This window comes from Neopelma chrysocephalum, unplaced genomic scaffold (genome assembly GCF_003984885.1).
Source record: "Neopelma chrysocephalum unplaced genomic scaffold, ASM398488v2 Primary Assembly neopelma1_76, whole genome shotgun sequence".
Taxonomy (NCBI): Eukaryota; Metazoa; Chordata; class Aves; order Passeriformes; family Pipridae; genus Neopelma; species Neopelma chrysocephalum.
Window position 1 is genome coordinate 10,330,622 of NW_020897737.1, and position 72,089 is coordinate 10,402,710.

Here is a 72,089-nt window from a genome sequence, read left to right on the forward strand (position 1 = left end):
AAATAAAAAACCACAAATTTCAAACTCCAAAGCTGGAGAAGGAAACGTTTCCTCAACTAGCTCAGCAAGCCAACTCAAAGCCAGCAAGTAACTATCACTGGTTCTCTCTATTCCAACATACAGCCAGAGCATGTAAATAAAATGTTGGACTCTTAACTCCTGACATAGAAAGCCAAAAAGCAGAGTGCTTTATATGTACTTTACACTTTTCTTCATAGAAGTCAAACAGGAATACTGATGCTGGATTAGATGAAAGAAGTATTTGCAAGGTTCTGAATATTTTGTTAGAATGCTAAATACTAGTTCTTGTACATTATCTTCATTAGTATTCAGTCAAGATTCAGTGCTAGATATACCTGTGTCTCCTGCCCAAATCCAGCATTAAGGAATGTCTTGTATCAGTTTGTGTGATTGTTTTACTTATGATTGTTGAGACATGTTAGTGCCAAATTGATATATCTCTATCAGATTTGAACCTACCTCATATTTCTACTGACCCCTGCAAATATAGGTCCCACTCCCTCTTCCAAGGTGTGGAAAAAAAAGAGAGAGAATTTTGTGACCTGTAAATAAAGACTGAGAATAAAATGAAGCATGCATTAACACACACCTGCTTGAGACACTTTTCCTTCTTCAGTGATGTTTTTTATCTCTTCCAGGCCAGGTTCAGCTGAAGAAGCTCCTGGTTTCCCACAGGGCCTGTACCCTTCTCAGTAAACTCAGTACTGGCACGCACCTCTGGAGTGTTTATTCCAGGTGTTACTGCAGTTCAGTGTCAGTCACCAAGGGCTGTAATTCCACTGTATCATCCAACTCCATCTAACAGCAGAAATGTGAGGTGCACATGGGCATGCACAGGTGTGAAGAACAAATGAGGGACAACGGTTTTCTCTTCCCCTTCTTCACTTTTTTCATATGACTCTTGCAGTTTCTCTAGCTTTGCTTCTCGTTGATCCATACTTTACCCCCACTTTTCCCTCTACTTTACAATGACCCAGAAAACATTTCGGTACCTAAAAAGCTTTTTACTCATGCTTCTATAGTTCCTTCTTCTCAAAAGCTTTGCGAAAATAAAGAGCCGATTATCTAGAAGCTTCCCTGGAGATGTATCTGCTCACTACAAGAGCTAAGGAGAGCTAAAGAGACATTTTTGAAACATATATTAAAATAACAGGGAAAAGGGAAGACAGTAGAGGACTGGTGCTGCCTGCAAATCTATGTAAGCTGACTTCAGAAGCTTTATCTAAGTGGTCACTATTACAGTGATTGATTAGGATAACAGTGCTGGCACAGGCACATGCTAGGAGGCAGCTTAAATCAACTAGTTTAAACAGAAAACTATACCAGTGTTACTTCAAACTGGGTATGGGCATATAAAAGCACATACAAAAATAAAATTCAAAAGGAAAATATCACAGTGCCCCAGCTTACATCTGCATTAATTTTATGCGACAGGAAGTTTACTATTACTGGTTCAATCCAAGAAAAAGTGCAAAGTTTTGTTCAAAATAAACTATTAATGTATAATTTGTCTTCTATGAAGTTAGGCTTGAAAAATTCATTGTGTAATTTCACCTCAAGATGTCCTGCAGTTCATGAAATCTCTAATCTTTTCTATCATGCCTGGAAGAGTTCTTTCTAAAAATCCAGCAGCTGCAATGCTGCTTTCAAACATTGCAAGAAACACTCAAGAAACTATTTAATAAGCAATGACCAACTGGCTATTCATGAGGAACAACTACATTCCAATTTAAAAATTTCTGAAAATACACATATAAATTTTATAACAACAAAGTCTTATTATCTATCAGCAGTAGATTGTCAACACAATTGACACACACGCTCACCAACAGAACAGTAATCCCTTTCTTGTAAAATAAAATGAACACATTTTTTAATCTGTACTGTCCCCATCATTTCAAAGATATTAAAATAAACATTAATAACACTCACTGTATTACATCAGAGTTTCTTTGAATGTTTTTTCCATTTACTTCTCTTTTTTGGAGGATTTTCCGAAGTTTATTGAGTTGCTCTTTCAAGGGTTATTTTCATCTAACAGTTATCAGTAATTCAAACCTTCATCTCAGAGATACAATTGTATCTCTTGTTTCAAGCAGATTTCTAGAGAACTTCTTGAGGGTGTTCAGCAGATACTGTTACTTCCATGATACAATATATCTAACAGACTAAACATTGTCAGATTCACAAGATACATTCAACCTGAACAAAGTCATACCTCCTTTAAATCCTGTGATACATTCAGTTATTATAAACTCGCTTAAGACAGTTCTTAGGCATGTCTTGTGAAAACCTGGAGTAACCTCATGGTAACTCTAAAGCCATCCAACAGTTCCCACAAAACAGTCCTCTCTCCTCTCCACAAACTCATTTATTACCTCAGGATTCAAACAAGATCCCTAACTTTCAAAGCTGTCCAAATATATATCCTTTTATCACATTGATCACCCTCACTACAAGAAAGCCACTGAAGTTCTGCAGGGTGTCCAAAGAAGGACAATGAGGCTGGTGAAGGGTCTGGAGCACATGTCCTGTGAGGAGCAGCTGAGGAAGCTGGGGTTGTTTAGCCTGGAGAAAAAGTGGCTCAAGGGAGACCTTATGGCTCTCTACAACTACCTTAAAGGAGGCTGTAGCCAGGTGGGGGTCAGTCTCTTCTCCCAGGTAACAAGTACCAGGATGAGAGGAAACGGCCTCAGGTTGTGCCAGAGAAGGTTTAAATTGGATATTGAGGTAAATTTCTTCACTGAAATGGTTGTCAAGCATTGGAACAGGCAGCCATGGAAGTGGTAGAGTGCTGGTTTAATGGCTGGGCTTGATGATCTTAAAGTTCTTTTCCAACCTAAACAATTCTATGATTCTACATGCTCCATTTCCAATACTGACCTGTAATAATAGCGGTATGTTCATCTCCACATGATATAAGTACAGGCTTGTCATTTTTGAACCAGAACTTGCTAGGAACATCTTCTGCAAATTTGCTTTTCCCAAATGTGAAAACAGCACCTGATTCTAAAACAAAAAAATATAACGTAAATTTTAGTGAAAGCAAGTTTTGCCTCATATATTTTGAAATAGCTATGTTCTATCAAATTAATTGAATATTTCATTTTCCTGTATTTCTCTTCTTTCTTCTCTCAGTCTTCAAAACATGGGTTGGTACAACTGTTGTTTCACCTGAATATGAGGAAGAACTTCTTAACTGTAAGGGTGACAGAGCACTGGGACAGGCTGCCCAGAGAGGCTGTGGAGTTTCCATCTGCCTGGACACAATCCTGTGTAACCTCTTCCAGGTGACCCTGCTTTAGCAAGGGGGGTGGACTAAATGATCTCCAGAATTCCTTCCAACTCCAGCCATTCTGTGATTCTGTGATAAGACCACGATCAAAGAAACTCTAACAAAACCACCCCAAAATAAAGTCCAGGCAGCTCTTCTGCTCTTGTGATCTGTATGGTTTTCTTAATTCTTCCCACTTTCAAAAGTGTCAGTAATGTTGTTTCAAAACACAGAATGTTAACTATTCATTCAGCTTTTGGTTAAGTATGTGGCTTGACACAGAAAATACTAATTCTGCAGAATAATGAATGGACTTATAAGTTAAATAATTTGCCAAAAGCCACACAGAAAACATGGCAAAGGACAGGTAGACCTACTATTTTAAAATGTCAAAGCCTGTGCTATGGGCATAGAATTTTTTGAGAATAAAACAAAGCTTTTGCTTGTAAATTTTTTGATAACATGTAACAAATGTTAACAAATACACATAGTAACAGTAGACTGCTTCTGAAAATTACATGGAGACATCTTAATGGAATAAATTTCAACGAAAACAACCTCATCAATAACGTACACCCCAGCTCCAAAACCCAAACGTTCTCTCTTAAACTGTAAATTTCATATCATTTAGAAGTAATTATTTTGTGCAAAAGTTTCCCCTATTTCCAAAAACATGTTATATAATGGATCAGATGCAGCAGGTACGTATAAATTGTATTTATTACCTCACTTGCTCACTTGCTCAACAAGCTTTGTGCAAGCAAACTCAACCTTTTTAAAGAAAGAGTTGAGTTATTCTTTATTTTATCTAGACACACCTACAACCACAGACATACTAGAAGTCATCTGAAAACTCTGTTTTATGTTTTAATTGCCAGCCAGACAGCCATGCAGCACATCTGAACATGCTCAGTGATCTATTTGGCATTTGTGCCATAGAGCTCTGTGGTTCATTTCTTTTCTCGTCAGCAGGGTTAACATGAAAACATAAGTATATCCTTCATCACTGCATACAAAAAGCTGTCAAACTTACAAACATCCTTTGTATTTTGTTCATTTAACAACTAAGCTACAGGATTTCAAAACTGGACACAATTACTGTGTCCAGTTCTGGGCTCCTCATTAAAATAGAGGCATCGAGCTCCTGGACTGGGTCCAGTGGAGGGCAACAAGGATGATTGGGGGACATAAGGATCTCTCTTATGATGACAGACTGAGGGATTTGGGTCTGTTCAGCCTCGAGAAGAGATAACTGAGAGGGGACCTCATCAATGTCTATAAATAGCTGAAGGAGAGGGTGTCAGAGGATGGACCAGGCTCTGCTCAGTGGTGCCAAGCAACAGGACAAGAGGTAACAGGCAGAAACTGATGCCCAGGAAGTTCCACCTGAACATGAGGAAGAACTTCTTTGCTGTGCAGTGACCGAGCACTGGAACAGGTTGCCCAGAGAGGGTGTGGAGTCTCCCTCACTGGAAATATTCCAGAACCGTCTGGACGCAATCCTGTGCCACGTGCTCTGGGATGACCCCGGTGGAGCAGGGGGTTTGGAGCAGATGACCCGCTGTGGTCCCTCCCAGCCCGACCTATTCTGTGATGCTGTGATGCTGTGAAGCCATCCGCCTGGAAACTGAACCCCATCAACGCGTAAAAATAAATCCCACAGGACATAAACGAGGCGCTTGTTGTCCCGGGCAACGAGCGAATGTTTGAACATCATCTCGGGGCAAACCACGACACAGACTAATTATTAATTCTCGGTATTAACGGAGACCCCCTGGAGCCCGGCGCTGCCCCCCTGCCCCCGCCGCGCCGATCTCTGACGGCAGCAGACGCCCCTCTCCCCACACGCCGGACGGTCCCGGCCCCGCCCGCCGCCGGGGCGAGCCGGGGCAGAGCGGCGGCCGCGGAGCGGGGGCGGGCACGGGTGGCCGAGTCCCCCCAGCCGGGCCCCGCCGGACCGGCCGCACTCACCGGGCACGGGCAGCTCGTCCCCCGCGGCGGGCGCGGCCATGGCGGCCCGAGGAGGCCGGGCCGGGCGGGGCCGGGGGGGGCAGCGCCGCCTGGCGGCCGGAGGGGGGCCGGCACCGCGCCCTCAGAGCCCGCCCCGGAGTGGCCTGGGCCCGGAGCCGGCGCTGAGCGAGTGGCGGAATCACAATCAATTAGGTTGGAAAAGCCCTCTGAGATCATCAAGTCCAGCCTGTGACCGAACACCACCGTGTAAACCAGACCGTGGCACTGAGTGACACGTCCAGTCTTTTCTTAAACACCTCCAGGGGTGGTGACTCCACCACGTCCCTGGGCAGCCCGTTCCAATGTTTAATCACCCTGTATGAGGATAAATTCTTCCTAATGTCAAAACTAAACTCCCCCTGGTGCAGCTTAACACTGTCTCTTCCTGTCCTGTCGCTGGTTGCCTGGGAGAAAAAGGCCAAACCCCACCTGGCTACACCCTTCTTTTGGGGAGTTGTAGTGATGGGACAGGAGGCAATGGCTTCAGACTGAAAGAGGGTTTGTTTAGATTGGATATATGGAAGAAATTTTTTGCCATGAGGGTATTGAGGCACTGGGACAGGTTGCCCAGAGAAGCTGTAGATGCTCCATCCCTGGAAGTGTTCAAGCCCAGCCAGGACCCTGAACAACCTGGTCTAGTGAAAGGTGTCCCTGCCCACGGCAGGAGGGTGGAACTAGATGAGCTTTAACATCCCTTCCAACCTGAATCATTCTGTGATTCAATCATAAGAATCACCCTCCTTGAAGGCCCCTTGCAAGTCTCATTTCTATCAGAAGTTTGCTTTTTGGCAGCATCCCTACATTGTGGGCATCATTTATGTCCCCCTGCTTTGTAGTCTGACTGTGCCTGCAGCTCCCAAAGGAGCCATCCCTCACCGGGTTTCTGTCTTGTGCTTCCTGCTTCCCCAGGCTCCTGGCTCAGCTGTTTCTTTGCTGAGTGATTGGCGAAGCTGGCCTCCCTCAGCTGGGGGAACAGGACATGGCTCTGAAACTTTGTTTTGTCAACACTGTGATTCTGCGGTTCTAAAAGACAAGTTTCCTCTGTTTGATGATCTCTTTCACCAGAATGTTTGTGTAAATTCTTCTGATCAACTGCACAAGATTCAATCACCCACCCAGCCAGTGACACTGGGTAGGGCAGTTCTAGATCCCGCTGAAATAAATCCAGGGGCTTGTACACTTTTAACCATATGTCATGTGTAGTCCCAAACTCACAGTGGAGCTTTTCCCTCCTGCTAAAAAATCTATAGTTATTTATGGAGTTCCATTTTCTTGCTATTCCCATGTATTTCTGATACACCAGGCCATCCCTTGCTGAAAGAAAAAGGTCTTGTTTTCAGGATGATGTACTGCAACAGGGGCTGCAGCAGACAGCCTGGACAATCAATTTCAGCCTTTTTTTATTCAGAGTTTAATCAATAGAGTAGTTTGTGCATAAGATGATGTATCCATATAACTACACACAAAGAGGGGAGGCCACATTTTCAAAAGGAAAAAGAAAGTGCTTGATTTTTGCTCCTACATAAGGCGGGGATTTCATCACTTTGAACCCCAATATCCTTCTGATGCTTTCTGCCCTAACTGCTTCTCCTAAGTCTGAAGGGAGGGGATATCCATCAAAAGCTGTTCAAAATAAAACTGAACAAACATTGTTCCACAAAGTGATGCCTGAGATTGTAGTTACCAGATACTGTGGTTGCCAAGAATATAAATGGATTATGAAACAATGAGCAAGATTCATAGAAAGAAGGTGTCCGCAGCAGGGTTTTGGTTTCTGGGGCTGTGAGATCCTCTTTGAAGATCAACATGTAGTTGGGAGAGATGGGAGCCACCTCACAAAGTTGGACAAATGTACCTCTGCTGGTAGGATGGCTGAGCTGGTAAGGTCTTTGAGCAAGGACTGATGGGTGAAGGACAGAACTACTAGTGGCTGGATGCTGAGCTCCTGGAAGTCTTCACTGGCCACCACTGCACGCAGGATAAGTGGGAAAGACTGTTTATAGAGTGGGCATTTGCTTTTGGGTTTGGATGACCACTGCATGCAGATGAAGCAGAAGTTATGCTGACAGGAGTCTGGTAATGTCCTGTTGTCTCAGATGTCCAAGCAGATACGTATTGCTGGAAGATGATCTTGCTGTGGGCACGGCGAGGTGCAGCAGGTTGGGAGCTGCTCACTCTCGGAGATGCCCCAGTTGCTGCAGCCCCACTCTCCAAAAGAAAAGCACCAAGGCCTGGCCCTTCCTCAGGGTGGGAGGTTGGGAAGAAAATGAGCTGTGGAAAGACGTTGCCTTCTCAAGGTGTTTCCAAAAGGAAGCAGCATGGGCACTCTTGGTGCACCACCCCACAGCCACTGCTGTATGAATGCTTTGCCTACCCTGACTGCTGCTTGCCCTCAGGAAAGGAGGTGTCAAAGGTCAGTCTCCTGCAAGCTCAGAGAGGAGGGAGGCCTTCTGTTCGTTATGTTAGATGACTATATGAATGTCATATTCCTTTCTGACTACAGGCATCTATAAAGCTTAGGTAGTCCCTTCCTCTTAGGAGTGGGATGCAACACTTGCTCACAGGAGTTGACAAGGTAATTGGTCCATGTGGTAACTGGATCGGGCAGTCCCTGTACAGGGTGTAGTGCTAGTTGTCCTAGTTATGTCCCCTTCCAAGATCTTGCCCACCCCCAGCCTCCTAATGGGGGGGAAATTCAAGTAACAGCTGTAACTTATGCTGTGCCAGCACTGCTCAGCAGTAGCCAAAAAACTCGCTCTGTTATCAACACCTTTCTAGCAGCAAAGCACAGCCCTGTGAGGGCTGCTGTGGGGAAAATGAACTCCATCTCAGCCAGACCCAATACAAGGGGTGACCTGAAAAAGGGGCACTGGAACAATCCCCTCCCTGTTGGACTGTAAAACGAGACTGGAGGCCTTGGCACCTTGACCACATTTCCTTTCTCTGCTGTCTTTTCTCCTGGGTGTCACTAACAGAACATATACAGTCTGCAGGGGCTGGGCTTGAAGGTCGTGGGAGTCATTCGCCAGAGGACAACCAGGAGGGAAACCATGGCCCAGCTTTCTTCTCTTTCTTCTCTTTCATTCCCTTCTTATTAATTTCTGTTGGATTTTACTTCTGTCTGACATTTCCCATGGCAACTGCTGCATTTTCCAGGGATCTCAGGGTTGGTTTGGCATGAGGGGTCCTGAACAAATCCCACCAGGAGCTATCACCCTGCATGACTTTTTCACAGCTGTCTCTCTTTCTGGGGAAGTCAAACCTTTTTTCTGTGTGTTTTAATTATATGTTCTTCACATTGCAATTTCAACATATCACTCTCTCTGACAGATACACCATCACCTTGATTTACGCTGGTACGCCTCTCCTTACACAGAGGAGGAAATGAGAAAGTAATGAGGAAATGAGAAAGTAATGGTCATATTTCAAAACCACCTACAGTGCAGGTGGCATAAAGTCTTGTCTGACAATTATATTTGAAGGTAGAAATTTAAATGAAATCACTTCAGTATTTAGCAATTGACCAACTTCAGATTATATAGCAAGCAGTTTAGCATAAGGAGGTAAGCAGGCTACAATATTTCAGTTTCTGGGCCCCACTGAGGGCTGTTTAACTCTACCATAGCACAGTTGAAAACTTTGTTGAAAAAAAAACCAGGAAAACGTACATTTTTTAATGTAGCTGTTCTTCATTCTTGTCAGGGCCCTGAGGGCACAAATAAGCCTTTATGCCCTGCCCAGCTCCACATCCTGGGGTCCAGAACTCTCCTTTTGGCTCAGTGCAGGGCCATCAGTCCCTGCCTGGGCTGTGCTAGAGATAAGGAGCCCCCACGGGCACAGTTGCATCCCTAAGGGAGCTGCCCTGCTAATGCTGCATCCTACAAGCCTTCTTTTGCATTTTTCTACTAGCATGTGCTCCTGTACAAATATTTAACAAATACAAAATAGCTATGAAATGGTGTTGACACAAGTGTGATATGATGGGCAGAAGAGCACAAACTGCAAGTGGTGCAATGGGCTCTGTGAGAAATCTCTGTATCTGTACGGTTTGACCAAGGAAGAGTTTCAGGGTCAGCCCAACCCTGGCCGGGAAAGCTGAAGCAAAGACCTTGGCTCTTGGCTTTCCCTCATTTGCACAACAGCACAGCTCGCCCTCTGCTTCATACTCCTTTCTTTCTCCCAACTTTGTGGGAGTTGGAGTAAGTCTTGATACAAACGGAAGATGCTGTTTAATGTGAGGAGCTTTGTCAGCATTGCAAAACTAACAGGGACCAGGAAGCAGCTGCTGCGACAGTTTCGGTAAGCTTATCCTTTGATTTTATCTGGTGTTCTGTGACATTTGGTTAGAAACCTGGAGACAAAACCAGCTGAATCCTGTAAAGGAGCGAGTGTTTCAGAGAAAGGTGTTGCATTTTTTGCCCTGCGTTTTTAGTACCTTTTTGCCCCTCAAGACAGCAAGCTCTGTGACTTTGGGAGACTGAAGAATTATCCCTTTTAATGTTTGTGGAATACTATGAATACTTTCTGTGGAATGAAGCAGCAAGTTCAGGAAGGAATGTTTCTTCATGAGGTCAGTGTACACTGTAGGTACTGTAACCAATAAGTATGTGAATAAATAACTGGAAATTCTTCATTTAGACAATTATCATGGACAGTATGGGGGAAAATTCTCTCACTGAAGCTGCAAGCTGAATCTCTGCCTTGGTATATTTTTGTCCCTGTATACACTGGAGGCAAGCAGGAAAAACATGATGTGATACAAGGTTCACAGTTAAGCAGGTAGACCTACCTCTGTGACCTGCCCTTGGATTCTTTCCTCAACCACAGAGCTGTGCCTGTCCCCTGTGTCTTCAGAAAAGTACCTTTTTGACTGTGTTTCAGCAAGCTACTTCTTATGCTTATCACATCTCCAGAATCAGGTTAAAATTTTAGACTTGAAACTTAATTCCACATCTTCCTCTGGTTTTAGGTCAGAGTCAATAAGGATAACATTAACAGGTTATGTAACAAGTGATTAACGCTAGAAAACAATGTACAGGAGTTTCATATTCCCAGGAATCCTACTATGCAATAAGTAATTTTTATTCAGCCTTTCTCCATTGCATTAGATGAAAAACAAATGCTTTCCAAGTCATGTTATTTGTTTGCTCCAATTTTAAAGTGGTCCTGAAGCCTGGGTGATAATCTTTTTTATGAATTATGGATTTTCACTGCTGGCAATGGGTGGGAACTTTCTCTGGTTAGCAGAGATGATAGAAAAGCAAATTTGGAGAACAACTGCAGTGAAGCTGGTTTTCCAAGGAAGTAATATAATTTGTTATGTTCCCCACATAATATTGTTTGGTGTTTTTAGGGTTTTTTAACATAATGTAATGTTGGCATAAGCTATCACCACTGGCTGTGAGCATTACTAGCTAAGCACATTATGGTTGATACTGCAGGATAACCTTGTATCTATCAGTCTGTGCTAAGAGGCCAAAGTTACTCTTGTCCCTTCTCAGAAAGCAAGAAACCAAAACTGCTTGACCTTGCAATTTGCCTGTTACATTTTAACTTTGGTATGTTGTCTCATGCTTCTTCTCTGGAATTTATTTGTCCACTTCTGCCTCTCTCTCAGAGGATATAGGAAACAGGGAGGAGAACACATTTCTTGAAGGTCATGGCAATAAAACAGAATCATCATGGGAACATATACAGCAGGAGCAGAACTCTAGTCCAACTTTCTGCTAATAGCCTGTCAAACAGCATATGAGATCAGCTATATCTTTGCTTAGCCACATCTTGAAAATCCTCAAGGATGGTATTTCCCCTCTGGGTAACCAGTTTTAGTGCTTCACTATCTACTAGCCCAGAAATTAGTGGTGAATATTTCTCAATCATGCCAAGTGGTGAAACAAGACCAATGAACAGAAATTCTTGCTTGGTGGGTTGAGATCAGACAATATGTAAGTCACTGGAAGGAATCATAGGTTGCAATTAGAAATACAAGCAGCAACACCAAAGCTGCTCTGGAAACAATGCAGCAAAGGAGAGTAGGGTGACCAAGCAGTAAGCAATCACACAGATTTCAGAAGAGGACAAGTCTATTTTTGTTCCCCCAAACTGGATAGAACAACAAATCCCTGTTCTGAAAAATAATAGTAATAAAGTCACAATTATAGAACTGATTTCCTTCAGAATATACACAATGAATTTAGAGCCAATTACTTGAATATCAGCTAAAAGCCTTGGTCTTCTAGACTGGATTTCAGTGGCTTATCTTGGTGGGCTGTTTTTCATAGTATGGTGGAAACTACCTGACCCAAGAATCCCTGTCCTTTCTTATAAAGTGAGGTATATTCTATTCTGCAGCTTTTGAACATTGAAGTACAGGATATCATTTTACTGGATCTGTAAAACCCACTTCAAATTAAAAAAAAAAAAAAATGGGGCATCCGCATGCTTCCTAACTGATTATAAGTTGTTTGTCTCAGACTGGGAGCAAGCATGAGGACAGAAAGATAACACTTATAGCAAATATGTAACTTTATTTTCCCAATTTTTGTAATACTATGTAGAGAGGTCTTTCTGTCTTGGAAATGTACATTATTTTAAATGGCACTGCCACAAATATTTATTACTTAAGTCACACATAGACTTTACATTGTATTTCTCTTCAGAATCAATTTTCAGAGACACTCTTGAAAAATACAAAGGCAACATTATTCTAAACTTAGGAAAAAAGAAATCCACTTGTTTATCTGCATGGTATTACAGAAAAGTCCAGCCTTCCTGCAGTTTGGGGACCTGTGCCGAGACCAAATTCTGATGCTGCACATTGATGCGAATCTTCGTAGTGTTTTCTGCTCAGCTTAGTGGTGGATCCTCTGAAAGTCTGTATAATGTCTGGAGCACATTGCCCTGATATATAACAGCATATACTGAATTCCAGCAATATTTATCTACAGACCACATGCATGGGATACTTCATATATTCTCCATGTTTCTGCTTTTACATGTATTTCTTTTCACTGTGAAAAAACCTCTTAATAATGGCAGTAGTATAATGTGTATCTAATGTACTTTTAAGGTATCCAGAAGGAAAACACACAGCATTTAGATATCTCCAGTTTAAGAAGGAATTCTGCTGCTTTATTTGAAAATTCATGCAGCTTTTACTGTGACGTCAGAGAGCAATAATGCATGGTACCATTCCCTGAAGAGCTGCTCTCTTCCTCCAGTTTCAGTTGGAGTCTATGCCACAAAATTCTGCCGAAAAACTTCTCCCCCAGATTTAACTAATATATGGACGCAAAATCTTTAGAGATCATAACAGGCCTATCCGCTTCCAAGAATATTATTCATTGTAATTAACAGAAGAATGAACAGAAATCTTTTTCCCCCTCAATTTTCCTAGCTGTGGACTCCAGGGCTTGGCAACTGGCAGGTGCTGTAACTAAGCCCAATCTCAGTGGCGAGCTATGGGGAAACCTACTTGTAACACAAAAGTAGTAGCTGTACTCAATCCACTTGTTTGCATTGTTTTGATCTCCATTCCATTAAATCAGCCTAAAAACGCTGCCTTTAATTAAAAAGACATGTTTAGCTCACACCGATCCAAACCAAGAGTTCAGTGCAGGCTGTATAGTGTTAAGGAGGCTGTAAGTACAATCCCAGAGAAAGGGCTAAGCTGCCACGCTGCCCTATTAATCTTAATAAGGCCTGTGGAAACATGGGCTTGGATGTGACTTTCATTAAGATGCCTCATCTAAGCTAGAGGAAATTTGATCATGTAACTTCTCTGGGTGATCATCAGTGTCCAATTTCATGTGATTCAGAAGTCGTCAACCTGGCTGGAGACCAGAATACACAGAATAAACACACTGCACATGCCCGGAACATCTCTTGTGTGCTACAAGAAGGACTAGATCACATGGCTATTTTGTTGGGGATTTTACCCTCTTCCCCAGTGTAATCGACAGATTTCATACACATTTATATGGAAATGCCACCATTTGTGACAGTGAGGATGGACTGTGGCAGGTGTCTGCTCATCCACAAAGCACAAAGGAGGGAGGAGATGCACCAAGATCCATTTCTGTTATTCTGTCCCCCAAAAGGGCAGCTTTGTGGTCCACACATAAGTTGTTTCACCAAGTTCTGATTAGCATGCAGTTGCCATATGCATCTCAGAAGATGAAAGAAACTATATCTAATGTACAGTTTATAATACAATTTGAATCACTGTTACAGTGGTGATTGATACAGTGCGTAGTGGCACGTTTTGTGTCTGTCTGACGGTAGGAGTTATTTTAACTAATTAACACATTTCATCAAGCTGATCAAGCTGGGTCAAATGAGAGGGGTGGGAGAGACTTCAGGTGCTTGCTCACTGGCTTTAGCATGAGTGCAACTTTGCATCGATGACAAAAAGCATATATTTTTTCCCTTTTGACACAGGTATGGGCCACCAGCTCAAATGAATGTTCATCTGAAAGGTCAGGACCTCCTTACTCTACAGAACTACACAGGAGATGAGCTGAAGTATTTGCTGTGGATGGCCTCAGATTTGAAACAAAGGATAAAGTACAAAGGAGAGGTAAAATGCTTTAACTGTCATTTAGGTCACTCAGATGTTGAAATAAATATTGCTCTGAAGAGCATTGGGAATGAGCCATTCAACTGTCTTGTCCTAGACAAAATCTCCTGAGCTCTTAAATACTGTAAATCATGTCTACAAATCAAAGAGCTTTCCTGTAAAGTGTTCAGAGATATTCTTTAAATACTTCAGAGGACTTCATCTGTGGAAAGGTTAAACAGCTTTGTGCAGCCAACTCCCTGTTGTCAGCTAACCCCATCCATCCACACATGGTGCACATGCAGCACTAAAGGTAGGAAATGGAAGACATTTCCCTGCATGGGATTAAATTAGTATCTGAGTTTTTCTTAATGCTAGCTTGAATTGAGTGCCAAAATGTAGTTGATTTTGCCCCTAGAATTACTTCTTTCTCTTTAACTTTTCCACTGCTAATAAACTTACTGAAGGGCGGGAGAACAAAGCTATGGTTGAAAAAACAACCTGTGCAACTTTTCTAATGCTGAATTAAAATGTGAAAGAATAAGTATTTCATACTTTAAGTGTATAATGACTATAAAATTGAAACGCCTTCAATTTTCATGTTTCAGTATTTGCCTTTGATGCAAGGAAAATCCTTGGCTATGATTTTTGAGAAGAGAAGCACAAGAACAAGATTATCTGCAGAAACAGGTAGGTCTGAGCAATAGCACAGCTGGATTTTGTATGAATCTGTATGCAGTGAGTATGTACTGAAAAACACTGCATAATTTTGTATTTAGTAATTTCTACTCAGGAGAAACCTAAATGATGGTATCTCATTGTCTTTCACTTCACATATTAAGGTCACAAGCACATTGTTTTGGTCACTGAAAATTTGCCAAATTATTCCAAAACACAACAGATAGGAAATAAAGTAACAGGCAGAAGGAAGCACTTCTGGTGCAAGCTCCTAGTTGTACTAGCAAGATGCACATTTCCTAACATCTGTTTCAGTAAGCATCACAAATTTAATTCTGTGCAAGCTCTAATAAATATTTTTCTAATGTATTATGCATTACCATTGTCACATTTCAAAGCATGTGTTTAGGCTGGGAATCACAGTAATGCCTTGACATAAATTAGGGGAAAAATTTAATATGATTACCTATAGGGGGAGATAACTTCATGGAGACTCCAGGGTATTAGCCTAATAAGATCAAGCACTGGAATATTATTCTTTTAGGATACAGTTCTGGAAACACTGAAACACATACATATGATGTCTTTATTTATATGGTAGTTGTTCTGAAATCAATGGAACTGCTGAAATAAATCATTCATGTACTTACATGTTAGCAAGCAATAACTATAAATTGGTGATACGTCAAGGAAGATTCTCACATTCAAGCAGACCCAGCATCCCTTAGGCTGACTTCTCCCTAGTGAAGGGACAGGAAACCCATTGAGCATTCACATTTCTTTGCAAGATGTAAAGGCAAAGGTAAAAATAATGGAAGGAAGAAGCAGACATGGTAACTGCAAGCACTTCTGAATTTGCCTTTGTATTCTCTGCCACAGCAACTTGCCTGTTGATCATGCTTTTTAAGTAGACTTGTTGTTGCTTTCTGTTTTCTCCAGATAATCAGGACTTATGAATGTGCATTCATTCTCTGTGAAGACCACTCACCTTTTAATTCCTGAGTTTTTAGTCCAGTTTCTAGTTGCCTGCCTTAACGGTACATGGGCAGGTAATGAATTCTCTGAATCTGTTTATCCTTCATTCTTCTGTGTTCCAAGGGAAGTGCTACTTAGTCCTTGGCTTTTGAAGGCTTATGGAAGGGGGAAGCTCAGGAAAGTTCAAATGAATTAACTTAAGTATGGGAGTTAATGCACATAAATTCATCCAAGAGGGATTAAGCTCCAGTGAAATAAAACCAATTTATTTCTGAGTAAGAGCTTCCACAAGGGAGTTTAATGCAGTTTAACTTCTGTGCATTAACTTCACACCTTCGGTTAATTGGTCTTAAGTCCCTTAAGCCTAAGACTTTCTTTCAAAGGCAGACTCTGTCTATGAAAACTCTACACATTTCAGCTGCTTTTTTAACATAAATGACTTCTCCCTTGGAATTTCTAACTCAAAACAAATGTGGGGCCACATGTGTTCCTTTTAGCTAAATAAGCTAATTTAAAACCAATTTTCTAATGTCCTGTGAAAGTGGACATTGAATTGGATTGGAGTGTTTATTTATAAAATTATTGAGTTGTCTCAAATAGCACTTCCCATGAGTTATACCTTCAATATCTTGAAGGAGGTCATTTGTGGGACATGGTTCTAGTGATGAGATTAATGTAAACAAACTTTGTAACTCTCAGGATCAGCCAAATGAAAATCAGTGAGTTTCATTATAAAGAAATAGAGACTTGGAAATCACTGATTACAAAATCTCCTCTGTGCAGGGTCTAGGAGATTGTTGTGACATATTAACACCATGGAAGTTTTTTTCTGAACTCCTGCTGTCCCTATGCCTATAAAGAACATCATTTTTTAAAAATAATATACAAATTCACAGAATGATTCTCTCCGGTATGTCCATGTTTCTCATACTGAAGAGCCCCAAGCCAAGCACTCCAGGTTTGGCCTCACCAGTGCTGAATAAAGAGGAAAGATCCACCTGCTGGCAGTACTTTGTCTAGGATCTTATGAGAGAGACACTGTCAAGGGACATGATGAAGTCCAGGCTGACAACACCCACTGCACTCCCCTCATCTACCAGGCCAGTCATAGAATCATAGAAGTTTATTAAGTCAGTCAAGCACGACTCCCTCTTTGTGAAGCCATGCTGACTACTGATGATTTTCTTGTTCTTAATCTACCTAGAAATGGTGTCCAGGATTAGTTGCTCTGTCATTTTCCCATGGATTGAGGTGAGGCTGGATGGCCTGTATTATCTGGATTCTCCTTCTTGCCTTTCTTTAACTTAGGGGTGACAGTTGTTTTCCTGCAGTCTTTGAGCATTTCTCCCAGTCATCAAGATTGATCAAACATTATCAGAACATTAACTGTAAGAGAGCAGTTGACATTTGTGGTTTTTCCACCATCCTATGCCTCTGAACTGTTGCATTCTGATGACATTGCAACTGTACTGAATAATGTACAGTTCCTCGGGGTATAATGCATGACCTCTTTAATCTTGTCCTAAAGTGTATTTCTGAAACTCATATTATTTTACCAATTCTAAGACTAGTAGTGATGTTGTAAGTTTAACTCAGAACTACAAGTACCTTCTATAGAATACTGGCAAAGTAAATCCAGTTTTGTGGAGCCTACTAGATTTATTGCTATCACTGGCTACTATATTGGAAAATGTGACATCTCTACTATTGTACCGGAAAATGTTGCCTCTTCACAGTCAGAATCCCATACTCATTCTGCACAAAATCTTTTTGAAAACAGAAATATTCCACATGCTCATATATTACTTGTAAAATAAACATCCTCAGGCATGGCATAAAGGTGACTGCCCTGTTTTTGTTATAACCTTGGTGTAAAATATTCTGATTGTCACTGTTGCTTTTAAAATATACAACTACAGTTATGTTTTAGTGAATAAGTCATAAATAAATCCAACCATTTCACAGATGCTGAATGCAGACAATATGTCACAGGGTAGAAATGGAGAGGAAACAATATAGGCAGGAAAGCCTTCTCTTGTTGTGCACTGGAATATACAGAGGTTCACTGCCACTGGCTTTAATGGAATTACTCCCAACTCACTCCTCTTACACAGTGGGGTGAGAGGAACATGATGTCCATGCCTGAAGATTACTACACACAGTCACAGAAATAATTGTATCATTTCATATGTACTAACGTAGCAGGGATGGTACTACATGGCAGGAATGTAAAGTCTGTTTTCTGTTGGAATGTCCAACTATTATTTAGCTTGGTCGTGTTACAAAGGGGCCAAGCACACTCTTTTAGCTTACTCTCCACTTGGAGGGGTAGCTTTAAAAACCTTTTAAAAACTATCCATCAGTTTTTAGGCTTCTGCTTTAGGAATATTCTGTAATTGATGCCTGCTATCAGTCTAAACTGAAAAATACTTTCTATTTCATAAGTCCTGGCAGGCAGTGAGGGAATTAATATATGCAAATCCATATATCTTGAAATATTAAAAAAGATCCTTCCTTTGAGTTTGAGAAGATGACTGTGTACATCTCCAGGTAACAGCAAGGCAGTCCCACAGTTGTGTATCCAACATGTGAACTGTAGGATTCATTTTGGCCCCCTTACTCCACGTAGCAGGGACAGACTGGGATGGAAGTTTCACCCAGGTGTGTACAACCACCAGCACTCATGTTCTACATGAAGGAGTCTGCATAAGTGGGGTCAATGTATCACAGCACAAGGCATAAAACTGTGTATTTTGAAAACTAACAGTAGTGAGAAGGATGGACATGAGATGATAATCTATTCTGAATCTTCAATTTGAACATATAGTAGTTTGTTGAAGATACCATGATTCATATAAACATTTAGCATGTGGATTTGATTATGACCAGGCTGTGAAAACAAAGAGGATTAGATTTCCCAGTTTAACACAGCACTCATGTGTGCTTATTTGCTGAATTGTTGTCTGCCTATTTTCAAAAGTCATCATTATTTTCTTTCTACTAGTAGTCTGGATGAAAGAATCTGAAGCAAAGATTCTGTCTCTGCAACTATATACAAAGCTAGAGCACAGAATTCCTGTTTTTCCAGACGGAAAGTTTTGGATGGAAATATGTTCCCAGGCCCTGCACAGATGGCCAGTTCATGAGCAGAAAGCCCAGCACATGAGGAGTCTGCTATGTTCTCCAGGTGGCAGCTCCGACTGCACTGCCTGACGTCTGGCAATTCTGAATAAATGGCCAGATTCCTATTTTTTAACCTGGGCAACATTTATAGAAAGCAGAACACGTCCATGGGAGCCTGCCTGGACTGTGAATAATCTACCAAAGTGTGTGCATTTTAAGCCTAAAATGCAGAGCTGTTGTCTTTTGTGGAACTTGCAGGGATAAATCACTAACATAGTTGTATATGCCTTCAAAAAAGAACTTGGGAAGGAAGAGTTACTGCAAATAACATTTCATCCTTGAGGTCTTGACTTAAAACTTGCATTGAACAGATAGGATGCAATGTCTAGGCAACAGTTTGCATACACATTCCCATAAATACAGTGTTCATGTCTGAGCTGCAGAGAGGAGGTTAAAGCAACAAACAAACCTGTAAATAGTCCTTTTCTAACAGCAAAAAGTAATAGAATAAATGATGTTTCATTCTTAAAAGTTTGCTGTGTCTGACTGCAGTCTTTTTGAGATTTAGTACAATTTTTAATGACAACAACAGGAAAGCAAAAATGGGTCCATTCAACAAAACAAGTATGTACTGGATGGATGGAGCAGAAATTTGCCCTTCAGGTGGGATCTGGAGCATCATTATTTTTAATTGGTCCTCTAAGGAAATTGAGGCAGTATAAAGGCAATGATTTGCCAATATTATTTTAATCTATTGCATTTTAAACTCTAGAGACTGGCTGAACTGATGGAATGGAAGACCTCACCTCAACCTCACTGCCTCCATGAGGTGGAAGTTAATAAGGGTTACTCTGTGTTAGGAGCCCACTTGAGGGGCCCAGACCTGCAGCCTGTAGCTAGTCGGTTTTATCTGTGAAAGGGCTCAATGTTCAGTCCTGATTTAATCCTTTTTTTGAAGAGTAGCTGTGGAATCAAGATTTTAATCTTTGACAGGCCTGTACACCCACCGTGCTAAAGCTGCAGTGCTGAAGATGTCTGCAGTGCCATCTAACGGCTACAACCAGCCCGAGCAGCTTTTTACCTTTTTTTCTTCAATTTTTTTTCCCCACAGCATTCTCTTGACAAGGTTGGTCTCTGGTTCTCTGCAAATTTCCTCTGTCATGAATAGTAGCAACAGAGCAAGATCTCCCTGACAATTTCTGTCCTAGAAGGGAGTTGTTCTTATGTGGAAAATCTTCCCCAGCACATAGAAAATGCCTTACAGGGCTACCTAGAGCCCAGTTCAAATACTACGCTTTGTATGTCCCCAGCTGTAGGATGCTGTGTCCTGTGCAATATTTATGATAAGCCATCTGTGACAGTTCACAAAACAGACCCCCTCAAGCCAATATGTGGCCATGATGGACTTTACACTGAGATTAAGTAGAAGGAGGCCTTAGATTTAAACCTATCTTCTTTGCTGTTCAGGAGTGGATTTTATTCTTTGGACCTAATCCATCCAGTTCCTTGAATTACCTTGTAAGTTCCTAACTATTGCAGGGTAGAGGGATGATGGCTGTGTCTGAGATATTTCCTTTTCTCTCTGTTGCATTACTATTTTTAAGGAATTTGGTCATTTGTGACCAAAGTCAAGTTTATTACAGTGTATGAGGAGTTTTAGGGTTTTCTGTCTGAGTGGCCATACATGAAAGAAAATCTAGATATGTACAAGGATGTGAAGTTACATCTAGTGACTCAAATGGCCCTTCTAGAATGCCAAGTCCCTTGAAATGCAGCATGATGAACGGATTACCTGGCTCATAACAGGGAGCCACAGTAATGCTTTTGGCCTTGGAGCTTGAATGACTGTTCCTAAGGATTTCAGCAAGATATCATGTTTGAGTGGTTTTATTCCAAAGTACATTTATTTGTATCTCATGTGTCAGATGCTAATTATTTTAGCATATATATTATTAGGTGTTTGAAACATTTGGATGTCCTGCTGAGCTTTACTTTTATTACTGTAAATATATCTTACATGAAGAAGATATTGTGTCTGGGCTGCAAATATGAGGTGCTGGTGCTAAATTTCTCTTTTTTTTTTATTTGTCCTCACTGTAGGATTTGCTCTCCTTGGAGGACATCCTTCCTTCCTTACAACACAAGACATACATTTGGGCACTAACGAGAGTCTCACAGATACAGTGAGGTTGGTAAAATGCTGTTTGATTGATCACTATATATTTGGTAATTGGGCTGAAACCTGTCTTACAGAATTTTGGAAGCTCATGTTTTCTTTATGGAAAATGTCAGAAGGTAGTCCAAATTTCTTAAATATTTACAGCTCAGCTCAGAGAATCTACAGTTCAGTACGCTATTATTCCATCCACTCTAATTGTCCATTGTCACAATGAGAAATATTTTGGCCTAGAGAGTTTTAATCAGGGTTGCATTTAAAAATAGAAACATTTTATGAACCTCAGTAGTAAAACTCCAGTGCTGACAGCACATATACTCAAACCTTCTGGTTCTGCTGCTCATGGAGTAAAACTGAAGAGAAAAGACGTTATTTATGTTAGTTAGGCCAGCTGCTGGTGAGCCTTAGCCTGCCATTATAGCCTACCTGCAGTGACAGGGTGGAAATGAAGGCCATTCTGATCCCCCTGTATCAGCAGCATCAAACTTGAACAACACTTTGCAGCTAGTTTCTGATTTCATGTGCCCTCCTCCACAATTGTACCCACCATCAGGACTGCTGTGGAGGCTGGGTTATGGCTTCGTTGTCTTACTGACTTCCTTGGAAGATCTTAATCATGCCCAGTCCCACAAGCATACAGGGATGGGGTAGCAGCCTATCTCCTTTGCTGTAGCAGGGAAGAACTGAGCTCAGGGTGTTTCTCCAGTGGATTGCCTCCGAATTTGCAGAAAGCAAACAAAACATGAGGTTGTGTTTTACAGGTGCCTCTGCTGTTTATCATAGCACTCCATATATTAAAGACTCATCCAACCTCAGCATTGTCCTGCTTTCTAGGCAGCCCTTTTGCAAACTGAGGTCGATTCAGTCGGGCTCAGCTGTTGGAAGGTTAGTAGTGTCTGAACAGTCCCTTTAATTCTGGTGAAAGATATGCAGTGTCAAGCTCATCAGGCTTAATTCAAAATATGCAATCAGGCAGCTGAGTTCCATTGCCTTTGCTAAATACCACAGTTTTCAGTCAGTGGGAGAGATTGTTTGAGAACTATGTTGCTGTTCTCTGTGATGAAATCCAAGGAAAATTTGAGAAAAAAATCAAACATTTAAACATGTTAAATTTTCCTTTCTTGTTTTTAAGTACTGAAGTTGAAGATATATGGGTGTTTTTAGTAGAAATTAAAAATTTCAGTCCCTTGAGGCTTGGAAGTACTTAACTCTCACTCCCTGCTATACACATAACTGCCAGTATCAAAGTAAGCTGCAATGATAGAATCACAGAATGGTTTGGGTTGGTAGGGACCTTAATGATCATCTACTTCCAAAGCCCCTGCCATGGACAGGGTCACCTTCAGCTAAACCAGGTTGCTCAGAGCTCCATCCAACCTGGCCTTGAACACTTCCGAGGATGGGGCACCCACAACTTCTCTGAGCAATCTGTGCCAGTGCCTCACTTCCCTCACAATAAATAATTTTTTCCTAATGTAAAATCTAAACCTACTCTTTTAGTTTGGATCCATTCCTCCTTGTCCTGTCACTACACGCTCATGTAAATAGTCTCTCTCCATCTTTCCTGTGGGCTCCCTTCATGTACTGAAAGGCCACAATTAGGTCATCCCAAAGCCTTCCCTTCTCCAGGCTCAACAATCCCAGTCCTCTCAACCTTTCCTCATGGGAGAGGTGCTCCATCCTTCTAATCATCTTGGTAGCCTCCTCTGGGCTTGCTCCAACAAGTCAATATCGATAGTGTCCAGATGTTTCAATAAAAGCCTGGTTTTAGTAAGTACAAGTTTAAAAGATCCAAAAATTGTGTAAATTTGTGGGCCTGCAAAGGGAACAGATTTTTCTGATGCTTAACAGTCAAGTCTGAGGTACATTAGGCCACTGTGTCCAGTTCAGAAGAGCTCATACACTGCCACAGGATTCAAATACATTCCTTCAAAAGAAAGTTTAAGCAGGACAATTCTGATACACAAACACTGTAGAGGTCAGTTTTCAATTCTTCTTCACAAATGAGATAATAAAGGCACACAAAATCTTTCATTCACAGTCTCCTGAATGACCTTTTTTTGCACAAGCAAAAGGGAAAAAGCCAGACAGTAAGCTACGAGAAATAAGGCAGTAAATAGAAGCAAGCAAATCTTTCAACCATTCTGAAGGTGCCCCCATTCTGTGGAGAAAGTTCCCACAATACTCATTTCCCATGCAAGCCTTCAGCCCCCTTTTCTTTGTCACTGCTTGCTCTTCCAGAAATAAATCCCTATTTATGATTCTGACCTGGGTATTTTGCTCCTCTGCTGAGTCACAGCACTGCCCTGCTACAGCAGATTGGGGGCTTTCCCAAGTCCTTACAGAGTCCTACTTCATTCCTGTGCGCTCTGCTTCATTCCTGCTCTCATTAGCAAGAGTATTATTGACTTTGCATAATCAAGGCTGAGCAGTTTACCCAAAAGAACAACCTGAGTGTTAATTCCCTGGCATTTCTTGAGAATGAAAGATAACATCCCAACCTCATTCAGTTAATGTAAGAATGAAAAAAAAGAATGCCTGTAGTAGACCCAGAGGGCATTTCAAATATTTACAGCCATGTGTCTAGGGCTCTGAAAGCCTTAGAAGTACTTGAGATTGAGACTTAAAGCAAAAGGAGCACAGGTCTGTAAAAGTCACAGTTTTTATTAGAGTTGCTGCAGGTAGGGGTTGAAAGCACTGCTGCTGTGAACATATTTTAAGACTTATTACCTGCTCATAAATCAGTTGTTCCATGTTTCACAAGACATTTACATTTATGCTGACACAGTAGCAAAAAGTTACCACCCATTAAGGAGCTCTCAGCCTTTCAGAGCTGTTTAGCATGTCTGATATATTACATGAAATGAAATATAAGTATTGTATCTGTATCTGCCACTGTAAAGCAGTTCCACTGTGCACCAACAAAGCCCAGGGGCCATCAGGTTCAGTGACAGCACTGAAGAACTCATAGAATGATTTTAGCAGTCCACTGGAATTATTAGGGGATGAATCTCTGCATTTATGGGGAATAGGTTTACTTCTCACTGCTTGCTGAAAGCACATCTACCCTATGCCTCTGTAAGACTATGAGTGACAGTGAAGTAGTCAGAATTTTAAACCTTTTAAATGGATATACATTTTCAAAATAAAAGCAAAACTGTCTTAAATAGCAGTATTCTACGCAAAATATATGTAAATGCCTCATTTTCAACTTCAAAGATCTGCCAAACCAAAAAGGCATACTTTTTGTTTAATTTTGGATTCCTCAGAGGATACACTTAAGAAAAAAAAAATCTAATTTTTATCTGTAGAAATAAAAGTTACTTGGAAAAGAGAGACATGCAGCATTCCAACACAGTCAATATTCCAATACAATATATTTCCAGGCTCTAGGATTTTGAAGTTCATTAATCTCACAGTCTTGCAAAAAGAATGAAAAGAGAGAAAGACCCTCTAGTTAAGATAAAATAAGAACCATAAATGTAAAGACACCTACTGAGTCTGTGCTTACTCCCTCTCACCTTCCAAAACTTCCTCTTTACTAAAGACTCTTATCTATTCTGGTCCTTTTCTGTGTGCAATTCCAGCCTTGCATGATTTGCTTTAAATTAATTTGATTACAGAAGCTTCATCATTCTCCTGTAATCAGAGACCTCCAGATGAAGTCTATTTGTTTTGGGGTTTTTTTTTGTTGTTGTTTTTTTTTTTTTTCCCTGAGTTTAATTTTGTTTTGATTTCACAAAGAATAAACCCAGTTTCCACCTGGGTTTCCTACTATAAGATGTGACATCTAGAAATGCTGGCAGAAGGACTGTTTGATATCTTCCTGGTAAGTGTGTAACAGGTCTAGTATCTACTTTTAACAGATTAAGGGTGAAAATCTAGCAGTTTACACTATTTGGTGATTATGACTGAATTTCTTCTAATGGCATACCTTGCAAAGGAACCATCTTTAAATTCTTTATCAATTGTGTCAAATAGGAATCAGCTGTCCTGACAGCCTAAAAAAAAAAAAAAAAAGTCTAAGGAAAATAGGCAATTTCCCAATGTGATTGCCTCTTTTCCTTGGCTGATGGAACTGGCTCTCTTGTTTAGGGTGGACACATGTGAGAAGGAACCATGCATCCCATCTCTGATGACTTGTTCAGAACAGAACAGGTTTTGCACAGAGAAGGGAACCAGTGAGCTAAGAAGAAATAATGGCACAAACAGCAACTGTTCCAGTGCACTGTAATCAATAAATACTTTGCTCAGTTTTGACTTTCCTTTTCACTTTAACTGCTATTGGCAGCCTTTTCTTCAGAGAGAGCTCTACAGACAATCTTGTAACATGTTATGAGTTTTGATTGTGTGAGGAATATCTGAGGTCAATAGAAAATGTTTGTTACTGACTTCTTCAGGAAACCTCACTGATCACAGCATTAACAGCCATATATCCACATGCAGAGATACAAGAATTCTTCATGGCTAATCAGGAAGACAGATACTGCAAGGATTTTTTTCATGCTCTTCTAATTCAGTCTCTTCTATATTTTGTTTTAATGTCATATCATAGATAACACAAAAACACAAAAAATGCTACTTCAAAGTCAGGCTTCAGGGCCTGATTAAAACACAGAAATGCAGGGAAATGAAGAGCTCCAATCCATATTTAATTTATCTAAAGAATTCAGAGTATACTATGCTAATCCACTATGCTAATCTCTGTCTTTCACACTTTGGCAAATGAGGTTAAGGGCATAGCCTGCTCCTGTCCTTATACTGAGTTTCAAATTTGGACATTATATTAATGTTGATACCATGTGTGTCAATACAAAGGTCTGCAGGTAGGAGAAAGAAAAGGCTGGTGTTGTTGGCCTGCTGTTTCTGTATTAATTAAAATCAGTAAATAAGTGTGGCAATCTGTAACAGATCTGTATTCTAATCCTCAAAAAGGTCAGACTATCATGCATGGTCTGTAATATTCAGTCAGTCCTGCATTTGCTTTTTGCTAAAAGACTGCAGAAATCTTACACCTTATCTCTTCTGAAGTTATCAAATTCTTCAAAAGTTACAGTTCACACAATCTCTTATCTTAGTTCAGATAGCTCAACATGTATTGATGTTACATCTACAATCAAACTCCAAAGAGAAAAAACCCATAAAATACAGCAGCAGTTTTCATTTACTTACTATAGTCTGTTAATAAGTGAAACTGCTTACTTTTTAGCAGCTTGTTAAATGACTACATTTGAGTCTGTTCTGCAGGCATGATAAATTATTCAGATAGCTGAAAAATATTGATTCATTACCATTTTCATTAATATTCATGTGTTGCATGCTGAAGAGTGCAACGGGGCTATATTTATTATGTTTGAGTATTTTCTGCTATCTCCAGGGTGCTGTCCAGGATGACAAATGCAATCTTGGCTCGAGTTTATAAGCATAATGATCTGGACCTAATGGCAAAAGAATCCACGATCCCAATAATCAATGGACTGTCCGATTTACACCACCCTCTCCAGATTTTAGCTGATTACCTAACTCTTCAGGTAACAATATAACCAATTTTTCTTTTTTTTTCTTGCTAAATCTCAGCCTTGGTAAGTATTTGGGGAAGTTAGGTTCAAAACCATTTATTCCTAGGTTTTTCTAAACGGTGATTACATGGCACTTGTTATTTAAAGAAATATTCATCCAGCAATATAATTAAGGACCTGTTTAGTTTAAAATAATTATGTAGTCCTATCAGCTGTAGTGAGAGTAAACTTAAGCATAAAATTAATTATTTCATTGGAATTAGGCTGCAATTCCACACACACGAAAAATGTGCAGGGAGCTTTACATATTAAGATAAAGGTGAGAAGTTGGCTTAACCAAAGCCAGTGGAAGTTTTTCCACTGACTTAAAAAACCTCAGTAGTTCACTCTTGATTCCTCACTAATCTATGAACAGTTTAAAAAGAATCAGTATCCATATATTAGGAAATTGGTTGAACAAATTTGTTTTGAAAAGCTGGTTATTGCTACCGATGCAAAATCTTGGTGTTCTGGCACTTGAACTGATTTAAACTTTGTTCACATCAAAGAGTTGTTAAAAAAGATTGTATTTTGTAGTTTTATCTAATGCAATAGTTGCTTTGACAGCAGGATAACATTTTGCACATAGAATACCAGATGTTTATCTGTGAACAGAAGGACTATGCGGTCTTACAATCAGTTGAGGATCTGGCTTATTATTATTATTATTATACTGCACTGTTAGTTGACAACTATGATGAACTCCTCTGACCTTGTTTACTTTCTGAATGAATAAAAATCACACTGCTTGAAAATGGGAGGGTAGAATAATTTCTTGATTCATTTGGCTGTTTCTCAGCTGTCGAAGACCTTGCTATGGGATATTCATTAAGTGGGAAAGATTTAGTGAGAGTAATATTAAATTATTCATGCTTTAAACTTTAAATACTGAAAGACTCGTGTGTTTAGTGAAAATTGCTTTTTTCTAATTTTAATTATCATTATTTTCTGTAAAATTTTAATACTCAAGGTGAATAGGCCAGCAAAAATTGGTGAGCTTCAGACTAAGATGTTTCTCATGCCTCAGGATAAGGGAGAATTGTGAGAACACATTGAACCAGACTCAGTGTTCAAATTACATAACACAATAAGTTGTGATGAGAATGTCATCATTTCATTCTAAACACTGTGTGCAACTGTAAACCAGGACAATCTTATGGTTCTCTTTTGCAATGTGTTCTGTCTTGCAAACACCTTATTAAGTAGCATTATATCACTTGTGAATAACAGGCTTCAGGAATTATCCGTAACTCACAGTCTACACAAATATGGGTATCTCTGCCCCCAAACCTGGTTTTGTCCAGACCAGCGATTACAGCACCCAGGTTCAGAGCGCTGTTGTCCTCTACTCCATCTCCAGTCAATGGAGAGAAACCACTGAGCATCTCAATCAGCTTCTAGAGATGCAGCTCTTTCTCCACCAATCTTAGGGGGATACCTATGGAGAGCAGCAGAATGAGTACATGCCCTGTACTCACCCTCTGCTCCTCCTCCATTGTGTCCTTGTGTGGGGCAGCCATGGGGGAAGCTCCAAGTGAACATGAGCCCACAGGCTGGACTCTTCCTTGGTTTGAATACCTGGGCAGCAGCAACAGCAGGTGCACAGCTGTGGACCTTTTTTTAAAAATTTGCAGCACTTTCACAGTCAGCCTGATAAGCAGAGCAATGTTTCCTCCAACTCTGCCCATTTCTCCCTGATTCTCTCCATCATGTTCCTCAGTCCAGAGTTTTTCAGGAGGTCTTCAGAGGGCAACTGAGTGGCTGCCTCACTTTGCCAAGGGCATGCTGCTCTGCTGGTTGCTGACACACTTTCCATTCTTGTTTATTTAAGAGGAGAGAGGGGCAGGTGGTGGAAGGTCTCAGCAGCTCGGTGTGTGTGTTGGCACTGCCTGTGCTTTCCCTTCCTGACCTGCTGGTCTACTCCGTTTTCCTCCTTGCACTGTACAGCAAGGTGGAAAAGACTGGTCTTACAGTCAGTGGCATGTACTAAACCAGCATTTTAATCATATAAGGAACTTTACTGAGTAACAGAAGTAAGATTAACACTTGAAGAGATGTGAACCACAGGGTCTAGTTGCTACTTACCACTATCAAACTTCTCGTGGGATTTTCAGCAAGATGTTATCCAAGTACTGCCTGCGAGAAGATTAATACAGGGATGTGGAATAGTACCACTGGTTCTCTAAGTGAGTTGGAAGTCCATATATAACACTTGGACTGCTTTCCTGCAATGCAAAGACAATTTATTTGATTTATACATATAGGCAAATGACAATAGGGGCACAGACCGGTAGCCTTATATTTAAATGTAACTACAGATTTTGTGCAGCTTATTCCTCTTAAACAAATGCCTCTTCCTTATCCCTGTAAATATTTTCCTCCTTCTCCTTGCTGTCACTAAATAACCAAAACGTACTTTTTTTTCTTTTCGTTTCTGATGTATTTGCCAGTGGAGCACTACATACACTCTGGCCCTCTTCATGATTAGCACATTTTTATTCTTCCATTTTCTATACCCGAATACTTTTCTCATGTGCCTTCTTGAATCCTCTTCAAGCACTTTCTCTTTGGTCTGAAACTGAGTAATTGCCTGTTTTTTTGTGTCAAAATATTTTCTTGCGTACGGCTTCTGATTCCCTTTCCATAGGTGCATTTTAGTGTGGCTGTTTTAGTATAGTCCACTGCATTCCCCAAACAATGCAGCTGGTTTATTTTCAGGGCTGTCAATTCTCGTTCTGTATTCAGAGTGTTCTTCTCAGACCATAGAGTATGCTCCTGTCATGAATACTGGGTGAGATTGCTCAGGTTCAACATCCTCTTGCCCAGTGAGCAACCTGGAGCCCCTCACATGTTTGATTTATAATCTGGCTCTGCCCTTTAATACTGTGGTCTGGGTTAAAACCCTCTATTATGCCAAGAGAAATATTTTTCTTAGCTATATACTACCTTTTTTCTTAAAAGTTCTGTTGAACTGAGTCTGCTTTTGAGTTAAATCCCACTAAAAATGGCTGTAAACAGGTAAACAACATGATTTTGAGTGTTAGGGGACTTGGCCTTTAAAGGCTATGAGTTTGTGTGCTGGTAGTGTGCACACTTTACTTCTCTGCTTGCACAGAAGACATATAACAGCCATGTGCTGAATCCACCCAGTGTCCCAGGCAGAAGCTGTGGCTCACAACTTCTGCTCTGCTCAGCTTGGCTGGAGGGCAGCATCACACAATTTGTATTCCAGATACAGGCTGTGTATTGACATCGATTCAATTGATATTAATGTCACTGGCCAAATCAGCTAACTTGTAGCTGACTGCAGGATGGCCAGACTGATAATTAAAGTGGATCCATATGCCACTAGCTTTTTATGTCACTGGTCTGGAGGGAATTTGCTTTTTCAGAAAGCAATGGTTGGCATAAGAAATGCATCACAGCTTTCTTTTTAAACAGCAGAACAAAACAGTGGTACCCAGCTTGAAGAGAGCTGCCATATATTCTCAACTTCTCCTCAATGTGTGACCCAAAGACCTTAAATTACTATGGTCTTCAAATTCATCACCATCATCATCATTATTATTCTAACAATTAGAAATCCCAACTAAGATTTGGAATGACCCTCTAGTATATACTGTTTCAACAACCATGACAAAAAACAGTGTGGGAATATGAAAGATAACTGGCCTAGCATCTGCTTTAAGCAGTTTGAGAGCCAGTAGATCCAAATTTGCCCAGTTTCTCCTTTGCTGGATTGCACTCTATGCCAAAGGGCTAAAGCTTTGATTAGTCCCTAGCTTTCCATTTTAAAACTTGACAGATTATTGATTCATTATTCAAAAGCTTGTTTTAATTGAGGGCTGTTATGACAGTTGTGGTCAAACATTTCAGAATTAATCTATAATGGTGTCAGAGTTTCAGCCTCACTGGAAGCAAGTCCAGGCAGAGGCAGACACAAATGTCCCTAATTAGTTAACCCAGTCTTCTCCATAAATACAGCAGTGCCAAAACACTGAGCATGCTTACTTTTTCCCAGGGTTCAATACACTGATACACTGCACCCATGGATAAGAACAGAATGAAACAATGTAAAAACAACATGAGGATGAGAAAGCTGAATGTAAAATCAGCATTAATTGTTTAGCAGGGATTTTTTGTGAGAATAGCAAAGGCATGTTTTATGGCACTTAAGCAGCAATCACTATTTGGCCAAAGAAGCATCTATAAGGGAGAAGGACTCTAGGCTTTCTAAATATGTTAAAGTTTTTGTGGCTTTACAAGCAGTGTAAATATCTTGAAGTCATGTTCCAAATGTAAAGAGAAACTGCTAAAAACCCAATCAGGTATAAAGCCTACATCAACGTAACAGAGTTTGGAAAAATTGGGAAGAGGTGCAAGGGGGAAAATATCTTCAGAGACTTTGGTGGGCAGCAGGTGTTGTAAAGGTTCTGATTTAACCTAGAGTGTTACCAGCATGGCAAAACACTTTTAGCAGGATTTTATCTGTGTGGTTTTATAAGAACATACCATAAAATGGGGAGTGGGGGTGAAGTATGTCTCATATAGTTTTTCTTATTACCTCAAAGCTTTCTGTTTTTAACCAACAGTCATCTCATCTTTCATGGAATCTGAGGATGTGTGCATATAAGCAGTACAGTCACAGTCACAGTGAGCTTCTCTTAGATAAAGAGGTTTGAGTTACGGCAGCAGTGCACCAGGGCACAAAGCACAGGATATAAAATAGGCTCCACTAGCACACACACAGCTTGACTCTGCCTTGTGTGTGACTCCAGTCATTAGCAAAACATCTTCATTAAGATCAGTTCAGCTATGTCCACTCTACACAGTAATCACTGCAGATGTGGCTTTGCAATTTGCTATGTATATCAAGGATCATTATACAGACATCTCCAGTACTTCATATTTTATCTGTAACAGCTAGTAGCTTGGGAAAACAGAGAAAAGTATTTAGCATGCACTGTGTTTCTTTTAATGCAGAGTAGCAGCTGGCAATAAGGTGGAAGTTGTTTAACATAGCAGTATATTTGTGACTCTAGTCAATGCTTTGAGGATTACAGGCTGTGATGTCTATTTTTAAACAGTAAGATGAAAAGAACTCAGGACTGTCTCATTTGCTCCTGGCTGTGGGTTCATTCTCAGCTATCACTGAGCCCTAAATTGAAACAACACCTTAAATAAATGCTTCAGTTTGACCTTCTCCTAGGAGTACCATTGCTAGGAGATGTGGAAGGACTTTGAAAGATCCTTAGAGACATGAAGAACCATTATACTGAAATAACTTCCATGTTCACAAAGTCCTGATTTGGTCTCCTGTAAGTGCCCTTGCATCAAACCTTTGCCAATGAGTCTGCTGCTAACAAACTTCAACTGAACAAGTGATAGTTTTACAATACTGTAGTTTTAACTCTTAAACCTAGTCATCTTAGGACTCTACTAGGTTTAGATTTTTACAGTGTTTTAGTATAATTCAGTATCTCAAGTACTAATATTTTTGATTCAAAATTGTGGTCCCTGGCAGAAATGCTGAGAACTTTGTTCTGGATTATCTTCACAACTATTTGTTTAGGAGAAGCTGCTGCCAGGGGAGGAGGGGGTAGCCCCCGCCCTCTTCCTGTTCAGTCTTTTGGCATCTTTTCTACAACTCCTGCAAGGTTGCCAGTTAGTACAGCTCTACAATGTGGATGCTTATCCTCTCTGACAAGCATTGAACTATGTCACACAAAGTGTTGAAACACTGTCTGGCTTCCAGCTACTACAATGCAATTGTAGCACAGCCCAGTTTTGAACTAAGAATAAAAGGCTCTCCAGAAAGTCCTTCAAGCCATGAGGTAGACTTATACAGAGCAGGCATGTAGAAGTACTTGATTATATCTTCACAAACTTTTTTATATCAACATAAGTACCTATAAACATGCATACTTAAAACAAAGCTTGTTAAAGAGTCTCGAATTGTCCTGCTCTGGAACACGAAACTCCTGTTATTCTTGTTCCTCCTTAGGCCTTATCTGTTGGAGTTGAGGGTCAGAGTAACTGCCCATGAACAGGCTGTAATGGCCATCAGGCAAAGCTACAGTTAAACTCTGTAATGCTGTTTCAAGTTTGGGCATTTATAAACAAAACCCTGCCCTCTTTGGCTGTACAGTGGAGAGCAAATGCTGCAGGCCATGAGTGGCACAGCTGCTTTCAGAGTGCTGCTCTTTTCTGTCCTGTGCAGCTGTGATGGTGAAAATACACTCCAAGGGCAAGGCCACTGCCATGGCCATGGGGAACATTGTATAGAGACAACCAAGCCAGAGCAAACCTGCATAGGGATATTTGTACAGTCGGGGGGAAAGCTGGAAGGAGTTCTATTCTAGGCATTAGGACTGTCTTTAAATTAGGAATGTCTACCACTCACTGATGTTTATTAGCAAATACTGCCAAAAATGGCAGTACAGCTTTAGTGTTAAAGTTACTCTGTGTGTGGTGCTGTATCTCTCAGCCTGGGCCTCACCGTATGGCGTATGTGCCAACGTGTCACAGAATTACAGAATATGCCAAGCTGGAAGGGATCCAAAAGAGTCATTGAGTCCAACTCCTGGCCCTGTACAGGACCATCCCCAAGAGTCACACCATGTGCCTGAGAGTATCATCCAAATGCTTCTTGAACTCTGTCAGGCTGGGTGCTGTGACCACTTCCCTGGGAAGCCCATTCCAGTGCCCAGCACTGGAGGAAGCTGCAACACTTGGGCCTTCATGTAAGGCACGAGGGGCTTTCGCTCCCTGACCATCCTGCAGGTGCAGTAAACTCCAGGTATTTTTCCATGCAGGTAGCATTTGAAGGTAGCCAGCTGCCTTTGCACCAGACCTGTCTGATCAATCCCTCTCACCCATCATCTTGCTGAGCTCATCTGGAACATAACCCCAGAGCTTCTGATTCCTTTGGCAGGAGCACTATGGTGGTCTGAATGGGCTCACTATCACCTGGATTGGGGATGGAAACAATGTCCTCCACTCCATCATGACAAGTGCTGCAAAGCTGGGAATGCACCTGCGTATTGCCACTCCCAAGGTAAGGAAGCCCTGCACATGGAGGAAGAAAGGCAAACTTTGCCCATTCTTGTCTCAGCCACTCAGGTGTTTGCCAAGAGCCTCAGCTGGTGATGCTTGCACATGTTTTGAGTGCCAGTTTTCAGAACTAAGGTTCAAAATCCTGATCCAGTTATTTTGATGCGAAACAGGAGTAGTTCTACCAAGTCCAGCTTCAGAAAGGCTGAGGGGAATTCATGACAGCAGTATAAACAATGATGAATTAAAATTCCATTTGATAAAGTGTTACAAAGTCATCCAGTGCCCTCTGTCCTGCCCCAGAAAATTGAAACTTGTTTCAGATTGGTGCAAGTGTTGCATTTTGTTTTGTTCAGATGGATGGTGTAGTGTCTTAGAGTATTGCATTGTAATACAATACAAAACACAAAACAAATACTCAGTTTAGTACAAAAAATTAAATGATGTATAGGTATTTCATTCTGTAACTAGTAAAATACATTTTTCTTACCTTATCAAAACACTTTCCACCGCTTTATCTCCAAAATAAACTTTCAACAAAACCAACATAATTTCCCCAAGTTTTTCAGTTCTGAAAGACATTCTTTTTTCCATGGCAAATGGTTCAATCAGTATTTTTCTAACCAGCATTAATAAGCAGTAAAGATCTTATACATTTCCATAGTATGTTACCTGTTATCTCTTTTGGCAGGGCTTTGAACCAGACCTCAGAATAACTAAAATAACTGAACAATACTCTGAAGAGGTAGGAGCCTAAAAAATAGCCTAGTAGAATCATTTGAATAGAGTTTATTTTCATTATAAATGAAGTTCCTTGTCTTACTGATCTTCTTTATTTTATTCACATTAGTATGGTACCAAGTTACTTCTGACAACAGATCCTTTAGAAGCTGCAGACAGTGCCAACGTCTTAGTTACAGACACATGGATAAGCATGGGACAAGAAGAGGAAAAGAAAGAAAGACTAAAGGCCTTTCAAGGTTATCAAATTACAATGCAGGTAAAAGTTGAGATTTAGTTTTTTGTTTATGTTTTTACATTTTACATTTATAAGAATCAACATCAACAAAGCATGAGTCTGGTATTTTTTTGAGTGTGGCCTCCCTCCAGCTTAAAAAACTCACAAGGATAACAAAGTTTGAGTTATCTTATATACTTCACAAGGCTTGGCCTCTTTCAGAGCTTCCCAATGAGACCTAGCTCCAGAACATGTGCAGCAGAGCTAATCCTTTATTTCTTTATGGCCTAAAAACTGTTTCTAATTTTGCATCTCCTCTTTGCTACCAGAAATGATCCCTTATATTTTATTTAGAATGAGAAGCTTACAGATTAACTCTTAAATGCCTGGATAGCATTAGGGGCAATTTGTCTATATCTGTCAATGAATAAATCATTAAATATATGTCTTTAAAATCATCTAGTTGAAATGTTTGTCAGCACAAAATCAGTTAGAGAAAATCATAACCTACTAATTGTCCAAGATAAAAAGGACATTTTCCTTCCTGATAAAATTACTTGTTTAAGTGTCTGCACTTTAACATAAGTTCACTAAATATTGTTGATGGACATGTCTCTGACCTAAAATTTAATTCATTTTTCCTTGGCATTAGATCAATATATAATGAGTGATAATATAAAATGAAAAAAATTACAGCCTTCTAAATCATTGTTTAGTATGTTCTTGTTGCAATTATAGATAGTGTTATATTACTCTATGGCATTCAAAAAAAGATTGCACTCTATTGATCCACTAGATCATCAGCGTTTTTAGTCCCCTTCTAAAGCCAAAGAAATAAGAGTGAATATCAGACTTATGTCAAGCCGTATTGAACTCTTACCAACTTGAATGGACATATTCCCATCTTATTCAAAAATGAGGAATTCTTTCAAAGTCTGTGGAATTCTTCTTAGTTCATCATCCAAATAACCAGAATGGGAGTTAAAACAAAATTTAACCTTTTTACTTGTTAAAGATTTTATTCATGTCCTCACATATGTCTTTATTTTTATATGCTTTTTCATCTACAGACTGCAAAATCTGCTGCTTCCAACTGGACTTTTTTACATTGTTTACCCAGAAAACCTGAAGAAGTTGATGATGAAGTATTTTATTCCCCACAGTCATTGGTTTTCCAGGAGGCTGAAAACAGAAAATGGACAATTATGGTAAAAACAGAAGACAGTAGTTGGAGGGTCAGCTTCTGTTCTGCCTTGCATTACAGGCTTAAATTCAGCTTGATTCCTTGATAAATAGTAAATGTTAAAACATATGTTTCAAATGCACCCCAGAGCACATGACAATTTAGACGATAGGCAACATATATATCCGTAGCACAAATACTTCTGGACACAAATGTGACCTATTTTAATAATGATCTGCTGTTGCTTGACCCAGCTTTTACCACTAAGTGAAATCTATAGTATAAACTGTAATGTTTTGGTATTTAAATCACTGGATTTACTCCAAATACCAACTCAAATGGTCAATTTTAAAACATGTTAAATGCTGAGGTCCCAGGGACTGGCCTTAGAAACTAGTTTCCCATATACTTAAAAGCTAGTTATTTTCTCTCAGGAAAAACTGCTGCTGACACCAATGGGAACTTTCCCTGAGAAAGTGCTGGAAGAGCATATGTTTGAAAGACCCTGAAAAGTTATAGTGTGGGTAATGCTGTGTAATCCATGGGAACCATGAGAGGACACTTGGCAATTAACATAAACCATAACTCCCCTGTCAGCATTCCCAGAATTTCATAAAATTACTGCCAGATCTCAGTAGCCTGTTATTTATTTTTGGCTTTAGAACCATCATGTTGACAAAAGATAGTGAAAACTTTCAGAGGGGAAAAAAAAAACAGAAATGTCATTGTCATAGCTCTGAGATGAATTCTAGATAAGCTACAAGGGAAGAAATAATGGGTTGAGCATTATGTTTACTAAAAACTCAGATTTTGGGCATGGTTAAAATTACTAGCAAATTAGTGTTAAATTCATATCTTTGGTCTCAAAATTTGACAAAATGTTCATATTTTTTCATTTTTATTTTACAATGTTTCTAATTGCCTTAAATATTATTTTTTAAAAAAGAAAAAGAACCCTTTACTTTAAGTTCCAGATGCACCTTTTTTGTGGGCGTAAGAAAAATGTCATCTCTGTATTTTTCCAAAGCTATAAAAATAATGAATGTATGGGTCTTCTTTATATTCTATTTTCTGCCACTTTCAGCTTAGAGAGTGAACTGAAGAATAAATTATTTGCTTGGCTGTAGATCCAAGCAGGGCTGAGTGCAGCTGTTACATGGTCAGCACTGAGGGGCTGCACAGCTGTATATTCAGTCACCTCAGTGTGCCTGGGATGCCCTGTCACACTGAGCAGTGCTGAAGGGAAAGGGAGGACAAGCAACAAGATCACAACCCCTGGAGAACATTCACAAATCCAGTTCTGGGCCAAAATAACAATCTGCAGTCAGACACTGCTGTGAAATTACAAGTGTGAACCAGGTAATGCCTTGTCGAAGCTAAGCAAGCACAGGGCTTGTTATGTACACGGGTGTGGGACGGGCAGCAGAGTTGCTGCAACACCATGTTTCACTTAGCTGACATTCCCATTACTCTCATTCCACAGCCAAACCCAAGCCTGGGCAGGGAGGGCAGGAGGGGTAGATGACACACAATCAACCTCAGCAAGGATTTTCTGTGTTTTACCACAGAAAGTATAGCTAAACTGGGATAAATTTCTAAGTCCTTACTCTAATGAGGCTCTCACTGATGCTAATGGAAGCTCTGCTGAAATACACAAGCAAGCCCATGTGATGTCTGGGTACCTACAGCATCTCCTAGAACTAACTGAGAATACAACACAACATGACAAAAAAACCCTCAGCATTTGATCTAAGTGCCTGTCTGAATTGCTCCTAAGCTGTCCATTAATATATTTCGTGCACACTGAGAAAATCTGTCAGCTACAATACCTAACATCTGAACTGATTTTCAGCTCTTTCCTGATTCATCATCAGAAATTCTAGCAAATAAATCTAAGTGTGCAGGTTTTTGTCAGGACAATAATTTTCAACACAAGGTTTCAGAGCTGGAAAATATTTCCCCTTATTTATTTTATGGAGTATCTGTTTCCAATGTGATTGGATTTTTTCTTTTCTTCCTCCTCTAGGCTGTCATGGTTTCCCTGCTGACAGATTATTCACCACAGCTACAAAAACCTACATTTTGATGCTTGGATTCCTGCCAGGAGAAAAATATTCTTCATTGGCAAAATATTTTGGTCCTCAAATACGTAGACCTTCTTCAGAAAGGATCAAGGCAAAGAATGATATTTTAATAAAACCATATAGTTTGCTGTATAATGTTGCATTACATTTGTGAAAATGTTCAAGACAACAGACACTATTTCAGAAGCTTCTTTTCACCTAGATGCTCCAAGCTGGCTGTGCTAGTGATCAGCATCATGGAAAACATTCCAAGGTGGTACCTTAATGATTAGGTCTACTAGCAGCATAGGCATGGCACAGTTTACACATAGCTGTGTTTGAACTTGTGTGGTGTGATACGACAGACATAAACTTCTCCCTAAACCTGTGCCTTTCATTCCCTATTTTGGGAAGTGTGCAGGAGAAGCAGTGCTTCAATTTGCCTTGGTTGCCTGTGCTTCCTGGGCACCCTGGCTCCTCCTTCCGTCCTTCAGCCAACCTCCAAACCCCACTCCTGTTTGACACCAAAAATATAGATACCTTGGGAGTATTATCTTCCTCCATGACATTCCCGTGGGCTGGCACAGGGGGATAGTGCTGTGGAATTGGAATAGAGCAGTTTCCAGAGTTGGATACAGCAGAGAGAGATGGCTGGAAGGAACTGGTTCAATCTTTGCCTATCATCTGCCTTAGACCCTCATTCCTTAAACAAAATTCTGGCTAAAGAAGCAAATTTTCTATTTCCTTTTTTTTTTCCCTAAGCAGACATGAGGGGCACCACATGATGAAACTTATGCAGCTCCCTTGCAGAAAGAATTTATTGCATTTTGTCTGGCACTGTAAGACAGTGTACATTTCAGATAATCCTTCTCAGTAATAAACAGATTCATGACATTCATAGGTTTTGTGATGGCTGGGTATGTGCATTTAATATTTCAGGTAAAGCTTTGAGTACTATTAAAAAACACCTTTCTTTTTTCTAAATAGTTTCAAAAATATGTTGGCTTTTTTCTCACTGTAATACCAGGACAACATCTGTGATATTTAAAAAATTCTGCAAACGGATTTGTGTTTTCTGACCAGCTGCAAACCATTATTTAATTCCTTTCAAAATTAGAGTTCACTGCAGGGCCACATAGATCACTGAAATGAAAATAAAGACACATTTTTTTTTGTCTATCTATTTACAATTGATTTCTTGGGTTTGCAGGCATTTGTGTTGGTCTTGTTAAGATTAACATTTTCCTTTACAACATTACAAGGGTTTCAATAATTCAGTGAACATTTACACTACAGCAGGCATCTGGATGTATCAGTGATGTTGGAATAGGGTATGTGCTAGAAATCAATGTTTTGCTTCCCAGTTCAGTATGTGGAGGAAAATGCATAGAATACTGTATATTTCTGGTTTGTGGTAGGTTCTGCTTTCTGAATTAGGTTCCAGTTCAGCAAGATATGTAAAAGTATGGTTGGTCCTTTTGGAGCTGTTCAAGTGCTTAGAATTGTAAATATCCTTATTGACCTGATTTTAGTGCTATCTGAGAGTAAGACAACTCACTTTGCTAGTCCTTTCATAAAAAACACATTAATATCAGTTTTATTGTGTTGATTGATGTACTATCAGTGAAGTCAGGCAGATTTATAATAACAAAGCTCTATTGTTAAATGTTTCATGGTGAACAGTTTAACAATCTCCTGCTCCTCTTTTGCTTCCCTGTGCTCTGATTAGAGCTAATGTGCATCTCGGTTATTGATGGCTCTTTTTGTACTCAGGAATCTGAGCAGGATGCCAGACAGCTGAATCCCCTTGACATTTTTATAACACATGCATAGATCTGCTGCATAACACGTGAGCAATGGGGTCCAACATTTCCAGGAGAGTAATTTCATAGGGTTCTATTCCTCTGTGACCATATACAGTAAAGGATGATAGTCCTTGCTTTGTCTTGCACGAACTGCTCACACCATCAGCCGTTCTGATGGTTTTTGGAAGTATTGGGTGGACTTTATGCACATATCCTGAGCACTGGATCATTGTGTGGAAGCACTGAAACTCCAAACTACTATACCCTTCTGCATGTGCAATACCCAGTTTGTGTGCTATGTGCTGGGAGCCAAACACATCCCGGTGGGGCAGATTTACAGAATATGTGAAGACTGTCTGCACAGTCATGCAGAGCAGATCTGACACTTCTTAGAGGCGTTGGGTTGGTACCAAATAGACTTATACACTCATGCCCCAGAGACCCAGAAATATGGTGCCCTAAAGGGTTTCTGTTCTGCCTGTAGGGACTTTCAATCTCTTGCCACAAAGCAAAACAACACTATGAGGCTTAATCCACTTGCAAAGGTTAAGCATCCTGGGATTGCTGGGTGGTAGCTGTGTTAGTGTGCAAGATAGCATTATTATGCCATCCAGACTCCTCATGAATTCATTACTTGAATTTGCAAGTGATGATTGCAAATGTGGTGAGTAAGGGAAACAGCAATAATGTAGAGAGATTTTCTAGAAGGGAAAAACAGTTATCAACATTCAAAGGGCTTAAAACAAATGCATAACAGGTAGCAGCCACTAATGGCTTACTATGTTTTTCATTACATTTATTATGCTTTAATCAGTAGAAGTACTGTTTTCATTGCTGAGTGTACTTGAAGGATAGGGTGTTGTTTTCTCCATGTTTTTACAGAGATGCTCCTGCCTGGCTCCTGATAGCCTAGACGTTCTTCCCATAAGAGCCCTGCTCTTTTTCTCAATCTAGAGAACAGCCCTGTGTCAGTTCAGTTCTATCAAGTCTTACCCACATCTGATTCATTTAATAACCCCTGGTCTAATATCGCACCTCACGCATCTGCAGTGCTATGCTCTGGTCCCTCTCTAGGACCATGCACAGGTGGTGGCAGCTGCCAGCCTAATCCATCCCTTGCTTAGAGGCCCAAAGGGTGGACTGACACTCCCTGCCCTGTCCCTCCTCATTGCAGGGCTGGTTGTGTGCTGCTGCTTCTATGGGCACATCCAGACTTGACACACAGGCAAGTGCTGTGGCTGTGCTGTGTCCCAAGATGGTATATTCATGCTAACTTTGGTGCCCAAAGCCCAAGTGCAGATCCCAAGGTAGTACTAAATCTGGCTTTGATATGATCAGGATTTGAACCCAGCAGAGGCCGTGGTGGGGGACAAAGGCCCAGAGATACTCTATAATGTCACTTAGACAGCTGAGAGTCTTGGGCATATCTGCATAGACTCGGCAGATGACACAGGACTGATGGGGTACTGAGAGCAGAAACTGGTAGACAGCAAAGACATCCTACAGTGCCTCAAATGGCCCTAAGTCCAGTGCTTTGACCTCTATCCCTCACTCTCTTCATGGCCCTTAGAGGATTAGTCCCGTTCTACACCTAAAGTGAGAAATTCAGGATTGCTTATTAGCATTTCACACACTCTGTAAGCACTTGTTTTGCAGCTGGTTGCCAGCAGTGTGGGGATTCCTGGGTTACCTGTATGTGATCTTCTGAAAGTGATCTAACATTAATTAGAGATTCAGTAGAGAAACAGGTGAAAAATGTTTCTCTATAATTGTCCCATGGAGGAAGAACAACATTCTTTCTCCTTGTGCTACAAAGCTAAGAGCACAGTAACCACAGCAGGTAGGAGGTCTGCAGAAAGAATTTGCAAATAATTACTGCCTGAGAATATGAGGTGCAGTAATTTAAGAAGGACTGAGTGGGGAGCCTGGACAACCAGGAGGGAACAAATGAAAGTAAGAATTCTCAAACAGAATTAAATATTGTATTTGAACCAGCTTACATCAAGAATGACACATTGTACAGCAGATTTACTCGTTTTCTGGTATCAGAAGCAGTCACCTGTGAAAGTCTCAGATACTAAAATGGAGATACAGGAATAACTAAATAACAAGAAGGCACCAAGGTTTGGTTGCCTGAAGTCCTCCAGAACTCTTGAATTAATGTTTACTTCTCATAAGACAGGCTTGTAAGTTAGGCATGATTATCTCACTGCCTTTCAAATTTTATGACAGAGGGAGTAAGAGATACACATGAAGGTTTGAGCAACGCACTGAGCTGATCATTCGGTTTGGGGAAAGCTTTTATGATTGAATTGAGGTATTTCGAGCTTAGTTTTGTTTTTGAGGAATGTGTAATGCTGGTGCAAAGTCTGAAAAATAGACTGTATTGACAAAGGGAAATATTTCTTCTTTCTTCTGGTTCTCCCATTTCTCAGCTAATCACTTGGTTAATGTATTGAGCAAATAAACAGTGCTCTTTTGATTATTTTGCCATGGCTATTTAGCCAGCTGCCTTTCAAATGCAGAGCCCAGAATTTCTGGGTCTTGCCCAAGGTTATGTGTACAGAGACACTTCATAAGACACAATAAACATTTAATTCAGCCCAGCATTTGCTCTCATGACTAATGGGATACAGCTATTTGCAAGGTTATTTGATTCTTACACAATCTTGTTACCAACATTTTGAAGAAATCCCAAACCTTTGTGGCCTCTGTAAATGCTTGATGATCCCTTCCATGTGTGTGCGTGTAGAGGTTTTTTCTCTAGGGGCAAGAAATCTGAGGTGACTCCATTCGGACAACAGATCTTTCACAAACACAGTCAAAGCATTGCCTACCCCTGCCAAATCACTTGGAAAGCTCCTTGTGGTCTGCATTATATGTTAGAGGATTAATGAATGCTGCTGCTCTCTAATGGGCCTGTTTTCAGGGGATTGGCACTCGTGCAAAGTAGGCTCCAACACAAGCATGATATATCTAGAAAGAGGGACGAGCACCAAAATTTGCAAACTTTGATGATCAAAGTTTACTTAGTTGAGCCAAAACTTGCTTCCAGCTGTGGGGGACAGCAGTGATAGCTGGAGAAGAGCACTGAAGAGCTGACAGGGCAAATGCAGGTCATGCTTAGTGATTTAAGCACAAAATAATATTAATTGGAGGGAGAAGTCTAAACTACTCACAATCATAGAATCATAGAATGGCTTGGGTAGGAAGGCACCTTAAAGATCATCTAGTTCCAATGCCCCTACCATGGGCAGGGGCACCTTCCACTACACCAGGTTGCTCAGAACCCCACACATCCAACCTGGTCTTGAATCTTCCGAGGATGAGGCATCAACAAGTTTTCTGTGAAACTGTTGCAGTGCCCCACGAAGTTATGAGACTTCCCAGGTCCCTCTCCATCTCATAGTCAGCAAGGTCAACAATGTTGCACCTGCCTGACTTCTGTCCTGTCCAGCAGCCTCACCTGGTGTTCCCACTCACTATCTGAAGGTGAGGTAAATACTCTCCATGGGACATGTCATGGTCCCACTCATGGCCAGTTTGGAGGAGGAACACTCCATGGCTCCCTTGCTGCTCACATGGCCAATTCCTTTCCAGTGGGAAGCAGAGTGGGATGTGCAGTCAGTTTGCTGTCCCGGCCCTGAAAGGTGGGAACCCCACCGTGCCCCCACGTATAGTCCATGTGATCCCCAGCTGTGAAGGAGCAAGATTCAGGATGGGAACAGTTCCCTTAGGGACCACGGCACCCAGCCCCTCTGCACATTCTAGCATAGGGCACCCATTTCTGAAGGTAAAGACCAGGCTGATCACAGTAATGCCACCTCAGTGATGTTAAAACACCTCTTTTGGGGTGGTCCACAGAGCACAGAAAGCTGTCTGGTAGAAACCAGATTCTGTTTGCAGTGTGAAACGGAGGCCAACTTTCCCATCCTGCTCCCTGTGCTGCGCCCAGCTGGACATGGCCTGGATGTTGCTGAGCTAAAGGGCTGTGTTTGACAAACTGCCAGCCACTACTGCCTGGGTTCTCTGACAGAGACAGTGCTCGTGGCTGGCTGCTAATCCCGCTTGGGTAACAAAGAAAGGAAACCTTGAGCACCTGGAATGAGACAAACTGTAGTGTGAACACAGAAAAAGGGCACTATTGGGTCCGAGTATAGGCAGCTCCACAAAACCCTTGGCTTAGGTGTCCCCACAGAGCTGTACAAAACCCAGGTTAGGAATGCAGGTGCAAGAGTGTTCTACTCACATGCCCCCTCCTCCAAAGAGCACCTGGCATGCTCTCCAGTGGTGTGTGGATGGGATTTGTGCTGCTCTGATCCCCTGGGAAGCCCCTGCATGACTGGGGCGTGCTCTCCCCACGGGCAGGCTTCAGCCACAGGAATGCCCTTGCTGCTTTCTGCAAACTGCTCTGCTCAACAGCAGCTCGTGCTGTCCCACTGATGGGCTGATCCACATCCTACCACCTCCCGCACTGCTGGGGGACCAGGCTGCCCCAGGACCCCTTTCCTGGTGCTGTGGGGCTGAGCCCCCCCCCCACTGCAACCTCAGCAAAGACAGGTTTGTCCCTGTCCTGCAAACCTGCCAAGTGAAACACCCCAAGGATGGTGTCCCACAGATGGTGCTTTGCACTTGCCCCGGGCAGACTAAAATATTTTGTAATTGATATCACTTGAAGGATATTTGCTTACTTTGGCAATTTAACTAATTGAAAAGAAATGTCTCCCAGCAGCACAGAATCCCTACATGAGTCACCAAGAAGCTGACAAGACATGCTCCACAGCTCAGATTTCTGACTTCAGTCCCAGAGCAGTTTTGGGGAATTCCTGAGGACAGGTCAGTAAAGGGTAAATGACACACAAACCTCGCTGGGGGGTTTCCCCTGAGGCAGGGCAGTCCTGCAGGCTCCTCTGGGGCACTGCCACCAGCAAAGGGGCACAGCCACCGCTTAAGGGAGCAGAGGCAGCAACCATAGGAATGTCTAAAACAGTTTAAACTCAGACTGACTTCTGGCAATAAAATGTCTTAATCCCAATCCAACAATTACAGAACACACCTCATGTGGTGATCTATACATATGCCTTGTAGGCATATAATCCTATAATGGAGACCTACTGATAGTATGATCTACAGAGGAAGAAGAGAGAGCTTTCAGATCCCCATCTCTTAATCCTCTGTGCTGTGACACAGCTGGGTTTTTCTTAAGTCCATTTGTAACCCTAAATTTCCTGTGTTTTGTGTAATTACAATGCCCCGTGTTTTTCTTTGAATTTCTCACACATTCTTACAATGGGAGGAATTTTTAAAAGTGTAGCCAAGTAATTTGATTTTGAGAAGTGCTGCAGAGCAGACAAGGGTAGATGTATATAATTTGTCTCCTACCAGCTTTATGAATGTCTCTCTCTCAGGAAAGGTAACAATTCCATCCAGAAATAATTCCATTAGATACGAAACATCAGAGCTGTGAATCACTGGGCATTTCAGATCATCTTCACAGCAGGAGAGCATCTCAAAACTGCACCAGAGAGAGTTTAATTCTTATTGTAGCACTAGGGAGGAAAACGCAATCAAAAACACCTATAGGAAGTTGCAGTACAGCAGAACTATATATTTTACTAGTTGTCTTCCTGGGAAAAGAAAACCAGGAGATTACAGTTATTCTCCCTGCAATACTGTTGATTTGCTCAGGGTAGTAACTAGAATTCACAAGACTGCAATTAAGGGCTCAGGAAAGCATGTTAAATAAATTCCTCTGAGAAACTCTATTGTAGTGACTATGCACACATTGCTTTTAGGTATCCATATAGTAGGAATAAGTGGTTCCACCAAGGAAAAGCTTTTGTGATGTTCTGAGAGGACAGAAAGTCCAACCTGTATTAGAGTTTTCTAAAGGCAGAATAGATTCTGAATTATGGGGGCAGCCAGTTATTGCCACGTGGAAGGTTTTAACTCTGACTTCACGAGAAAGTCACCCGTTCCTTGTTCTTGTCCCTGCATCTACAGAGAAATCCACTGTTTCAAAGTGGATGACTATGGGAACATCCTTCCCAGAAAAGTGGTCCTGTGAGATCATCATAATTAGGCAGGGCAGTTGCTTCAGCTGTAACTTTTAGGACTTGCCATATTCTGCAATGGGATAAAGCTGTTTCCCTGTGCTCGTTGCTGATGCTCAGGACCAGGATGGGTTTTCATAGTCTTCCTCATCTCTGAGGGGAACAGAAGAAGGACCAGAAACACATTTATTCTGAACACTGTACATTGCAAGCGACATTAGTCAGAGCTCTGCTGAATTGCCAGGTTAATTTATGGACATGGGACCTGACCTTTGGGAGAAATATATTCACAGAAATTGCATGGACCTTAAGCACTCAGTATCTCTGAAAGCAAGCTCATACTACCTCTCTCCAGATTACTGCTGCCTGTGAAAAACAGGTGTCAAAGGCTATTACAGAAAAAAAAAATAAGGTCCTTGTAGGTTGTTAGCTAGGCAGCTAAAAAACATAATCTGCAGAGTATTTGCCTTACATGGCTTAACTGGATTAACCTCTTCATCCTAAATGTCTGGACTGCCTCCAAAAGAGGTAGTAAGTGCCTTTCCTTGAAGCAGTCCTCTTTTTCAACCAGGTGATGGGGACCCATTGTTCACAGAGGTACCTGGTTGCCTAATACCATGATAAAGATGGAGAACTTGTATTACAGGGGCTGTTTGCGGAAACAAACACAGTACATGCTTAAGCACATGCTCATCCAGGAGGGCATGCTTCACAGCAAAAGCTCTGTAAAAACCAATGGCAATTTCTTCAGCTGCAGTTCTGACAGTATCACAACACTTTGCCAAGTCAGTTTTTCACGGCATATCTCAGTTTTTCTATAGGAAATGCTTTACTTCTCTTTTTTTTTTTTTTTCAGCAGGCTGCTGAAGAGAATATGTGTCCTTTAACCCAGGTGTTTACCTGGCAAGGGGGCAGAGACCCAAGTGCCTACAAACTTTGGGGATCCCCTTCCCAAGCATCTGAGTCCATGGCTGCCTGATGCCCTGGGCTCCTGGTCTGAACACCCTGGAACCACCTCTGGTGTTTGGCACTGAGATGCTTGTCAGGGGACTGTCCCATAGCCAGGATCTTCTTTCTGTTTTTCAGACTTTCAGCACAGACAGAATTATCAAATTCATCTGTGAGATGGACTGACTGCCCCTCCTCTGCCCATTCCCAGCTCTCAGTCCCAGAATCCCCAATGTATCTCTCAGCTTCTCAGGACCCAGGAGTGTAACACTGTGGAAAAAAGGCCTGAAATGAGAAATTTTTTAGAGAAAAAAAAAAACAACCCACTCTTAAATAATGAATGCAACATGGTGCTCCATTTATGTCATATATTATCTGTAACCACAAAAATAAAAGAAAAATAATCCTACATTTGTCTGAGATGAAAAGTTCTGGAACAGAATGAGAGACACTGGAGATATCTGGGTCTGTAGAGAAATGTCTGTACAGCAAAGAGGTAAATGTCCAGTTTGGCAGAAGACGTTGCTAAAATCATTATGATGTATTTCCTGCATCTGCCTTGAACCATCAGGAGGCCTTCAACATGTCCTTTGTAATTTCCTATCCTTTTTTTTTCTTAAACTTCAGTCTCTGCTTCCGTGATGGCACTGTGATCTCAGTGAAATCCAAAAGGAATGCCCTTGTGGTCTTTGAATGCCATTTTGCATTAAACTGGTTGTTGGCCATCAGCAAGTGACATGAACCACTCCAAACATTTATTTAAATATTCCTGTGCACTAATCCACACAAAACCATAAACAGTGTGATCTATCATGTGTGTGTATAAGTGTAGGAAAAAAAGGACAATCTTGATAACTGTGCTAAGGTGATCTAAGTCCTGGCTAGAGAAGATGAGGAGTTGGTGAAGGCTGGGCAAAAATGATTAAGAGGGGCAAAATTCACTGATTCCCACCTGCCTTCTACCAAATAAATCACAAAGGCTCTCTGTGCCTCCCTTGAGATACTTATTTGTTCTGCTCTCCCCCCAGCCACAATGAAAGGGGCTTTTCTTCCACTTGAACTGACCTTTGGCAAACATTTCCCTTTCAATTATTATCTGAAATGTCCTTGTGGACTGCTGTTTCTGGAGACAGCGGGGAGGCAGCTCTCTGAAGCCACTTGCACAAGACTCAGGACAGAAAACAATTACCTGAATTCATAAGGTTAATTCCAGTCTAGATGAAGGCAGAGAGAAGTCAACTAAAGGTCTTTTTTGGAGAACAATATGTTTGTCTTTCTGGACTCTTTAATCTCCCTGTGTTGGCTGCTGTCTGTATACTATGATTATTTCTCTCATGGACTGTTGAGCAATTACTGTGTTTGAGCACTAGGCTTGCTGTCCTTGTGTCATTATCAGTTTTATAGCCCAGTGTGAACCTCCCAGGAACAAGGCTTTGACTGGGGCTTGACCTGGTTCCCTGGACTAAATGGAAAGACAGCAGGCTGGGCGTGGGCGTTTGGCAGTGGGCAAGTTGTTGCCTGAGTAAATCGAAGAAAATTTATTAAAAGCATACATCAAAACCTTGCTGCATGCAAACTTAAAGGTAAAGCATAGAGTGACAATATGCAGTCTCAATTAAAAGGACCAGGATAACTAGAAGAGGTAAAAGAAAAACATCAGATTAATGACTGCAGGAAACCCAGAGGGCTGCACTGAACATTTTCGTATCCACCCTAAGTTCTCTGGATTTTGCAAATCCTTGCTAAGGGGACAATGTTGCAGACAAACTACTGACTAGAGAGACCGGCTACGTGATGTGCTGTGAAACGCTCGGGTTTTCACGGTGCAGTGATCTGGGTTTTGTGGCACTGCTGTGTCAGGTCGGCAGTATTAACAATGGTGTCACTGTCAGGATGTTTGAAGGATATGATGTAAGGTGCATTTGTGAAAAGAGACAAGATCCTTCAAGACAGGGTTTTTGCCACACAACTAAAATTCTCTCATATGCTCTTACACAAGGGTAAGTGAAATGGGACAAGGAATGGCCCAGTGCTTGTGCATTTTTTGGTGCCATCTCTTCTTTCCCAACTACCAGTCAATGTCTTTTTTAGGTCCTCTTCATTGGCTTTGGTGATATCAGTTTTACCCTCTTGCTCAAAGCTTTTCTTTCTTTACTTTGTGAATTCTGCCCTTCTCAGGGCCTCTTTCTTCTTTTCTCTTTATTCCTTTAACCCTTCTTGTCAGTGGTTCCCTCCATTCTTCTTCTTGTTTCCTTTGAAAGGAGAATCTCGCAGTATATTGGTCATCCCCTCCACATTCTGACTACGTACTCTTATGTGGTTATAAGAGAGTTTCATTAACCTGGAAGTCACGTTATTAAGCTAAAACATCAACATCCTTTGCATCTTAACTTCCCTTCTCTTAGTCATCACCCTTCTCTTTGACCTCAACAGCTTCTCATTGACCACTCTCCTTGTCTTTCAGGTCCACTGGAAGATGAATTCCCACAGCCTGAGTTACTTGCTGTGCCCAGCATGATGTTCATAATAGTCCAATGTTATGGAAATTATAAATCCTTCCTCCTCTTGGTCTTGGTATGAAAACCATTAAATCTTATGCATGTGCACTAATAATGCAATTTCCTTCCCTGTTTCATCCCTCTCCGCTGACTTCCTTATAAATTCGTCAAGAACAAATTTTCTCTTTTCCCTTTCCAGACTTCTACCTGTTTATTTATTTTAATGCCTTGTTGATTTGCATCCTCTCCTATGCCAGAAATCCCAGCCTCATTTGCCTGGATATCCAGTTTCCCACTGAGTGTACACATGCTTTCCTCATTGTGGAAGGGAGGCCCTTCTGATACCGGTCTTTAAAATCTGCATTTTGCAGGCATTTTCATTGTGCTGCCTACAAAAAAGGGCCAATTAAGCATGACTGTGCAGGCAGCCAGGGAAATAAAAAGGCCTGTTCTGTGTGGGTTTTTGCCCCCACATTTACATGTATGTGTCTGAACTATTCATAGATATTACGTGACCTATTTAAAAGGGACCCAAGTATGTGAGGAGGAGGCAGTGTGAGCAAGCGCGTAAAGAGCTGGACTGTGGCTGAGGTTTTGATGCCAGCTCTGTCACTGCCTTGGCATGCTCTGAAAAGTCACCTGCTTGTGCCTCTGTTTCCCCATCTCTGAAACAGGAATAATTTCACTTACCTTGTTTACTGAGTGCTTTGAGACCAAGTGACAAAATATGGCACACTGTAATAACCAAACAGTGTTGGTTTGCCTATCCCATTCTTTCTCATTATGTGTCACACCAACTGATTTCATCTGTGGCTGAATTAGTCCATCAGCATCCAAAGGAATCCTACATTTTTCACAGCACGATGGCAGAGGCATCGCAGTGCTCCCTAACTTACAGGTAGTAATGCAGCACAGATAAAAGTTATAATAAAAGCACCTCTCCTGGACCTACGGACAGTGCTAGAAAGAGGAATGGTAAGTGTCTGCACCATATAAAATGGAGATCTAAAGCGACTTCTCATGACATTTTATAGTCGGAGGGTTGTCTGGAAGAGACCCCATATGGGATGTAAATGGCATGTGTTGCTGCCATATGCTTGGGGAAGCAAGATCCATTTGTTGTTTTAGAACAGAGAAGCCTGCTGAATTCAAACCAGAAGACAGGTATATATCATGTTCATCCCAGCTTGTGTTAGGGCTGTAGCAATTCTTTATTCTTTTTCTTTTGAGTGCTACACAAAGCTCAATTTGGTGTGGCTGAGCTTCTGTCACAGGGAATTTGTATATTATTTTTGAAGGGACATATCACATTCTGGTCAAAAACTGTATTTTCACTACAAGGGAAAAAACCCATATAAGCTCCCCCATATAAAATATGGAGCCAAATTTAGGCATAAGCCTAACTCCATGAATTTCCTGACTTCATGAGTGTTCCAATCACATACATGGGGGCTGAATTTGGCCTGGGAAGTATGTTAGGACACTGGATTGCTATTAGAAAGGTAGGAAGTTTCTGTTTAATGTTTTCAAGATTTTTGTACTTCTCTAGTAATTCACAGGAAAGATAGGTAGAATGGTTAGGGAGTGTTGTCTGGATTTTCCCTATAGTCTCTTTCTCCGTTCTGTCACTTTGTCATTTTTAGGGATTCTTGTTCCTTATTTAAGATCTGCAACAGCTTTATGGCTGTGCATAAATACAAGAAAGAACAACTGGGGAGGCACGGAAACTGCCAACTGAACACCTCCATTAGTAAGATGCACTAGATGCTGGTCTTAGCTGGCTTTTCCTGTAATTCTAAAAACAAAGCAATTTTTGCTTAAGAAATTATGTTCTGAACAGAACAGTGCAGTGCTTTAGACTTAACAGTATCTTTGATTTCCTAACGGCATCTTTTTCACTTTGGTTTTTTTAATTTGGCCCTGACCCTCTAGAATCTTGAAGCAGAAAACAGCATGATCCTGAGAGGATATTTTCCCTTGGGAAAAAAATGTCAGGCTGTCAGACTTCAATTTTTTTGCAAGGTTCATGTGCTGGATCACAAGAAAACAGTTTTGCTTCCAAGACACCCGTTATACAGGTGTCACCTAAGGTTAGAGGTTTGCAACCACTCAGCATCTGCGTCAAACAAGATGCCAGTGGGCAGATGCTTCTCACCTTACTTCAGACCTCTGCACTGCTGATACTTTGGGGATGGTTTAGTCATGTTGGCTCCCCTTGTCGGCTGGGGTAGAAACAGGTATTTCTGAGAGATGCATCTTGTCCTGATGTGGATATCCAAAGCAGTTCAAGAGGTAACATGTCTTAAGCCCAGCTATTGCTTCCTCCTGGTTGTGAGCAGGTTATTTCTGACCACCCCAGATATGGACATCTCCAGTGAGAGGAATCCCTCTCACACTGTTTCAGTTTGGGCTCCTGAACTTAAAATGGCTGCTTTGAAAACATGTGCAAACTGCTTTCCTTGGGTCAAAAAGTAAGTCTGCAACACAGCCCCCCATGAAGCTTCAGATGACTCTGTTCATATGCTGATCACATACCTGTCTCTGTCTTTCTCTATCATGTTCCCATCTCTTTTTCATTGCTTATTTTTTGATAATGTGACCAAATGAACACTTTTACTGTGAATGTTTGAGAGACCCACTCGCTGTCTTTCATTTACATACTGATAAAAGTCATAAACCATGAAATAGTGTAGTCATATATCATTCACGTTTCCATCTTCCTGCAGGGATTTGAATACGTCTCCCATGAAGAAATTTTAGGCAGTTTACCCATCTCTGGGCAAGGGCAAAGCATTCTTTCTCATTCTTTAACCTACATATGGACCACCAGCAGAGAGCATTACACTCATTGAACCATTTAAGAGAGAGAAAAGTAAAAGCAAGCCAAGATTGTGGAAAAAAATCCCTGGGAAAAAAAAAAAGGAAAAAACCCTTATAAATTAGAAAAGAAAAAGCAAGCAGAGTGGATTGAAAGGAAGCTTTCTAGGGATGCTGCTGAATGGAGCTTTTGGGGCACTTGGAGCTGTGGTACAGAGCAGAAACCTCAGACCATGTCATGTGCTGCACCCCTTTGGTCCCATTTCTGTGCCATGATCAGCATTGCTGCCTGTCTCACAACTGCACCAAAAATAGGGGTAGTCAGAAACCAGACATCCTCAGGAAGGCTGCAGGGCTTCAAAATTTTGTTTCATTCTGAATCATAAATAAAAGTGGCTGTCAATGATTTTTTTTTTTTGCATGGAGGGAAATATTCAAACACTGAAGTCAAATTGTTTCCTTTGCGCTTATTAAGTTAGACTTCACTTTGCATTTATGTAAAATAGCAGTGTAACATAAAAGCTGTAGCAAAATGGAAGAACAGAATATTTCAACATATTTTGTAAATATTTAAATGAAAGTCATATGTACCAGTAAAAAAATTCAGTTTTTTCAAACCAGTATTTTCCACCTGGAAAAAAAAATCCCTCTAAAATAGCTCTGCCTTTTCTTTCCAATACATTCAACTAATAGTTAACCAATCAAAAATATGTATCTGTCATGCTCTTCTTTCGATTTCCTTTCTGGAAGAAAGAAGGACATCTAGTGATTTATGGGGGCCTGTGAAGACCAATAGACTTTTTTTCCAATGGAGACCAGCCTGAAGATTTTTCATCTCTGTGTCATACCAGGATTTAGGCTTCAGGGACAAAAAGGAAAGTTGGTGGGAGAGTGAGCAGTGAGGGACCGTAAAATAGCCATGCTGGAAGGTCACAGATGAGCAAAGGTTGTCTCACTATTTAAAATGAAACCAGGCTAAATGTCAGATATTTTTTTACATTATCACTTGTCATCATTCCCTTATCAATATGTTGTGGGACATTGGGGCCAGGCATCCACAACATTCACACCTGAAAGAAGAAACACCATAGGTAGCAAACAAGTAAAATCCCAGATCATTCAGGAAAGTAAATATTTCTCTTTCCCTCAATGGGTCATTTGTCCTCTCCTTGGTGGTCTCTTCAGGTCAGCAGGGTAAAATAATGTTTGTGACTGAGCATTTATGAAACTCTAATGACTTGCTTAGGCCAGAAAATGAGCTTGTGCACTGTTTGATAACTGAACAATTACTAATAATCCTGCTAGTTTCCTTCAGGAAGAAACAATGATTACAGGAAAATAACACCACACGGCATTAACAAAGCATTCAAAATGCTTTTACAAAGTGGATAACATTTTACCAATAGTTCTGTAAACATATCCCTGGGCAAGGAGATTCAAATCAAGACTTAAATTAGGGAACACCTCCCTTGATGAAAAAAATATGTTCCTGAGAACAGCTGGAGCCATTTGCTGAGATAAATCAGATGCTACTCTCAACTTTTATGGGTTTCTAAACCCTAGAAATATATGGTATGTCTGGGATTTGTTGGCTGCATTCTTGTGCTATGAACACAGATACTATAGTTCACTAACAAAGAAAAACGATGGGCCCAGCAGGCAATGGCAAAGCTGTATCTTCTTTTCTCATTCTTACTGATTAGAGCTGAGAGAAAACTGCTCTGGTGAAACCTCTGGAGCCATCTGATTTTTCCCATATTAAGCATGAGCTGAAAACAGTCTGGGTCTCCAACTGCTGTTACCTTTAGGAAAGAAAGTAAATATCACTGAGCATTTATTTATTTATTTTTTAAGGTAGAGCAGAAGGCTCACTAGCTGGAAAGAATAATGGATTTTAAGGAGTGCTTTCTCAAGAGACAGTCTTAGGGACCACTAAGTCCCTCATGTCTCCCAAATCTCCAAGTTTATGATAAATGCATCTTATTTTCTGGACAGCGACAACTTATCTAATGGGAAAAAAAAATATTTCACTGATATTAAGATGATGAATGGGTTGCAAAAGAAACAAAAGAGAAAATGTTTTGCATTTTCTTTCCTCCCTCCATCCCTCCCTTGCAGGATAGAGTATTGCCAGAAAAACATTTCTCACAAACAGTTTCACCTGAAGACTTTTAGCCAGGGAGCCACAGGGACATGATCTGTTTGGGTGCTGTAGGTAGGATGAGGATGATGTAAGCAAAAAATACAGGCATAAATTAATAAATACAGAAAGGAGATCTCATAATACATATGAGGCATCACAAATGTATAATGAGGAGGCATCACAAAAAGATAAAAACATACTACTTGGCAATGTAAATTCAGAGGAAATCGCTTCCAAGTGTCGCCAGAAAAGTTGGGATCACGGAATCACAGAATATTCTGAGTTGGAAGGGACCCAAGGATCTTCAATTCCAGCTCTTAAGTGACTGGCCCATATGGGGATTGAACCCACAATCTTGGTGTTATTAGCACCAGGCACTGACCAACTGAGCTAATCTCAAGATGTCAATGATCAGCTCAGTTCACATCTTGTTTCACTTTCCCAAAGCTTGTGTTTCTTGTTGTTGTGGCAGCAAAGGTAGGGACAGGCTTGTTGTACTTCAGAGACTTAAATGCCAGTGAGATGCACAGTGTTTTCTTATGGAGATCTTACATTTTCTAATTCTATTGTTCTGCTTAGCCTGTGTTACTACTCTTGTTACAGTTGTTCTTCTGCTAATCCACAAACTGCTTTGAAATTCTCCCAGTTGAATTATCAGCCAAAATTCGAAGTGTTGCTTTTGTTGGCAGCTAAGAGAGACATCACAACATTGCATTACACAGAAGCGTTTAGCCTTCTATTCTCAATCCCTCTTTTTATCCCCAACTCTTTTCTTTGGCCTGCACAGAAAGCAATGGCAAAAATTTTATTAGCACTCTTGGGGCCAATATTTCCATTGCAAAGTATCTGGGAGGTATTCTGTTCAATTTGTGAATTCAGTTCTGAACTTTCAGATGAATCCTCTTAGCAATTCCTCTAACTTAGCCTCAGGAGGAAGGGAATTGTTCTAAATTGTTCTCAAAAGCCATTTTAACCAGTTGAACTATTACATATGTTTTGAAAGAAAGCTGTTTCTTCCTTCTCCTCCTGTTTTGTTTCAGCAATGACAATGATGTAGCCTTTTGCTATGTGGAAATGTACAGTTTCCTAGTGACTGATGTAATGGAAGGTGCCACAGGTGAGCTCCAACACACCTGCAGTGACAACACGTCTTCATTTTTGTGCCAAACACAGAAAAATCACACTTTTAACTAAGGACATTTTGGGGTGGTTTAGGGGTGGTTTTAAAAGTAGTGCCAATTAAGCTAGACAAAAATCCCCCAGTTACAGAAACAAGCTCTCTGTTTGGTAGCTTGGATTGAAGTCATCAGCATAATTAAAGTTTTCAGACAACCTTACAGTGCTAAGGGCACCATGTAAGGTAAGTGTGGACCTGCCTGCACCTCTGCAAGCAAGAAACAGGGTGGAATACATACAGGAAACAGCATAAGAAAGATACATCCATACATCTCTATTCATATAATTTCTTTCTTCCACCCACTTGACCCCATTTATAAACCAGCACAGATGTATATTCTTCCACCCCTTTTTAGGTCTTGCACATCGACCTATGCTGATAGTTAAGAAAAGCAAACATTTCAAAAGATCAGAGAAGTGGTGATTTTTTTCCACCTATTGGAACAAGGAAACTTTGGAAACTCTATAATGATCAATGCTAACAAAGGGCACTAACAAGAGACTGCATGCTCCAAGGAAAGATCAGGACAAGGGGTGAGCTTTGAAGTATGTATGGAAGAGAGGAAGAAGAAGAGCATTTTGTTGTGATCATTACAGAAAAGACATTTTTTCAAAACTCTCAGAAACCAGGGAAGGGAGGATCTCCATATCCTTCCCACAGTTCCTCCTTCCAGACTGGAAAGAAAGCAACATTTGTCATGTCTCTGAGGACGAGCTGTGTGCAGTTGTTCTCACATGGGTACAGCGACACCACCAAAATGCCTGAAGCAGATGGCAGGCACGTGGGTGGGGAGTGGATTGCTGAGATTCCAGGAGTAACAAAGGGGGAATCACTGGTTATTAGAACTGCAAAGGCAGGGCTTCATGTGTGTTTAGCCACCCTTTGCTGCACAAGCATATGAGACGCGAACACTCTGGAGGGGTATCAGTTGGTAGGAGGAATGTGATGGGACAATAATACTCTTGAGATGATTAATAGATGCATGATGAGAGTTGCCATTTATACTTAGTTATTCTTCTTCTTTGTGTTATGAATCATCTGATGCACCAGAAATTGAGAACAGATTGCAATAAAGTGTGAAGTGTTCATGACTGGGCAGTGATAAGGTAGCACAGACCATGCTGGCACTGTGGTGAGCCCTGCACACCTGCTCTCCTTTCAGTGAGTAAAACAGGCAAAGGGTGTCACTGCTCCTCCCTGGTGAGCTCATGCAGGCTTTTGGAATTTGGGCTGCGGGGGCAGGAGGCTGATGCATACCCAGGTCTTCTTTCAGCCCCAGGTCTGGAGGTGGGAAGAAGGCACACACACAGATCCAGAAGCTGGGAAATACCCCTGGGTCCCCCCATAAAGGCACAAATCTGAAACTGAAATCAGTAGGTGGATTGATGAACCAGTATTTCTGACAGTTTTTGAAAAGCCAGTGTTCTCAGGAGTCTGCTTTTCCACCAGTACCTTCTTGAGAAACCTGTAGCACAGAGCAGCTTGGGATGCCCTACGGAGCCTGCTGGAGAAACAATGCATTGGAGGCAAAAGAATGGCTTTCATCCAGTCTAGCAATAGGGACAGGGAATCACATTACTGTCTCTTTCTGCATTCCCATTGTCAAGATGTTTGTGCATGAACATAAAAACAGAGACATCACACAGAGATCAGGACTTGTGTTAGATCTGGTGGAACAACTGGTAAGGGAATGGAATTGAGAATCTAATCCTATTTTATATCCTTTTTTTCCATGCTCAATGTCTAAAGTATTCCATGTAGAGTCCTAGGCAGTGTCAACATCTCTGTCACTAGACCCTGCAGGAGGTACTTACAGACAGAGACCCAGAGATTGGTATCGCAACCCTGCATACAATGTTCATTGTTGTGTGCACACACCCATGCTCAGACATCCACCCCTGAAAATAACACTCAGAATGAAGAAGAAGATTAATCCAAGCCTGTGCCAGCTCATAGTGATGTAAGGCCACTCATGGCAGGATCTGCAATGCAAAGCACTGGCTTTTTGGGATTGTGAACTCAGAGTGGGCTGCCCTTACACTGGAACCCAGAGTCTTGTTCTGTAACACAAAATATCCTTTCTCTTTTTTCACTTGCAGCACTTTTGCTAAAGAAACTCCTACTTAATACCATGGGTTCCTAACACCAGGAATGTGTCTGTCGACAAGTATTTGAGGAAGGCATCTGTGAGTCCCCACAGGCACACTGCTTCTGAAGATGCTATTTCAGAAGATCCAGGGATATGTGCAATATGCAGAATATAATTCCAGGAATGTCAACAGCACCAGGGCCAAGAGGTCTCCTGAAACCCCTTAGAAGAAAACAAAGGCAATCACTCATTTTCTCTTAGTGCTCATACCTAGGTTATATAACTTGTTCTGGTCACTATTATTTTTGTCTTCCCATCCTATCCCTGTAGCAGATGGTTCATCATGTGTTAATTTGATTCACAAGATTTCTGGGATAGAGAATATCTCTCACTGTGCTTGCAGTGTGTACATCTGGCATTTCCTAACTCTCAAGCGCTTGACTTTGCCACCTAAATAAATACAGGTTTTGTATAGAGGTATTTGTAATATATTTTTATCACTATATTTATATTAATAATGCATCATGAAACATTGCAAGAAAGTAATTTGAAATGCAAAATTAAGAGAGAGGTGGATATGAAAAAATTGTAATACTGTAAAATATAGAAAATTGCAATATATTCACAAGATAACTGAATTAGGTGTTGCAAGGGTAACTACATATAGAACTTTTAATTTTCAATTGTCTGACTTTGCAGTTTGAATATTGTTGCTTAACATACATTTTTTTTTTTGCATGTTTTGTTTTTTTTAAATGTAATTACCCATTTTTTCCCCTACAGTGGTGAATGTTGAAGAACAAATTATATGTAAGTGTAGCAACCTGCTGACATTGTGGGAAGGACTTGAACCCAAGCCACAGACATAGAGGATGGAACTCAGCTCCAGATCCAGACCCTTAGTTTGGGTGTTGCTGGAATATCTGTCTACCCAGGAACCACTTACCTATCCCGCCACTGTAGTCATTTGGGTCTACTGTGATTCCCTAAAATGGGATTCCTGGTGCATTCACGGCTCTCCAGTCATATTAAATGGCTCTCCTGTGACAGCAATAACAGCTGAGACACCTACTCCATCTGCAGGTACTCATACTGAGGACAACTACGTGTAGGTGTCTGAAAGCGAGGATGAATAGGAGCATCTGAATCTGTTCTCTGATCATGGACTTCTGCTGCTGCATTAAATACTCTAGGGAATCCAATTTACTCTCCAACTACTTCCCAGAAGATTGCGGGTCTCCTGCTTTTCCTTCAGCCCCACAGAAATCTGCAGGAGAGGAGAGGGTGTCTGAAATAACACAAGACAGTTGTGTTTGGACAATTGAACTGAGCCCCTCCAGGCTGGGGAATGGATATATCCAGGACTGCCGTGCTCAGAATGCTCCTTCCTTGTTTTCTGGAGATAGGACGTCCCTGCAGCACATGTGGGGAATGAGAATCTGAAGGGAGGAGGGGGAATATTGGAGTTTAACATGGTGCCCCAGAAGAGAAGGTGCTCTGCTGCTGTGTACAGGGCTCAGAATAATGTCTGATTGTACAGGGAGAGGGAAGGGCCCTGGCCTGTTTCTCTTCCCATCACTGATTGCTTCATCAGAGATACCAAGGCATCCCAAGAGTAGTAAGATGAATGGTTTTGCTACAGCCACAGCCCATCCTCAGAAAGCTGATGCTGGCAAGGAAGCAAGTTTTTCCCAAAGATTAAAATTAAGGGTGATTTTTTGGGGACAATATACTTTTTCACAGAAACCTAACAAGAATTCCACTCTTCCAGAAAAAAGGCTTTGCTGCTGCTGAAAATCCAGCTCCCCCCACCCCATGGAAAAACACTGAATATACAAAAGTTTCTGGTGAAACCCCAGGGTGGTCTTTTGTAATGGAAAGCATTAAGCAATGCAAAATGACAGGGCCCTTACCCACTCCTCTGAAAGTAATCAGAAAGTGGTATAGGCTTTTAAGAGAGGATAATGAGGATTAAGTTGCTTATCACGGACACGATGCTGTTTACATGGGTGCCTGACAGGCCAGTCATCCTGGAACTGGTGAGTACTGCTGTACCAAGTCCCTGCATTGGCTTCTGTGATGCTCACCGAGTCTGGAATGAGAAATCAGCTGCTCTGATGAAAACCACAACTCTGTGAACTCTTTTCAGAAGACATTACTGAGATTTTTCTTTGGGATTATCATTACAAAATGGAAAGCCCAAGGAAGATAGAAGAGACAGTTGCTCTCTTCCAAAAATTAAACCAGAAGTTCAAGTTTACCTAGAGAAAAAAAATGGATAAAAATTAATCTAAATGGGGCACCACCTGACTTGATACAAATCTGGTCCTGTCCTGAATTAAAATGCACCAGTTTTGTGTATAGACATCCCTTCTCAGTCATGCTACAGGCATGTCTATAGCATCACACAGTTTGCTGTTCTGTCACATGTCTTCTCGGTTGATGAAGACCTGGTGTTGTGTTCCCAAAATGTGCACAGCTGACAGGTGGTCATTTCCATGACTGTGTCATCCAGAAACATATCCTGACACAGACTCTTGCTTGTATCCTGTTTTACTGCAGATGACATGGTCACCTAGTTATGTTCAGTCTGGAGATGTGACTTCAGGGAGATGTCGCACCCTCCCTATTAATGGCACCCTCAGCCAGACATGATCACAGCAGCTGAAAGCCTCTGTGACTTGTTCTGAAAGGGATGTTAGAACATGGCTTTTCCTTTCTCCCAGGGTGTTAGGACTTCATCCTAGTTTCCTGCAATCAGAGGTTTTGTGTTTTCTATGCTGCTTCCAAACCGCTGTGTTAAGAGCTACTAATGATAGCTTTTGGTACCCTCATTACTGGGCATTTGCATCAGCAGCTGTACAGGAGCTGGAACAGACTTGTGGTTCTGCCATGGTGGTGGCAGATCAGCCTGAGTCAGAGAGTGTGTCTTCCAAACTCCCTCGGCATGCCAGGTATGGATGGCTTTATTTTTCTTCATGTGTAGCATCTACATGTTCAGGGCTGGAAAGCAATTCAGAGGTGTCTGGGAGGTAAGCTGGACAATTTGATCCAGCTGGAATGACCCATGAATCTGTCTCTGTCATGCTGAACTCAAGCTGGGGCTGAAGACAAACAGCGAATGAGCCCACTCAGGTACCAGCAGGAGGACTGGTAACTCTGCTTGCATCAACTGCTCCTGTGAATTCTTCCTCCATGCCCAGCCAATGTCCAAACGTCCAAACGTCCTAAAAGCCTATGAGTTCAGGCTTTTATAGAGTCTCATTTGAGATCACATCAGCTTTGCTGATGGACATTTTTCTGGTGTGTATCCTAAAGCAACAACCACTACATATTTCTGCCCATGTTGTAATTAATGTCTGACCCCTCAGGAAGTCTCTGGGAAAGTCCCTGGTATTGTCTCCCTTTCTATTTCTCATCTGCCAAGTTTTAAACTTTGGAAGATGAGGCCATGTTATAATGGAGCAACTAGTTATACTGCCTGTTAGTGAAAGGCCACTGTGACCTCTGCAGAAAAATATTGGAATGCTGTAAGAAATTCAGTAATCTTAGTCATAAAATATAAGGGGGTTAAAAATTCACAGTTCTTTGTTTAAATACTGTGTTTTCAGCAGAGCACAGAGCTGCCCATAGTGTGCTATTAAAATACAGTTAGGCAGAGTATTATATACTGATGGAAAATCATAACAGCAACAGCAGAAGAGCTGTGTCATGGAACCAAATCAAACCATGTATTTTGTAACAGCTCAAATGCACCCTGACTCTAACTGATAACTACATTACTGCTGTAGCTGCTGTATGGACATGCTGGGAATATGCAAAGAGTCATTCTGACTGTTACTCAACCCCTTTTCTCTGTGGAATGACAATTTCCCATTTTCCAGTCTCCAGTACTCCTTCCTTTCTGTTCAGATGTGCTCAATTATTCAGGCACATTTAAGTATTTGTCCTACTGTAGCACAATTCCTACCTCAAAACTCAACACAGTAACTGTCATAGCAAGAAAAAGATGCCATTGAAGACACCCTCTTCTGAACAGGTTATCTCTTCCTTTTCTAGTGGAAAACCCTTTTGCTCAGTTTTCTCTTCCCAGCAAGACAGAAGCTTTGCTTTTTCAAAGTATTGTTTCTTTTCTGTAGCTACTGGGTACAGTACACAGCTATTTCTGTCTCCTATTTTGTTCCTGTCCTTTCCATGCATTTCTCCTTACAGCATAGACCCACGCTGTCTGCCGTCAGTTCTCCATGTTTTTACTCCTAAATTGGCACTATTCATCCAATATGAGGGTCTCACACCTTCCATGCCATGGTAACACGTGTGGATATGCATTATTATATAACAGGTTTTCCTGTCTGGGGGCTCCATTCACAGCTGCCTCCATGAGTTTCTAAACACCACCTTTCCCGGGTGCAGGGCTGCCCCTCTCCACAGTTGATTTGCCCTTCACTTGCTTCTCCCTTAGTAGGAGCCTTGCTTGCTGACCTTCCCTCCTCACCCTCAGTGTGCAATTATCCTTCCTCAGACATATTTATCCTCAGCCCAACCACTCTGGTTTTAGGGAACACAAGAATATGTCTGTACACACACACACACACACACACACACACACACACACACAAACCCATGTTAAACAGCACCATTGGCACAGTCAGTGCTGTCCCTGTCCCTGCTGTTGAGTCCAACCTGTTGCAGTGCCAGTTTGCACAGGCACACCACTACCCTGTTGTTATTACATAAGAAATTACCTGCCACCCACTCAAGTGCCTTTTGAGTCTTAATCTCCTTTAGCACAGGAGAGAGCTCACATCCGTCCCCAGAGGCTGCATTACAATGTCCCTTTTTATCCAGGAGGGCCTCAGTGAACCTACTAGCCTGGCCCAGAAAAAGACACATATGGAGTACTTCAAACTAGTATGATCCCCCTGTTACAGGCTTCTCCTCTCCCCAGTCTTGCAATTCTCAGTCTGCTCAAAACACCCCTCAATGGAGAGAAGAAACACCTTTCCAGATATTTTGGCTTTTCTGGGACAAAAAATATTGTACAGCTTACTTTTTTTCCCCAGAAAAATAACTGACTTTTGGCTTTGTGCATGAATCAAGACAAGGGTGGTGGGATGGCCATTTATCTCAGTCTGCCTCTCTGGCCTCTACCTCAGGGACTAGGCCAGAGGAACCAGTTGATGGCTCTGTATTGCTTTCTAACTTACTACATATATGTTTTCTTCCTACAGTTCCTCAAGAAAAAGATACTGCCTGAGGCACTGAAGGCTCTGTAGCATCCTGAACCATGCCTTACCTGAGGCAGGGGGATCTCAAGGGCAACACTTAGGTTAGGAGACAGCCTGAGAAGACTCCTGGTCCTCTTTCCACTCCTGTATAAACACACTGATCTCCTTTTCCCAAGGTTCATTTGCAGCAGTTGTGTTATTTGTCTGGCAGAGGATGGTCACTGGGTCTTTTGGATTTTATCTGGTACTCTCTGAATAGAGTTATTGGCAGTGCACAGGTTTGAGAATTTGAGAAATTATGGACCTATCTTGAGTTAGTGTCTGTAGATTCACCAAAACTGTCTGTTGAAGAGAAATATCCACCAGAGAAATTTATTACAACCTTTTTCCATCTGAACATTGATCCTCTTTGGTCATAAAGACAAGTAGCTGAGCATGCAACTCTCACCCATTCCCTTAAATCCTCACTGCGGCTTTTGGAGTATGACTTTTTTTTTTCCTTTTACCTGGCTACAAATATTAGGACCCTGTTCTTCCTGACTGCTATAGACATGAGGAAGGAGGGCCTTCTGAATTCTCCACAGAATAAGTGCTGCTCTTCTCTAGACTGTGGAAACAATTTAGCAGACATCAGAGAGAAGAGGCATGAGAATGACAATAATCTGCTCAATAAGTAAATACAGTTCCCTCAGTGGTGGTCCCCAGGGCCCTCACAGCACAGACACTGCTTTTTCTTGATTTTCCTGAGAATCAGGTCAGCATGAAATGGAAAAGTGCAGCTCTCTGCCTGTTTCAACCCACGTATGCATGCGCACAAACACACACACACACTCTCAATGTCATGAATCAGTGCAGACAGAGACCAAGCAACATCCATTCAGCCCAAATATGACTGACATATTTGACAACATGGAAACCATCTATCTGAGCCCTGCACATAGAGTTCAGCCAAATCCTTGATGATTTTCAGTCATAAATCATTAAAAAGAGAGAATTTATTTTCCTTAGTCTAAAACTTGAAAGAAATTAGGAGACTGGCATGAGATTAGAAGATAGAAATGAAATGAGCTTTGAAAGTAAGACTGGGGACAGGTTAATCTTAAGACCAAGCTGTTCCCAGATAGGCAGGACCAGTAGGTAGGTTTATTGTAGCAACTGGTGGGAAAATCACACCATGCAGTGTGAAAAAAGGAAGGGAGGTGGCAGGAAGAAAGAAGGTGCACTAGTGGATATAGAAGATGGTGCAACTATTTCTCTGTTTTCTGGGCATCTAGAGAGTCTCATATTTCTGTAACAGCCATCTTCAAGACATATATATCTGTTACCATTAACACAGACTTCTGCAGACTGAAAGAAATAGGTAAGTTTTCTATACAGACTAAGAAACAAGAGTTAAAAATAGTCTATAGAGTCAAATAATTTAAATATTCAATAGTTAAATTACACTTAGTACTTGCACAGTACATTAACTTCAGAGTAGTGCCTGAACAGTATTTAATAGTCATCATAACAGGTGAAAGAATGTATAAATATGACCCCTGGTTTATAAATATAAGAAAAAGAGGAGACTCTGGGGAGTCATGGCTACTGAGGAGTCATTAGGAGAGGAAAGATCAGAAAGTGGGTATCTGTGGAACTCATCTCCACTGATCAGCAAAATGAGCTGTTTTTCACACCCCTGGAAGATGAGCACAGGCTATCAATGGTGGGGAATGGGGGAACATTGCACATACTGCTTTAAATGGCTGCAGGAGTGGTGGGCAATGACACAGTGGATTCTTTGCCTCCTGGTCCCAGGTTTAGATAATAACATCCCCATGCATCGCTCTTCTGCAAAGGAAATATGGTTCAGTTACCAGCAACTCAGGGCAGAACTGGAACCAATTAACTCTATGTTAAAACTTTTTTTTAGAAAAATATCTATGTTAAACATTAATACTGGAAAACAATTTAACTATTACACAAGAGCAGAACATGGTGTGAAAGGACTTTATACACACAGTCAAGTTTGTGAACACAAAGTGAAATCCGTGCCCCACTGAAGTCAGTAGGATCAAGATTTTGTCTGCTTAGTTTTAATGAATTTAGGAATTTGTCCACAGATTCTTAGTCTGCAGAGGACTATGTTCAGTACTGTCATTATTAAAACAGAGGGACAAGGAAAATGATGGAGGACCTCCATTTCCTAGGATAGGTTAGTAATAATACAATATTTCCATCGCCCTGCAGAGAGGTGACATGAGTGCTTCACCAGCTATCCCTGCTAATTCACACGTTTCTCCTTCAGCACTGTTCTCAGAACTGTTGTGGCAGAATTTATACTCTGCCAGAATCACTTCTCTGTGAGTAAAAAATGGCTATACAAGCAGACAGCACAGCAGCTACATGTAATTTTGTGCTCCTCTTCATGTGCACTCCCAATATTTTGTTTTTAAAGGCTGGCTACAGGGCATCTCTGGCAGATTTCTGCTCTCACGTGAACGTGCTGGTGGCTCCAATCACCAGAGCAGAGAGCTGTGCAGACAGAGCCCAGCCATAATTGGGCTTTCTAATTTTAAAACCACAGTACATTACCACCAGTCAAATTCTGCAGGGCACTGAAATTGATCTCTGCAGTAAAACTGCACCCACGGATGTTGCCTGTATGACCCTGTTTAAATTGGAGCACCACAGAAAAGGCAAACTATTGTGATTGCTGTTATTCCTGTCTCTACAACAGATATTTTCCAGCTTGGTGTGTTGGTAGGAGAGAGAAGAAGAAAAATCCTGGACTGTCTTAGCTGTGTCAGCAGAAGGCTCTGGTGCAGATCCAGCTATACTGGCGAGAGTTCATGATTGTTGGGACAGTCTGGCTTGCTCATAAAATATAGTTTTGCTTTCTTTAGGAGTGCAAGGAGTAGAAATGGTGATACAGCTACACACCCAAGAGCAAAGTGTGTTGTTCAAATCAGTTTACCTTTATTACTATGTAAGTAAAGTCCTTCTAGGACCAGCACTGCTCCCAGCTGCCACTCATGAGCTTTGAGAAACTTGAGCAACTGCTTTAATATGTGACCAGATCCAGCTGTCACTCACTTCCAGTTGCAAAGGTTAGCAACGTGAGGGGAAGGAAATGTCACGTCTTCTTTGGTTGCTCCAAATTATGATCCACAGCATTAGTCGGATACCTTAATGTGTGAGATTGTGAAAGGGAGCAGCTGAAGTTGGGTGCACATCTCCTTCTACCGGCTCATAAAAGGTTGTAACTTTGAACAGAGGGACAGAGCAGGCAGCTGGAGGCAATAACATCTTAAACTGCTACAGCAAGGGTTACTGTCTGAAAAAGCCCTTTGTAATGATATGGTATAAATTGAATTGAGAAATATCATCTGCTAAAGCATCAAGAAAGGGGGAATATATGTAAAATTTCCTTTGTTTGCCAGCATTGCCCCAGGACTTCTGTGTCTGAAAGGAAGGCTCAACCCTAGTGCTTTGTCTTTTGTGCTTTCCCTTTTGTGTCAGTCTCTAGCAAGAGAGAGGTGATGTTTTTTCAAGGTTTCCTGTGCTTGCTGTTAAGGAGATCTGCAGACTGGAACCTTTCCGCTGTTTGCCTGTGTGAGCAGGTTACAGTAAAACCCTGGGACCTGTTCTGGTGGACACCTAAACATGCAAAGAACTACTGTGCTTACCCTAATCCATCTCTGGTTGGAAGGTGAGAGGGATGGAACAAGAAGCAAAAGAGACAAGAGTAAAATGGCTCCAGTTAGCCCTCAAGAAGGGGCAGTCAGTTCCTTTTCCCAAAACACCCTGGGTCCTACTCGTGACCCCTTTTTTTACTACTGACATATTGCAAGGGGCAGAGATTCTTTCCACTTCTCAGATGAGACTCAGACTCTGTTGTTAGCTTTCTTGCTGAACCTCATGAGGTTTGAGAGCTAAACCCCACTAATAATTGCAGAGGGTTCTCCTGACAACGGAAGGGACAGAGGGTTCCTCATGCTCCCTCCCTGGCTCTCTTCATTACTGAGTTTGATATACTCTCATATCAGACAAAACCAGATCTTCTCAGGCTGAGGAAAGCACGGAGCCAAAGCTGTTCACATTCAAGGCACATTTTCCTCTCTCTAGTCTTATTATACGGTGAGATGGAAGATGAAGAAAAACAAGCTAATGCCACTGCCTTTTCTTTAAAAAGCTGCTGATCCTCCTCAGAAAAGCAGTACCTCTGGTGGAATGAGTCATTCAGCATTTCCTACTCATTTCTTAAATTATCAATGGAGAGAGAGAAAGAGACATTCAATCAAAGATGCTGAATTCATATCTGGAAGCTTCTAGGGATGCCTTCTGCCCTCTCTTAAAGCTACAGAGAATTTGCTTTAGGAAGGCTGGAACAAATGTTTCTACACCATTCAGATCATTGAATCACAGAATATTCTGAGTTGCAAGGGACCCTCGAGAATCATAAAAATCCAACTCCTGGCCCTGCACAGGACAGCCCCAAGAATCACACCATGTACCTGAGAGCATTGTTCAAAAGCATCTTGAACTCTGTCAGGCTTGGTGCTGTGACCACTTCCTTCGGGAGCCTGTTCAGTGCTCAACCATCCTCTGGGCAAAGAACCTTTGGGTGCTTGTTTATCCTTGGACACCACTGTCTCAGGAGGACACACTGTAAGAGCACATCTATGGTACTCCAGCCTCTGACTGGACTTCAGCTCATGGGGCGAGACCAGAGCCAGATTCAAGTAAAACCCCTGAATTTCATGTAATAAGGATGAGGGATCCTTGGTGTCAGAAGACCACCCCTCTGTCTTCAAGTTCTGCTTCTGCTCCTCATGGGCTTATGTGAACACAGCCTAGGTCAGCAGAGCTGCAGCTGCAGTGGCATTTACCAGGCAACACTCTCCCTTCCCTTGTGGCTCATCCTGCTGCTTTTCTCCCTCCTCTTTTATCACTGTTTTTTTCCTGCTCACTCTTCTCTCTTGCTCCCACTCAGCAAGCTGCTTGTCTTCCAAGGATAGCTTTGCCCTCCAGGTCAGAGCTGCTGCTAGCAGCTGCTTTATTTCTTATTAGTGTTTGAGGAGTTCCCTCCCTGCCTCCTAGGTCTGCCTGCAATGGCTGCAATGACATATCTATAAAATATCTGCACCTCCAATCTAGTGACACAAGCTAGATTTCAAGGCTATTGAACTAACAGGGTATCTTAGCAACAAATATTTATTTTAATAACAGTATTCTCAGCCATGTAAAACAAGCACCTATTTCAATAGTCAGAATGCCCTAGAACATTTTATTTTGTACTGTACCACAACCCACTTTCTATTGGCTCATCCCACTTTAAAGAGTTACTAAAGTCAATACCATTGTCCCAGAGAGACTGCGCTCAATGTCCTCCCAGCTTTTTAGAACAATATCAGAAAAGAAGCAGGTCACTGCACTCCTGGTAGCCACCCACACTGATTTGATGTAGGGGATTTCCTCTATCTGCTAGAAATGTTTAGTTGTTGCTTGTGGTGATCTGCTCAGAGGAGTGTTGTTGAACTGATTTATTGCATTGTTTGTTTACTGCATATCTAAAGACTCCAGCTACTACCCCAGCAATGACAACCAGGCTGATGCCTGCTCATGTCACAGTTGATCCTTGACTGACATCCTCTCTTTGAAGCTATTAGGAAGCAACAATTGACATCTCAGCTAACTTTCCTGATATCTCTTGTTCCTGCTGCTCACCCAATTTGCAATGAGGTTTGCCATCCGTTTCCTCTGGCCCTTATTAGGATTCCGGGAAGGATTTTTCTTTGAAAGAAATTTCCTCTTGAAAATTAGCTGTAGTGGAAACATTCACACGTCAGAAATAATTGCTAACATAACCACCTAGCTTTGCTGTTTTATTGTCACTGTAAATTTTGCAATTACCTTTTTCCTCTGCTACTAGCTAAACCAGGAGACTGACTCTGACATCAAACCGTAATTTGTATGGTCACCGTTATAAATTTATGAAAGCAAGTAATAGTTTGTCTTATGGAATAAAATAACACAGCATGAAATTATAGTAGCTTATCTTCATATTCCTTGGGCAGCACATTATTGCTCTCTGATGGGTTGAAAGCTCTTTCTTTTGATAAACCCTCTAGTATCTGCCTTTGTACTCTCCTAGTGAGATATTTCAGTGGGAGAAACATCCAGAAACATTTTTCTCAGCATATCTCTACGAAGCATAAATCCAGCCCTTCTTATCCCCGGCACTCATTGGGGTTCGGTTTTGTTTCAGGAAGGGAATATGACAGTCATCAGAAAGTGCAACCTCTCCTAGTGCATAGTTTCCTGGGGACTGTTAAGCAATGTTCTCCAACTCTCCCTATTTTTCCCCATATTGCTTCCCATTATTTTGTGTCACCAGCAGTGGATCTAGTGGCACCTGAGCAGTTCTGCTTGAGGGACTCAGTGTGATCCAGCCCAGGCCATTGTGCACTTGCCTGGTCCCTGGGGATGGTCCAGCACAGGCCAACGGGCACTTTCCCAGCTCCCAGGCACAGCTGCTGGCTCCCAAAGGAATTGCTCCTCTGCCAGGTTGACTTTAGTCCAATTATTTTCTCTCTTCTACCTGCCACCCTCCTCCCCCAGTTACAATGGAGTGTTTGTGTACAGCTCAGGGAGAAACATCTTTCGCAGTTTCAAAAAAATAAATGTCAGCCTGCCACTAAGTTAGTCAGGAAGTTCTGATGAGGACAAAAGCTGCTCTAAAGCTGCCATCACACAGTATTTAGCGATGCCACCTGTGTTAGAGGGTGGATTTGTTATCCCACAAACTGTATACACTGGCAGGGGAGTTGGTAAGGACACCCATCATGCTGAAACAGCCACAAGACTAAAAAATATTATGGCAAGATAATGTTTACACCTGGGTAGTTGAGCACAACTTATGTTGAAAGAGGAATATCACTCACCTCTCTCATTCTTGCTTGGTAAGAGTCTAAGTCCAAATCAAACACGTGGTGTGACCTGTGCTGCTCCCCAGCTGAGTGAAAAGGGTATTTTGGGTAGGATGCCAGATAGTTTTGGCCTGAAAGCAAACAACTCTTCCTCTGATTCACTTAGCATAACTTCATTAGTGTCAAGGACTGAGAGTGACAGTGACAGCCTCATCATTTGCTTTGATTGCTTATTGTGTTAATTTGGTACGGAAGCACTTTGAAGCTATTAATCTATTGATTCATTTTTACTTGAGAACATAATTTGATTACTGTATTTTTTGCATTTTATTAGCTTTCTAAATAAACTAAGTAGCATGCTTGCTTTCAATTTATGTTTGCTTTATTATTCATTTTGATAAATTCTATAAAAAAAGCCTATAAATTCTATAAAAAAGGTTAGGTTAGACAATACCAAAGGCAAGCCTGTCTAATATGGCAGAGGCAAGCCTATCTATGTGGCTCTTCTTCCACATCATCCATATATAGCATATACAGCTGTGCTCTACGTCCAGCAGCCCTACTTACTCCCCTATTCATAAAGCACATCTGCCTACTCCAAATGCATCACAGTCCTATTTTCTGATGTGTGAGCCACGTTTTTTGCAGCTGCACTAACCAATCTTTGCCTGTGCCCCTCTAAGCCAGTGCCAGCCCCAAAAAACACTCCAGTTTTTCTAGGTGGAGATCTTCTTTCCATTCACCCAGAGTAGCTGCACACGCATGTACAGCCATACAAACTAGGGCAACCTGAATTCATAAAAGCAGGCAAGCTGTTGTTGGTTTTGTCTGTTTTTAGCACTGCTGCACAGCCGAAGGTGGAAAAATGGATGCAGGCATTTAACTTCCTGCTCTCTAAACACAAAGCAGTTTTCATCATTGCCGAGATGTTAATTTCCAATCTCTGATTCTAAAATAATCTGACATCAGTTGTAAGGCAACACCTCCTGGGATAAATTTGTTTTTCACGAGCCTCAAAAGAGGACAAGCCATGTAAACTACAGTGTTGAGTTTGCTCCATAAACTGGCCTGAATTTAGGTTCTCTTATTTACAGCTAGAGCAGCAATGCATTTCAAAGCACTGGTTAGATTGCAGCTAAGAAATTGAAGATGAAAGATTTGACCTTTAAAAATGTGACCTCTTTGTCTAATGAAAGTATAGTAACCTCTTCTTCCGTGCTCCTATGAAGGCCGACCTTCACCCTCCGGGCTTTGAAGTGTCACCTTCAGTTTTACACAGGAGAATGAAACATACTTCCCTCTGCAGGCGCTCAGTATTTTTTGATCATAGACACTGACAGTGAGTCATCAATTAGATAATCAGTTTTGTATATCCCTGGAAATTAGCTGAGAAAATGATGGAGAAATGTCCCCTCAAATATTTGTATCTAAGCAGACAGATCCTGGTCAGCCAGGCTTAAATCCCTTTGTGTTTCAGCAAACATTTGAATTGCCACTCTTTGTTCACAGGGATATTTGGAGAAGGACCATTTATCAGTGCTTGTACACAGACAAATCCATGCTGCAGGAATTGATACCCATGTGGTTTAACCCCACTGTGGGCATTTGGGAGGATGCGAGGAAACACAGGGAGATTAGGGAACAAAGCAACCAACACTTTTAGCCCCAGATCCCCATGATGGATGTCTGGCAGTGGTGAGGAAGACGATGAATCCTTGAGATGTGGTAAAGTCCTTGACCAAAGACACAACATTTGTGGTCCATCCAAGGCTCGCAGAAAGCGGGACCTGAGCAGGAGCTGGGCAGCTAAAGACAAACTCCTTATGTGAACTGCCCTGCTCTAGGTCTGACCTTAAAGATAACTGAAATGGACTTGTTTGGGTAGAACAGGGACACACTGATAACTGTTTGGTGCACAGTTCAAAATCTGACTCTTCTCTGAATGAAATGGAAAGCTATCAGCTCTGCTGTCCAGAGATAAGAAAATTGGGTATCTTGGCAAGATTTCTGCCGGAGCTGAATTCGAGCTGCAAGCTAATACATCATTTACAGACTCTTCAATCCTTATTATCCTCTTTGCTATCTTGAATCAAAGTCCTCTGTCTTCTGGAGTTCAGTTCTTATTTTAACTGAGACATTTTTCTGAAGAGCAACCCTCCAATTTAGGGCCAGGCAATAAATTAATAAAACCATAGGTATAAATCATCACTCATGATTTGGAATAGCTCTGCAATAATTCAGGTCTATAAGGCTTAGCTAATGTTTCTAATGTAATATTCTGCCATGAGATTTAATTTGCCTCACACAAGTCATTTAGTAATCTAAGCATAGATGTAGAACAAACAACTATCTATTAAACCAGTATGCCCAGATACAGTGGTGTGGATTTATCCATCACTAGATATCATAGCAACACTAAACAGATGATTTTGGATAGATAGCCTCAGCTTTAAACAATATTCAATTACATGTTTGTTGTTCTCTCGTTGTATTTGTTTTCCACTGAGCATCATGAGCTCTCTCACATGAGATTTCTGGGTACAAACAGCTAATTTACATTAAGTGGTTTTCTTAGTCATCTGTTTGCTATAATGCTATCTGAACACAATGCCACAAAAAGGACTCAGCCTTTTTCTATGGATTTGGACTGGCTAGTCATCACTCAGAGCTTATGACTGACGTATAAGGTACCACTGAGATCACAAAAGCCACAGTAGGATATAGTCACAATCACTATATATCCAGTTATTTTAATTCAATTGTCCACGGCGTTCCCAACATACCCCCATGC

The 72,089-nt window shown here is 41.3% G+C and overlaps 2 protein-coding genes across 2 annotated transcripts in view; one reads left to right on the top strand and one right to left on the bottom strand.

Moving 5' to 3' along the window:
• Positions 1-5,320, bottom strand: part of RPGR (retinitis pigmentosa GTPase regulator) — a 56,594-nt gene extending 51,274 nt beyond the window's left edge. Inside the window, 2 exon segments of the mRNA XM_027689243.1 lie at positions 2,905-3,030; positions 5,267-5,320. Of these exon segments, the coding sequence (XP_027545044.1) occupies positions 2,905-3,030; positions 5,267-5,306 (166 nt within the window). The 5' untranslated portion in view covers positions 5,307-5,320.
• A 4,158-nt stretch (positions 5,321-9,478) lies between these two features.
• Positions 9,479-37,780, top strand: OTC (ornithine carbamoyltransferase). The gene is made up of 10 exons (XM_027688864.1): positions 9,479-9,604; positions 13,745-13,883; positions 14,471-14,552; positions 20,739-20,826; positions 26,192-26,345; positions 33,307-33,429; positions 34,117-34,170; positions 34,276-34,425; positions 35,454-35,591; positions 37,593-37,780. Exons 1-10 carry the CDS (start codon positions 9,528-9,530, stop codon positions 37,650-37,652), a joined length of 1,065 nt encoding a protein of 354 aa, XP_027544665.1. The 5' UTR covers positions 9,479-9,527; the 3' UTR covers positions 37,653-37,780.
• Positions 37,781-72,089: the final 34,309 nt, after the last annotated feature.

Excerpts from the sequence above, each read along its gene's own strand:
- OTC (XM_027688864.1), top strand. The coding sequence starts at position 9,528 with ATGCTGTTTAATGTGAGGAGCTTTGTCAGCATTGCAAAACTAACAGGG. Across the intron at positions 20,827-26,191 it reads AGTCTCACAGATACAGTGAG|GGTGCTGTCCAGGATGACAA; the intron begins GTTGGTAAAATG and ends TGCTATCTCCAG. Across the intron at positions 26,346-33,306 it reads CTGATTACCTAACTCTTCAG|GAGCACTATGGTGGTCTGAA; the intron begins GTAACAATATAA and ends TTCCTTTGGCAG.